We start from the raw sequence: 72,089 nt of genomic DNA, 5'->3' as shown, positions 1-72,089 counted from the left end.
TGAATGGAGGACTAGTAGAAGCGTTGCACGGGAGAATGTGAGAGGTGTTCATATGTAGTAAAAACCTGAGAAATCCGTCCGTTTTCGTCATTTGTTATCGAATCGACTTAAAGCCAGATCGTCACATTGGCCGCTTTTCTCTCTGAGACGGTTACATTTATCGTCTGCAACGCTATGTCGCGTGCTGCGGTATGCGGAGACACTAAAAGCACCATAGTAGAACACAGAAGAAGCTTCTATGTTGAAGTAATAGCCAGTAAGAAGTAGTACAATTCAAGTTTTAGGCGTCGATTATTCACTTTTTAGCCGTCTTTGGTGGCTTGGACATGACCTAGGACCTTAAGATTTTGCATGAAAGGAGGACTAGCAGCCGCGTTGCACGGGTGAATGTGAAAAGTGTTCATATGTACTAAAAACCTGAGAAATCCGTCCGTTTTCCTCATTTGTTATCGAATCGACTTAAAGCCAGATCGTCACATTATCCGCTTTTCTCTCTGAGACGGTTACATTTATCGTCTTCAAAGCTATGTCGCGTGCTGCGGTATGCGGAGACACTAAATGCACCATAGTAGAACACAGAAGAAGCTTCTAAGTTGAAGCAATAGGCAGTAAGAAGTAGTACAATTCAAGTTTTGGCTATCGATTATTCACATTTTAGCCGGCTTTGGTGGCTTGGACATGACCTAGGACCTTAATATTTTGCATGAAAGGAGGACTAGCAGCCGCGGTGCACGGGAGAATGTGAAAAGTGTTCATATGTAGAAAAAACCTGAGAAATCCGTTCGCTTTCGTCATTTGTTATCGAATCGACTTAAAGCCAGATCGTCACTATGGCCGCTTTTCTCTCTGAAATGGTTACGTTTATCGTCTGCAAAGCTATGTCACGTGCTGCGGTATGCGGAGACACTAAAATCACCATAGTAGAACACACAAGAAGCTTCTAAGTTGAAGCAATAACCAGTACGAAGTCGTACAAATCAAGTTTTAGTTGCCGATTATTCACTTTTTAGCCGGCTTTATTGGCTTGGACATGACCTAGTACCTTAAGATTTTGCTTGAAAGGAGGACTAGCAGCCGCGTTGCACGGGAGAATGTGAAAAGGGTTCATATGTAGTAAAAACCTGAGAAATCCGTCCGTTTTCGTCATTCGTTATCGAATCGACTTAAAGCCAGATCGTCACATTGGATGCTTTTCTCTCTGAAACGGTTACGTTTATCGTCTGCAAAGCTATGTCACGTGCTGCGGTATGCGGAGACACTAAAAGCACCATAGTAGAACACAGAATAAGCTTCTAAGTTGAAGCAATGGTCAGTAAGAAGTAGTACAATTCAAGTTTTGGCTATCGATTATTGATTTTTAGCCGGCTTTGGTGCCTTGGACATGAGGTGGAACCTTAACATTTTGCATGAAAGGAGGACTAGCAGCCGCGGTGCACGGGAGAATGTGAAAAGTGTTCGTATGTAGTAAAAACCTGAGAAATCCGTTCGTTTTCGTCTTTTGTTATCAAATCGACTTAAAGCCAGATCGTCACATTGGCCGCTTTTCTCTCTGAGACGGTTACATTTATCGTCCTCAAAGCTATGTCGCGAGCAGCGGTATGCGAAGACACTAAAAGCACCATAGTAGAACACAGAATAAGCTTCTAAGTTTAAGCAATGGCCAGTAAGAAGTAGTACAATTCAAGTTTTGGCTATCGATTATTGATTTTTAGCCGGCTTTGGTGCCTTGGACATGAGGTGGAACCTTAAGATTTTGCATGAAAGGAGGACTAGCAGCTGCGTTGCACGGGAGAATGTAAAAAGGGTTCATATGTAGTAAAAACCTGAGAAATCCGTCCGTTTTCGTCATTTGTTATCTAATCTACTTAAAGCCAGATCGTCACATTGGCCGCTCTTTTCTCTGAATCGGTTACATTTATCGTCTGCAAAGCTATGTCGCGTGCTGCGGTATGCGGAGACACTAAATGCACCATAGTTGAACACAGAAGAAGCTTCTAAGTTGAAGCAATAAAAAGTAACAAGTAGTACAATTCAATATTAGTTGTCGATTATTCACTTTTTAGGCGGCTTTATTGGCTTGGACATGACCTAGGACTTTAAGATTTTGCATGAAAGGAGGACTAGCAGCCGCGTTGCACGGGAGAATGTGAAAAGTGTTCATATGTAGTAAAAACCTGAGAAATCCGTCCGTTTTCGTCATTTGTTATCTAATCTACTTAAAGCCAGATCGCCACATTGGCCGCTTTTCTCTCTGAGACGGTTACATTTATCGTCTGCAAAGCTATGTCGCGTGCTGCGGTATGCGGAGACACTAAAAGCACTATAGTAGAACACAGAAGAAGCTTCTAGGTTGAAGTAATAGCCAGTAAGAAGTAGTACAATTCAAGTTTTAGGCGTCGATTATTTACTTTTTAGAAAGTTTTGGTGGCTTGGACATGACCTAGGACCTTAAGATTTTGCATGAAAGGAGGACTGGTAGCCGCGTTGCACGGGAGAATGTGAAAGGTGTTCATATGTAGTAAAAACCTGAGAAATCCGTCCGTTTTCGTCATTTGTTATCGAATCGACTTAAAGCCAGATCGTCACTATGGCCGCCATTCTCTCTGAGACGGTTACATTTATCGTCTGCAAAGCTATGTCGCGTGCTGCGGTATGCGGAGACACTAAAAGCACCATAGTAGAACACTGAAGAAGCTTCTAAGTTGAAGCAATAGCCAGTAAGAAGTAGTACAATTCAAGTTTTGGCTATCGATTATTCACATTTTCGCCGGCTTTGGTGGCTTGGACATGACCTAGGACCTTAATATTTTGCATGAAAGGAGGACTAGCAGCCGCGGTGCACGGGAGAATGTGAAAAATGTTCATATGTAGTAAAAACCTGAGAAATCCGTTCGCTTTCGTCATTTGTTATCGAATCGACTTAAAGCCAGATCGTCACTATGGACGATTTTCTCTCTGAAACGGTTACGTTTGTCGTCTGCAAAGCTATGTCATGTGCTGCGGTATGCGGAGACACTAAAATCACCATAGTACAACACACAAGAAGCTTCTAAGTTGAAGCAATAACCAGTACGAAGTAGTACAAATCAAGTTTTAGTTGTCGATTATTCACTTTTTAGCCGGCTTTATTGGCTTGGACATGACCTAGTACCTTAAGATTTTGCTTGAAAGGAGGACTAGCAGCCGCGTTGCACGGGAGAATGTGAAAAGGGTTCATATGTAGTAAAAACCTGAGAAATCCGTCCGTTTTCGTCATTCGTTATCGAATCGACTTAAAGCCAGATCGTCACATTGGATGCTTTTCTCTCTGAGACGGTTACATTTATCGTCTGCAAAGCTATGTCGCGTGCTGCGGTATGATGAGACACTAAAAGCACCATAGTGGAACACAGAATAAGCTTCTAAGTTGAAGCAATGGCCAGTAAGAAGTAGTACAATTCAAGTCTTGGCTATCGATTATTGATCTTTAGCCGGCTTTGGTGCCTTGGACATGAGGTCGAACCTTAAGATCTTGCTTGAAAGGAGGACTAGCAGCTGCGTTGCACGGGAGAATGTGAAAAGGGTTCATATGTAGTAAAAATCAGAGAAATCCGTCCGTTTTCGTCATTTGTTATCGAATCGACTTAAAGGCAGATCGTCACTATGGCCGCTTTTCTCTCTGAAATGGTTACGTTTATCGTCTGCAAGGCTATGTCTCGTGCTGCGGTATGCGGAGACACTAAAAGCACCATAGTAGAACACAGAAGAAGCTTCTAAGTTGAAGCAATAAAAAGTAACGAGTAGTACAATTCAAGTATTAGTTGTCGATTATTCACTTTTTAGCCGGCTTTATTGGCTTGGGCATGACCTAGTACCTTAAGATTTTGCATGAAAGGAGGATTAGCAGCCGCGTTGCACGGGAGAATGTGAAAAGTGGTCGTATGTACTAAAAACCTGAGAAATCTTTCCGTTTTCGTCATTTGTTATCGAATCGACTTAAAGCCAGATCGCCACATTGGCCGCTTTTCTCTCTGAGACGGTTACATTTATCGTCTGCAAAGCTATGTCGCGTGCTGCGGTATGCAGAGACACTAAAAGCACCATAGTAGAACACAGAAGAAGCTTCTAAGTTGAAGCAATAACCAGTACGAAGTAGTACAATTCAAGTTTTAGTTGTCGATTATTCACTTTTTAGCCGGCTTTATTGGCTTGGACATGACCTAGTATCTTAAGATTTTGCTTGAAAGGAGGACTAGCAGCCGCGTTGCACGGGAGAATGTGAAAAGCGTTCATATGTACTAAAAACCTGAGAAATCCGTCCGTTTTCGTCATTTGTTATCGAATCGACTTAAAGCCAGATCGTCACATTGGCCGCTTTTCTCTCTGAGACGGTTACATTTATCGTCTGCAAACCTATGTCGCGTGCTGCGGTATGCGGAGACACTAAAAGCACCATAGTTGAACACAGAATAAGCTTCTAAGTTGAAACAATGGCCAGTAAGAAGTAGTACAATTCAAGTCTTGGCTATCGATTATTGATCTATAGCCGGCTTTGGTGCCTTGGACATGAGGTCGAACCTTAAGATTTTGCTTGAAAGGAGGACTAGCAGCTGCGTTGCACGGGAGAATGTGAAAAGTGTTCATATGTAGTAAAAACCTGAGAAATCCGTCCGTTTCGTCATTTGTTATCGAATCGACTTAACGCCAGATCGTCACTATGGCCGCTTTTCTCTCTGAAATGGTTACGTTTATCGTCTGCAAGGCTATGTCACGTGCTGCGGTATGCGGAGACACTAAAAGCACCATAGTAGAACACAGAAGAAGCTTCTAAGTTGAAGCAATAAAAAGTAACGAGTAGTACAATTCAAGTATTAGTTGTCGATTATTCACTTTTTAGCCGGCTTTATTGGCTTGGACATGACCTATTACCTTAAGATTTTGCATGAAAGGAGGACTTGCAGAAGCGTTGCAGGGGAGAATGTAAAAGTGTTCCTATGTACTAAAAACCTGAGAAATCCGTCCGTTTTCGTCATTTGTTATCGAATCGACTTAAAGCCAGATCGTCACATTGGCCGCTTTTCTCTCTGAGACGGTTACATTTATCGTCTGCAAAGCTATGTCGCGTGCTGCGGTATGCGGAGACACTAAAAGCAGCATAGTAGAACACAGAAGAAGCTTCTAAGTTGAAGTAATAGCCAGTAAGAAGTAGTACAATTCAAGTTTTAGGCGTCGATTATTCACTTTTTAGCGAGTTTTGGTGGCTTGGACATGACCTAGGACCTTAAGATTTTGCATGAAAGGAGGACTGGTAGCCGCGTTGCACGGCAGATTGTGAAAGGTGTTCATATGTAGTAAAAACTTGAGATATCCGTCCGTTTTCGTCATTTTTTAACGAATCGACTTAAAGCCAGATCGTCACATTGGCCGCTTTTCTCTCTGAGACGGTTACATTTATCGTCTGCAAAGCTATGTCGCGTGTTGCGGTATGCGGAGACACTAAAAGCACCATAGTGGAACACAGAATAAGCTTCTAAGTTGAAGCAATGGCCAGTAAGAAGTAGTACAATTCAAGTTTTGTCTATCGATTATTGATCTTTAGCCGGCTTTGGTGCCTTGGACATGAGGTCGAACCTTAAGATTTTGCTTGAAAGAAAGACTAGCAGCTGCGTTGCACGGGAGTATGTGAAAAGGGTTCATATGTAGTAAAAACCTGAGAAATCCGTCCGTTTTCGTCATTTGTTATCGAATCGACTTAAAGCCAGATCGTCACTATGGCCGCTTTTCTCTCTGAAATGGTTACGTTTATCGTCTGCAAAGCAATGTCACGTGCTGCGGTATGCGGAGACACTAAAAGCACCATAGTAGAACACAGAAGAAGCTTCTAAGTTGAAGCAATAAAAAGTAACAAGTTGTACAATTCATGTAAGAGTTGTCGATTATTCACTTTTTAGCCGGCTTTATTGGCTTGGACATGACCTAGTACCTTAAGATTTTGCATGAAAGGAGGATTAGCAGCCGCGTTGCACGGGAGAATGTGAAAAGTGTTCATATGTACTAAAAACCTGAGAAATCCGTCCGTTTTCGTCATTTGTTATCGAATCGACTTAAAGCCAGATCGCCACATTGGCCGCATTTCTCTCTGAGTCGGTTACATTTATCGTCTGCAAAGCTATGTCGCGTGCTGCGGTATGCGGAGACACTAAAAGCACCATAGTAGAACACAGAAGAAGCTTCTAAGTTGAAGCAATAACCAGTACGAAGTAGTACAATTCAAGTTTTAGTTGTCGATTATTCACTTTTTAGCCGGCTTTATTGGCATGGACATGACCTACTACCTTAAGATTTTGCTTGAAAGGAGGACTAGCAGCCGCGTTGCACGGGAGAATGTGAAAAGTGTTCATATGTACTAAAAACCTGAGAAATCCGTCCGTTTTCGTCATTTGTTATCGAATCGACTTAAAGCCAGATCGTCACATTGGCCGCTTTTCTCTCTGAGACGGTTACATTTATCGTCTGCAAACCTATGTCGCGTGCTGCGGTATGCGGAGACACTAAAAGCACCATAGTGGAACACAGAATAAGCTTCTAAGTTGAAACAATGGCCAGTAAGAAGTAGTACAATTCAAGTCTTGGCTATCGATTATTGATCTTTAGCCGGCTTTGGTGCCTTGGACATGAGGTCGAACCTTAAGATTTTGCTTGAAAGGAGGACTAGCAGCTGCGTTGCACGGGAGAATGTGAAAAGGGTTCATATGTAGTAAAAACCTGAGAAATCCGTCCGTTTTCGTCATTTGTTATCGAATCGACTTAAAGCCAGATCGTCACATTGGCCGCTTTTCTCTCTGAGACCGTTACATTTATCGTCTGCAAAGCTATGTCGCGTGCTGCGGTATGCGGAGACACTAAAAGCAGCATAGTAGAACACAGAAGAAGCTTCTAAGTTGAAGTAATAGCCAGTAAGAAGTAGTACAATTCAAGTTTTAGGCGTCGATTATTCACTTTTTAGCCAGTTTTGGTGGCTTGGACATGACCTAGGACCTTAAGATTTTGCATGAAAGGAGGACTGGTAGCCGCGTTGCACGGGAGAATGTGAAATGTGTTCATATGTAGTAAAAACCTGAGATATCCGTCCGTTTTCGTCATTTGTTAACGAATCGACTTAAAGCCAGATCGTCACATTGGCCGCTTTTCTCTCTGAGACGGTTACATTTATCGTCTGCAAAGCTATGTCGCGTGCTGTGGTATGCGGAGACACTAAAAGCACCATAGTAGAACACAGAAGAAGCTTCTAAGTTGAAGTAATAGCCAGTAAGAAGTAGTACAATTCAAGTTTTGGGCGTCGATTATTCACTTTTTAGCCGGCTTTGGTGGCTTGGACATGACCTAGGACTTTAAGATTTTGCATGAAAGTAGGACTAGCAGCCGCGTTGCACGGGAGAATGTGAAAAGTGTTCATATGTAGTAAAAAGCTGAGAAATCCGTCCGTTTTCGTCATTAGTTATCGAATCGACTTAAAGCCAGATCGTCACATTGGCCGCTTTTCTCTCTGAGACGGTTACATCTATCGTCTGCAAAGCTATGTCGCGTGCTGCGGTATGCGGAGACACTAAATGCACCATAGTGGAACACAGAATAAGCTTCTAAGTTGAAGCAATGGCCAGTAAGAAGTAGTACAATTCAAGTTTGGCAATCGATTATTGATCTTTAGCCGGCTTTGGTGCCTTGGACATGAGGTCGAACCTTAAGATTTTGCTTGAAAGGAGGACTAGCAGCCGCGTTGCACGGGAGAATGTGAAAAGTGTTCATATGTACTAAAAACCTGAGAAATCCGTCCGTTTTCGTCATTTGTTATCGAATCGACTTAAAGCCAGATCGTCACTATGGCCGCTTTTCTCTCTGAAATGGTTACGTTTATCGTCTGCAAAGCTATGTCACGTGCTGCGGTATGCGGAGACACTAAAAACACCATAGTAGAACACAGAAGAAGCTTCTAAGTTGAAGCAATAAAAAGTAACAAGTAGTACAATTCAAGTATTAGTTGTCGATTATTCACTTTTTAGCCGGCTTTATTGGCTTGGACATGACCTAGGACCTAATGATTTTGCATGAAAGGAGGACTTGCAGCCGCGTTGCACGGGAGAATGTGAAAAGTGTTCATATGTACTAAAAACCTAAGAAATCCGTCCGTTTTCGTCATTTGTTATCGAATCGACTTAAAGCCAGATCGTCACATTGGCCGTTTTTCTCTCTGAGCCGGTTACATTTATCGTCTGCAAAGCTATGTCGCGTGCTGCGGTATGCGGAGACACTAAAAGCACCATAGTAGAACACAGAAGAAGCTTCTAAGTTGAAGTAATAGCCAGTAAGATGTAGTACAATTCAAGTTTTAGGCGTCGATTATTCACTTTTTAGCCAGTTTTGGTGGCTTGGACATGACCTAGGACCTTAAGACTTTGCATGAAAGGAGGACTGGTAGGCGCGTTGCACGGGAGAATGTGAAAGGTGTTCATATGTAGTAAAAACCTGAGAAATTCGTCCGTTTTCGTCATTTGTTATCGAATCGACTTAAAGCCAGATCGTCACATTGGCCGCTTTTCTCTCTGAAATGGTTACGTTTATCGTCTGCAAGGCTATGTCACGTGCTGCGGTATGCGGAGACACTAAAAGCACCATAGTAGAACACAGAAGAAGCTTCTAAGTTGAAGCAATAAAAAGTAACGAGTAGTATAATTCAAGTATTAGTTGTCGATTATTCACTTTTTAGCCGGCTTTATTGGCTTGGACATGACCTAGTACCTTAAGATTTTGCATGAAAGGAGGATTAGCAGCCGCGTTGCACGGGAGAATGTGAAAAGTGTTCATATGTACTAAAAACCTGAGAAATCCGTCCGTTTTCGTCATTTGTTATCGATTCGACTTAAAGCCAGATCGTCACATTGGCCGCTTTTATCTCTGAGACGGTTACATTTATCGTCTGCAAAGCTATGTCGCGTGCTGCGGTATGCGGAGACACTAAAAGCACCATAGTAGAACACAGAAGAAGCTTCTAAGTTGAAGCAATAACCAGTACGAAGTAGTACAATTCAAGTTTTAGTTGTCGATTATTCACTTTTTAGCCGGCTTTGTTGGCTTGGACATGACCTAGTACCTTAAGATTTTGCTTGAAAGGAGGACTAGCAGCCGCGTTGCACGGGAGAATGTAAAAAGTGTTCATATGTACTAAAAACCTGAGAAATCCGTCCGTTTTCGTCATTTGTTATCGAATCGACTTAAAGCCAGATCGTCACATTGGCCGCTTTTCTCTCTGAGACGGTTACATTTATCGTCTGCAAAGCTATGTCGCGTGCTGCGGTATGCGGAGACACTAAAAGCACCATAGTGGAACACAGAATAAGCTTCTAAGTTGAAACAATGGCCAGTAAGAAGTAGTACAATTCAAGTCCTGGCTATCGATTATTGATCTTTAGCCGGCTTTGGTGCCTTGGACATGAGGTCGAACCTTAAGATTTTGCTTGAAAGGAGGACTAGAAGCTGCGTTGCACGGGAGAATGTCAAAAGGGTTAATATGTAGTAAAAACTTGTGAAATCCGTCCGTTTTCGTCATTTGTTATCGAATCGACTTAAAGCCAGATCGTCACTATGGCCGCTTTTCTCTCTGAAATGGTTACGTTTATCATCTGCAAGGCTATGTCGCGTGCTGCGGTATGCGGAGACACTAAAAGCAGCATAGTAGAACACAGAAGAAGCTTCGTAGTTGAAGTAATAGCCAGTAAGAAGTAGTACAATTCAAGTTTTAGGCGTCGATTATTCACTTTTTAGCCAGTTTTGGTGGCTTGGACATGACCTAGGACCTTAAGATTTTGCATGAAAGGAGGACTGGTAGCCGCGTTGCACGGGAGAATGTGAAAGGTGTTCATATGTAGTAAGAACCTGAGATATCCGTCCGTTTTCGTCATTTGTTAACGAATCGACTTAAAGCCAGATCGTCACATTGGCCGCTTTTCTCTCTGAGACGGTTACATTTATCGTCTGCAAAGCTATGTCGCGTGCTGTGGTATGCGGAGACACTAAAAGCACCATAGTAGAACACAGAAGAAGCTTCTAAAATGAAGTAATAGCCAGTAAGAAGTAGTACAATTCAAGTTTTAGGCGTCGATTATTCACTTTTTAGCCGGCTTTGGTGGCTTGGACATGACCTAGGACTTTAAGATTTTGCATGAAAGTAGGACTAGCAGCCGCGTTGCACGGGAGAATGTGAAAAGTGTTCATATGTAGTAAAAAGCTGAGAAATCCGTCCGTTTTCGTCATTTGTTATCGAATCGACTTAAAGCCAGATCGTCACATTGGCCGATTTTCTCTCTGAGACGGTTACATTTATCGTCTGCAAAGCTATGTCGCGTGCTGCGGTATGCGGAGACACTAAAAGCACCATAGTGGAACACAGAATAAGCTTCTAAGTTGAAGCAATGGCCAGTAAGTAGTAGTACAATTCAAGTTTTGGCTATCGATTATTGATCTTTAGCCGGCTTTGGTGCCTTGGACATGAGGTCGAACCTCAAGATTTTGCTTGAAAGAAGGACTAGTAGCTGAGTTGCACGGGAGTATGTGAAAAGGGTTCATATGTAGTAAAAACCTGAGAAATCCGTCCGTTTTCGTCATTTGTTATCGAATCGACTTAAAGCCAGATCGTCACTATGGCCGCTTTTCTCTCTGAAATGGTTACGTTCATCGTCTGCAAAGCTATGTCACGTGCTGCGGTATGCGGAGACACTAAAAGCACCATAGTAGAACACAGAAGGAGCTTCTAAGTTGAAGCAATAAAAAGTAACAAGTAGTACAATTCAAGTATTAGTTGTCGATTATTCACTTTTTAGCCGGCTTTATTGGCTTGGACATGACCTAGTACCTAAAGATTTTGCATGAAAGGAGGACTTGCAGCCGCGTTGCACGGGAGAATGTGAAAAGTGTTCATATGTACTAAAAACCTGAGAAATCCGTCCGTTTTCGTCATTTGTTATCGAATCGACTTAAAGCCAGATCGTCACATTGGCCGCTTTTCTCTCTGAGACGGTTACATTTATCGTCTGCAAAGCTATGTCGCGTGCTGCGGTATGCGGAGACACTAAAAGCACCATAGTAGAACACAGAAGAAGCTTCTATGTTGAAGTAATAGCCATAAGAAGTAGTACAATTCAAGTTTTAGGCGTCGATTATTCACTTTTTAGAAGGCTTTGGTGGCTTGGACATGACCTAGGACCTTAAGATTTTGCATGAAAGGAGGACTAGCAGCCGCGTTGCATGGGAGAATGTGAAAAGTGTTCATATGTAGTAAAAACCTGAGAAATCCGTCCGTTTTCGTCTTTTGTTATCGAATCGACTTAAAGCCAGATCGTCACATTGGCCGCTTTTCTCTCTGAGACGGTTACATTTATCGTCTGCAAAGCTATGTCGCGTGCTGCGGTATGCGGAGACACTAAAAGCAGCATTGTAGAACACAGAAGAAGCTTCTAAGTTGAAGTAATAGCCAGTAAGAATTAGTACAATTCAAGTTTTAGGCGTCGATTATTCACTTTTTAGCCAGTTTGGTGGCTTGGACATGACCTAGGACCTTAAGATTTTGCATGAAAGGAGGACTAGTAGAAGCGTTGCACGGGAGAATGTGAGAGGTGTTCATATGTAGTAAAAACCTGAGAAATCCGTCCGTTTTCGTCATTTGTTATCGAATCGACTTAAAGCCAGATCGTCACATTGACCGCTTTTCTCTCTGAGACGGTTACATTTATCGTCTGCAAAGCTATGTCGCGTGCTGCAGTATGTGGTGACACTAAAAGCACCATAGTAGAACACAGAAGTAGCTTCTATGTTGTAGTAATAGCCAGTAAGAAGTAGTAAAATTCAAGTTTTAGGCGTCGATTATTCACTTTTTAGCCGTCTTTGGTGGCTTGGACATGACCTAGGACCTTAAGATTTTGCATGAAAGGAGGACTAGCAGCCGCGTTGCACGGGAAAATGTGAAAAGTGTTCATATGTAGTAAAAACCTGAGAAATCCTTCCGTTTTCGTCATTTGTTATAGAATCGACTTAAAGCCAGATCGTCACATTCGCCGCTTTTCTCTCTGAGACGGTTACATTTATCGTCTGCAAAGCTATGTCGCGTGCTGCGGTATGCGGAGACCTTAAAAGCACCATAGTAGAACACAGAATAAGCTTCTAAGTTGAAGCAATGGTCAGTAAGAAGTAGTACAATTCATGTTTTGGTTATCGATTATTGATTTTTAGCCGGCTTTGGTGCCTTGGACATGAGGTCGAACCTTAAGATTTTGCATGAAAGGAGGACTAGCAGCTGCGTTGCACGGGAGATTGTGAAAAGGGTTCATATGTAGTAAAAACCTGAGAAATCCGTCCGTTTTCTTCATTTGTTATCGAATCTACTTAAAGCCAGATCGTCACATTGGCCGCTTTTCTCTCTGAAACGGTTACGTTTATCGTCTGCAAAGCTATCTCACGTGCTGCGGTATGCGGAGACACTAAAAGCACCATAGTAGAACGCAGAAGAAGCTTCTAAGTTGAAGTAATAGCCGGTAAGACGTAGTACAATTCAAGTTTTAGGCGTCGATTATTCACTTTTTAGCCAGTTTTGGTGGCTTGGACATGACCTAGGACCTTAAGATCTTGCATGAAAGGAGGACTAGCAGCCGCGTTGCATGGGAGAATGTGAAAAGTGTTCATATGTAGTAAGAACCTGAGAAATCCGTCCGTTTTCGTCATTTGTTATCGAATCGACTTAAAGCCAGATCGTCACATTGGCCGCTTTTCTCTCTGAGACGGTTACATTTATCGTCTGCAAAGCTATGTCGCGTGCTGCGGTATGTGGTGACACTAAAAGCACCATAGTAGAACACAGAAGAAGCTTCTATGTTGAAGTAATAGCCATAAGAAGTAGTACAATTCAAGTTTTAGGCGTCGATTATTCACTTTTTAGCCGGCTTTGGTGGCTTGGACATGACCTAGGACCTTATGATTTTGCTTGAAAGGAGGACTTGCAGCCGCGTTGCACGGGAGAATGTGAAAAGTGTTCATATGTAGTAAAAAGCTGAGAAATCCGTCCGTTTTCGTCATTTGTTATCGAATCGACTTAAAGCCAAATCGTCACATTGGCCGCTTTTCTCTCTGAGACGGTTACATTTATAGTCTGCAAAGCTACGTCGCGTGCTGCGGTATGCGGAGACACTAAAAGCACCATAGTAGAACACAGAAGAAGCTTCTAAGTTGAAGTAATAGCCAGTAAGAATTAGTACAATTCAAGTTTTAGGCGTCGATTATTCACTTTTTAGCCAGTTTGGTGGCTTTGACATGACCTAGGACCTTAAGATTTTGCATGAAAGGAGGACTAGTAGAAGCGTTGCACGGGAGAATGTGAGAGGTGTTCATATGTAGTAAGAACCTGAGAAATCCGTCCGTTTTCGTCATTTGTTATCGAATCGACTTAAAGCCAGATCGTCACATTGGCCGCTTTTCTCTCTGAGACGGTTACATTTATCGTCTGCAAAGCTATGTCGCGTGCAGCGGTATGTGGTGACACTAAAAGCACCATAGTAGAACACAGAAGAAGCTTCTATGTTGTAGTAATAGCCAGTAAGAAGTAGTACAATTCAAGTTTTAGGCGTCGATTATTCACTTTTTAGCCGTCTTTGGTGGCTTGGACATGACCTAGGACCTTAAGATTTTGCATGAAAGGAGGACTAGCAGCCGCGTTGCACGGGAAAATGTGAAAAGTGTTCATATGTAGTAAAAACCTGAGAAATCCTTCCGTTTTCGTCATTTGTTATAGAATCGACTTAAAGCCAGATCGTCACATTCGCCGCTTTTCTCTCTGAGACGGTTACATTTATCGTCTGCAAAGCTATGTCGCGTGCTGCGGTATGCGGAGACCCTAAAAGCACCATAGTAGAACACAGAATAAGCTTCTAAGTTGAAGCAATGGTCAGTAAGAAGTAGTACAATTCATGTTTTGGTTATCGATTATTGATTTTTAGCCGGCTTTGGTGCCTTGGACATGAGGTCGAACCTTAAGATTTTGCATGAAAGGAGGACTAGCAGCTGCGTTGCACGGGAGATTGTGAAAAGGGTTCATATGTAGTAAAAACCTGAGAAATCCGTCCGTTTTCTTCATTTGTTATCGAATCTACTTAAAGCCAGATCGTCACATTGGCCGCTCTTCTCTCTGAATCGGTTACATTTATCGTCTTCAAAGCTATGTCGCGTGCTGCGGTATGCGGAGATACTAAAAGCACCATAGTAGAACACAGAATAAGCTTCTAAGTTGAAACAATAGCCAGTAAGAAGTAGTACAATTCAAGTTTTAATTGTCGATTATTCACATTTTAGCCGGCTTTGGTGGCTTGGACATGACCTGGGACCTTAATATTTTGCATGAAAGGAGGACTAGCAGCCGCGGTGCACGGGAGAATGTGAAAAGTGTTCATATGTAGTAAAAACCTGAGAAATCCGTCCGTTTTCGTCTTTTGTTATCGAATCGACTTTAAGCCAGATCGTCACATTGGCCGCTTTTCTCTCTGAGACGGTTGCATTTATCGCCTGCAAAGCTATGTCGCGTGCTGCGGTATGCGGAGACACTAAAAGCTGCATAGTAGAACACAGAAGAAGCTTCTAAGTTGAAGTAATAGCCAGTAAGAATTAGTACAATTCAAGTTTTAGGCGTCGATTATTCACTTTTTAGCCAGTTTGGTGGCTTGGACATGACCTAGGACCTTAAGATTTTGCATGAAAGGACGACTAGTAGAAGCGTTGCACGGGAGAATGTGAGAGGTGTTCATATGTAGTAAAAACCTGAGAAATCCGTCCGTTTTCGTCATTTGTTATCGAATCGACTTAAAGCCAGATCGTCACATTGGCCGCTTTTCTCTCTGAGACGGTTACATTTATCGTCTGCAAAGCTATGTCGCGTGCTGCGGTATGTGGTGACACTAAAAGCACCATAGTAGAACACAGAAGAAGCTTCTATGTTGTAGTAATAGCCAGTAAGAAGTAGTACAATTCTAGTTTTAGGCGTCGATTATTCACTTTTTAGCCGGCTTTGGTGGCTTGGACATGACCTAGGACTTTAAGATTTTGCATGAAAGTAGGACTAGCAGCCGCGTTGCACGGGAGAATGTGAAAAGTGTTCATATGTAGTAAAAAGCTGAGAAATCCGTCCGTTTTCGTCATTTGTTATCGAATCGACTTAAAGCCAGATCGTCACATTGGCCGCTTTTCTCTCTGAGACGGTTACATTTATCGTCTGCAAAGCTATGTCGCGTGCTGCGGTATGCGGAGACACTAAAAGCACCATAGTGGAACACAGAATAAGCTTCTAAGTTGAAGCAATGGCCAGTAAGAAGTAGTACAATTCAAGTTTGGCTATCGATTATTGATCTTTAGCCGGCTTTGGTGCCTTGGACATGAGGTCGAACCTTAAGATTTTGCTTGAAAGAAGGACTAGCAGCTGCGTTGCACGGGAGTATGTGAAAAGGGTTCATATGTTGTAAAAACCTGAGAAATCCGTCCGTTTTCGTCATTTGTTATCGAATCGACTTAAAGCCAGATCGTCACTATGGCCGCTTTTCTCTCTGAAATGGTTACGTTTATCGTCTGCAAAGCTATGTCACGTGCTGCGGTATGCGGAGACACTAAAAACACCATAGTAGAACACAGAAGAAGCTTCTAAGTTGAAGCAATAAAAAGTAACAAGTAGTACAATTCAAGTATTAGTTGTCGATTATTTACTTTTTAGCCGGCTTTATTGGCTTGGACATGACCTAGAACCTAAAGATTTTGCATGAAAGGAGGACTTGCAGCCGCGTTGCACGGGAGAATGTGAAAAGTGTTCATATGTACTAAAAACCTAAGAAATCCGTCCGTTTTCGTCATTTGTTATCGAATCGACTTAAAGCCAGATCGTCACATTGGCCGCTTTTCTCTCTGAGCCGGTTACATTTATCGTCTGCAAAGCTATGTCGCGTGCTGCGGTATGCGGAGACACTAAAAGCACCATAGTAGAACACAGAAGAAGCTTCTAAGTTGAAGTAATAGCCAGTAAGAAGTAGTACAATTCAAGTTTTAGGCGTCGATTATTCACTTTTTAGCCAGTTTTGGTGGCTTGGACATGACCTAGGACCTTAAGATTTTGCATGAAAGGAGGACTGGTAGCCGCGTTGCACGGGAGAATGTGAAAGGTGTTCATATGTAGTAAAAACCTGAGAAATCCGTCCGTTTTCGTCATTTGTTATCGAATCGACTTAAAGCCAGATCGTCACATTGGCCGCTTTTCACTCTGAAATGGTTACGTTTATCGTCTGCAAGGCTATGTCACGTGCTGCGGTATGCGGAGACACTAAAAGCACCATAGTAGAACACAGAAGAAGCTTCTAAGTTGAAGCAATAAAAAGTAACGAGTAGTATAATTCAAGTATTAGTTGTCGATTATTCACTTTTTAGCCGGCTTTATTGGCTTGGACATGACCTAGTACCTTAAGATTTTGCATGAAAGGAGGATTAGCAGCCGCGTTGCACGGGAGAATGTGAAAAGTGTTCATATGTACTAAAAACCTGAGAAATCCGTCCGTTTTAGTCATTTGTTATCGATTCGACTTAAAGCCAGATCGCCACATTGGCCGCTTTTCTCTCAGAGACGGTTACATTTATCGTCTGCAAAGCTATGTCGCGTGCTGCGGTATGCGGAGACACTAAAAGCACCATAGTAGAACACAGAAGAAGCTTCTAAGTTGAAGCAATAACCAGTACGAAGTAGAACAATTCAAGTATTAGTTGTCGATTATTCACTTTTTAGCCGGCTTTATTGGCTTGGACATGACCTAGTACCTTAAGATTTTGCTTGAAAGGAGGACTAGCAGCCGCGTTGCACGGGAGAATGTGAAAAGTGTTCATATGTACTAAAAACCTGAGAAATCCGTCCGTTTTCGTCATTTGTTATCGAATCGACTTAAAGCCAGATCGTCACATTGGCCGCTTTTCTCTCAGAGACGGTTACATTTATCGTCTGCAAAGCTATGTCGCGTGCTGCGGTATGCGGAGACACTAAAAGCACCATAGTGGAACACAGAATAAGCTTCTAAGTTGAAACAATGGCCAGTAAGAAGTAGTACAATTCAAGTCTTGGCTATCGATTATTGATCTTTAGCCGGCTTTGGTGCCTTGGACATGAGGTCGAACCTTAAGATTTTGCTTGAAAGGAGGACTAGCAGCTGCGTTGCACGGGAGAATGTCAAAAGGGTTCATATGTAGTAAAAACTTGAGAAATCCGTCCGTTTTCGTCATTTGTTATCGAATCGACTTAAAGCCAGATCGTCACTATGGCCGCTTTTCTCTCTGAAATGGTTACGTTTATCGTCTGCAAGGCTATGTCGCGTGCTGCGGTATGCGGAGACACTAAAAGCAGCATAGTAGAACACAGAAGAAGCTTCTAAGTTGAAGTAATAGCCAGTAAGAAGTAGTACAATTCAAGTTTTAGGCGTCGATTATTCACTTTTTAGCCAGTTTTGGTGGCTTGGACATGACCTAGGACCTTAAGATTTTGCATGAAAGGAGGACTGGTAGCCGCGTTGCACGGGAGAATGTGAAAGGTGTTCATATGTAGTAAGAACCTGTGATATCCGTCCGTTTTCGTCAATTGTTAACGAATCGACTTAAAGCCAGATCGTCACATTGGCCGCTTTTCTCTCTGAGACGGTTACATTTATCGTCTGCAAACCTATGTCGCGTGTTGTGGTATGCGGAGACACTAAAAGCACCATAGTAGAACACAGAAGAAGCTTCTAAAATGAAGTAATAGCCAGTAAGAAGTAGTACAATTCAAGTTTTAGGCGTCGATTATTCTCTCTTTAGCCGGCTTTGGTGGCTTGGACATGACCTAGGACTTTAAGATTTTGCATGAAAGTAGGACTAGCAGCCGCGTTGCACGGGAGAATGTGAAAAGTGTTCATATGTAGTAAAAAGCTGAGAAATCCGTCCGTTTTCGTCATTTGTTATCGAATCGACTTAAAGCCAGATCGTCACATTGGCCGCTTTTCTCTCTGAGACGGTTACATTTATCGTCTGCAAAGCTATGTCGCGTGCTGCGGTATGCGGAGACACTAAAAGCACCATAGTGGAACACAGAATAAGCTTCTAAGTTGAAGCAATGGCCAGTAAGAAGTAGTACAATTCAAGTTTTGGCTCTCGATTATTGATCTTTAGCCGGCTTTGGTGCCTTGGACATGAGGTCGAACCTCAAGATTTTGCTTGAAAGAAGGACTAGTAGCTGCGTTGCACGGGAGTATGTGAAAAGGGTTCATATGTAGTAAAAACCTGAGAAGTCCGTCCGTTTTCGTCATTTGTTATCGAATCGACTTAAAGCCAGATCGTCACATTGGCCGCTTTTCACTCTGAAATGGTTACGTTTATCGTCTGCAAGGCTATGTCACGTGCTGCGGTATGCGGAGACACTAAAAGCACCATAGTAGAACACAGAAGAAGCTTCTAAGTTGAAGCAATAAAAAGTAACGAGTAGTATAATTCAAGTATTAGTTGTCGATTATTCACTTTTTAGCCGGCTTTATTGGCTTGGACATGACCTAGTACCTTAAGATTTTGCATGAAAGGAGGATTAGCAGCCGCGTTGCACGGGAGAATGTGAAAAGTGTTCATATGTACTAAAAACCTGAGAAATCCGTCCGTTTTAGTCATTTGTTATCGATTCGACTTAAAGCCAGATCGTCCCATTGGCCGCTTTTCTCTCTGAGACGGTTACATTTATCGTCTGCAAAGCTATGTCGCGTGCTGCGGTATGTGGTGACACTAAAAGCACCATAGTAGAACACAGAAGAAGCTTCTATGTTGTAGTAATAGCCAGTAAGAAGTAGTACAATTCTAGTTTTAGGCGTCGATTATTCACTTTTTAGCCGGCTTTGGTGGCTTGGACATGACCTAGGACTTTAAGATTTTGCATGAAAGTAGGACTAGCAGCCGCGTTGCACGGGAGAATGTGAAAAGTGTTCATATGTAGTAAAAAGCTGAGAAATCCGTCCGTTTTCGTCATTTGTTATCGAATCGACTTAAAGCCAGATCGTCACATTGGCCGCTTTTCTCTCTGAGACGGTTACATTTATCGTCTGCAAAGCTATGTCGCGTGCTGCGGTATGCGGAGACACTAAAAGCACCATAGTGGAACACAGAATAAGCTTCTAAGTTGAAGCAATGGCCAGTAAGAAGTAGTACAATTCAAGTTTGGCTATCGATTATTGATCTTTAGCCGGCTTTGGTGCCTTGGACATGAGGTCGAACCTTAAGATTTTGCTTGAAAGAAGGACTAGCAGCTGCGTTGCACGGGAGTATGTGAAAAGGGTTCATATGTTGTAAAAACCTGAGAAATCCGTCCGTTTTCGTCATTTGTTATCGAATCGACTTAAAGCCAGATCGTCACTATGGCCGCTTTTCTCTCTGAAATGGTTACGTTTATCGTCTGCAAAGCTATGTCACGTGCTGCGGTATGCGGAGACACTAAAAACACCATAGTAGAACACAGAAGAAGCTTCTAAGTTGAAGCAATAAAAAGTAACAAGTAGTACAATTCAAGTATTAGTTGTCGATTATTTACTTTTTAGCCGGCTTTATTGGCTTGGACATGACCTAGAACCTAAAGATTTTGCATGAAAGGAGGACTTGCAGCCGCGTTGCACGGGAGAATGTGAAAAGTGTTCATATGTACTAAAAACCTAAGAAATCCGTCCGTTTTCGTCATTTGTTATCGAATCGACTTAAAGCCAGATCGTCACATTGGCCGCTTTTCTCTCTGAGCCGGTTACATTTATCGTCTGCAAAGCTATGTCGCGTGCTGCGGTATGCGGAGACACTAAAAGCACCATAGTAGAACACAGAAGAAGCTTCTAAGTTGAAGTAATAGCCAGTAAGAAGTAGTACAATTCAAGTTTTAGGCGTCGATTATTCACTTTTTAGCCAGTTTTGGTGGCTTGGACATGACCTAGGACCTTAAGATTTTGCATGAAAGGAGGACTGGTAGCCGCGTTGCACGGGAGAATGTGAAAGGTGTTCATATGTAGTAAAAACCTGAGAAATCCGTCCGTTTTCGTCATTTGTTATCGAATCGACTTAAAGCCAGATCGTCACATTGGCCGCTTTTCACTCTGAAATGGTTACGTTTATCGTCTGCAAGGCTATGTCACGTGCTGCGGTATGCGGAGACACTAAAAGCACCATAGTAGAACACAGAAGAAGCTTCTAAGTTGAAGCAATAAAAAGTAACGAGTAGTATAATTCAAGTATTAGTTGTCGATTATTCACTTTTTAGCCGGCTTTATTGGCTTGGACATGACCTAGTACCTTAAGATTTTGCATGAAAGGAGGATTAGCAGCCGCGTTGCACGGGAGAATGTGAAAAGTGTTCATATGTACTAAAAACCTGAGAAATCCGTCCGTTTTAGTCATTTGTTATCGATTCGACTTAAAGCCAGATCGCCACATTGGCCGCTTTTCTCTCAGAGACGGTTACATTTATCGTCTGCAAAGCTATGTCGCGTGCTGCGGTATGCGGAGACACTAAAAGCACCATAGTAGAACACAGAAGAAGCTTCTAAGTTGAAGCAATAACCAGTACGAAGTAGAACAATTCAAGTATTAGTTGTCGATTATTCACTTTTTAGCCGGCTTTATTGGCTTGGACATGACCTAGTACCTTAAGATTTTGCTTGAAAGGAGGACTAGCAGCCGCGTTGCACGGGAGAATGTGAAAAGTGTTCATATGTACTAAAAACCTGAGAAATCCGTCCGTTTTCGTCATTTGTTATCGAATCGACTTAAAGCCAGATCGTCACATTGGCCGCTTTTCTCTCAGAGACGGTTACATTTATCGTCTGCAAAGCTATGTCGCGTGCTGCGGTATGCGGAGACACTAAAAGCACCATAGTGGAACACAGAATAAGCTTCTAAGTTGAAACAATGGCCAGTAAGAAGTAGTACAATTCAAGTCTTGGCTATCGATTATTGATCTTTAGCCGGCTTTGGTGCCTTGGACATGAGGTCGAACCTTAAGATTTTGCTTGAAAGGAGGACTAGCAGCTGCGTTGCACGGGAGAATGTCAAAAGGGTTCATATGTAGTAAAAACTTGAGAAATCCGTCCGTTTTCGTCATTTGTTATCGAATCGACTTAAAGCCAGATCGTCACTATGGCCGCTTTTCTCTCTGAAATGGTTACGTTTATCGTCTGCAAGGCTATGTCGCGTGCTGCGGTATGCGGAGACACTAAAAGCAGCATAGTAGAACACAGAAGAAGCTTCTAAGTTGAAGTAATAGCCAGTAAGAAGTAGTACAATTCAAGTTTTAGGCGTCGATTATTCACTTTTTAGCCAGTTTTGGTGGCTTGGACATGACCTAGGACCTTAAGATTTTGCATGAAAGGAGGACTGGTAGCCGCGTTGCACGGGAGAATGTGAAAGGTGTTCATATGTAGTAAGAACCTGTGATATCCGTCCGTTTTCGTCAATTGTTAACGAATCGACTTAAAGCCAGATCGTCACATTGGCCGCTTTTCTCTCTGAGACGGTTACATTTATCGTCTGCAAACCTATGTCGCGTGTTGTGGTATGCGGAGACACTAAAAGCACCATAGTAGAACACAGAAGAAGCTTCTAAAATGAAGTAATAGCCAGTAAGAAGTAGTACAATTCAAGTTTTAGGCGTCGATTATTCTCTCTTTAGCCGGCTTTGGTGGCTTGGACATGACCTAGGACTTTAAGATTTTGCATGAAAGTAGGACTAGCAGCCGCGTTGCACGGGAGAATGTGAAAAGTGTTCATATGTAGTAAAAAGCTGAGAAATCCGTCCGTTTTCGTCATTTGTTATCGAATCGACTTAAAGCCAGATCGTCACATTGGCCGCTTTTCTCTCTGAGACGGTTACATTTATCGTCTGCAAAGCTATGTCGCGTGCTGCGGTATGCGGAGACACTAAAAGCACCATAGTGGAACACAGAATAAGCTTCTAAGTTGAAGCAATGGCCAGTAAGAAGTAGTACAATTCAAGTTTTGGCTCTCGATTATTGATCTTTAGCCGGCTTTGGTGCCTTGGACATGAGGTCGAACCTCAAGATTTTGCTTGAAAGAAGGACTAGTAGCTGCGTTGCACGGGAGTATGTGAAAAGGGTTCATATGTAGTAAAAACCTGAGAAGTCCGTCCGTTTTCGTCATTTGTTATCGAATCGACTTAAAGCCAGATCGTCACATTGGCCGCTTTTCACTCTGAAATGGTTACGTTTATCGTCTGCAAGGCTATGTCACGTGCTGCGGTATGCGGAGACACTAAAAGCACCATAGTAGAACACAGAAGAAGCTTCTAAGTTGAAGCAATAAAAAGTAACGAGTAGTATAATTCAAGTATTAGTTGTCGATTATTCACTTTTTAGCCGGCTTTATTGGCTTGGACATGACCTAGTACCTTAAGATTTTGCATGAAAGGAGGATTAGCAGCCGCGTTGCACGGGAGAATGTGAAAAGTGTTCATATGTACTAAAAACCTGAGAAATCCGTCCGTTTTAGTCATTTGTTATCGATTCGACTTAAAGCCAGATCGCCACATTGGCCGCTTTTCTCTCAGAGACGGTTACATTTATCGTCTGCAAAGCTATGTCGCGTGCTGCGGTATGCGGAGACACTAAAAGCACCATAGTAGAACACAGAAGAAGCTTCTAAGTTGAAGCAATAACCAGTACGAAGTAGAACAATTCAAGTATTAGTTGTCGATTATTCACTTTTTAGCCGGCTTTATTGGCTTGGACATGACCTAGTACCTTAAGATTTTGCTTGAAAGGAGGACTAGCAGCCGCGTTGCACGGGAGAATGTGAAAAGTGTTCATATGTACTAAAAACCTGAGAAATCCGTCCGTTTTCGTCATTTGTTATCGAATCGACTTAAAGCCAGATCGTCACATTGGCCGCTTTTCTCTCAGAGACGGTTACATTTATCGTCTGCAAAGCTATGTCGCGTGCTGCGGTATGCGGAGACACTAAAAGCACCATAGTGGAACACAGAATAAGCTTCTAAGTTGAAACAATGGCCAGTAAGAAGTAGTACAATTCAAGTCTTGGCTATCGATTATTGATCTTTAGCCGGCTTTGGTGCCTTGGACATGAGGTCGAACCTTAAGATTTTGCTTGAAAGGAGGACTAGCAGCTGCGTTGCACGGGAGAATGTCAAAAGGGTTCATATGTAGTAAAAACTTGAGAAATCCGTCCGTTTTCGTCATTTGTTATCGAATCGACTTAAAGCCAGATCGTCACTATGGCCGCTTTTCTCTCTGAAATGGTTACGTTTATCGTCTGCAAGGCTATGTCGCGTACTGCGGTATGCGGAGACACTAAAAGCAGCATAGTAGAACACAGAAGAAGCTTCTAAGTTGAAGTAATAGCCAGTAAGAAGTAGTACAATTCAAGTTTTAGGCGTCGATTATTCACTTTTTAGCCAGTTTTGGTGGCTTGGACATGACCTAGGACCTTAAGATTTTGCATGAAAGGAGGACTGGTAGCCGCGTTGCACGGGAGAATGTGAAAGGTGTTCATATGTAGTAAGAACCTGTGATATCCGTCCGTTTTCGTCAATTGTTAACGAATCGACTTAAAGCCAGATCGTCACATTGGCCGCTTTTCTCTCTGAGACGGTTACATTTATCGTCTGCAAACCTATGTCGCGTGTTGTGGTATGCGGAGACACTAAAAGCACCATAGTAGAACACAGAAGAAGCTTCTAAAATGAAGTAATAGCCAGTAAGAAGTAGTACAATTCAAGTTTTAGGCGTCGATTATTCTCTCTTTAGCCGGCTTTGGTGGCTTGGACATGACCTAGGACTTTAAGATTTTTCATGAAAGTAGGACTAGCAGCCGCGTTGCACGGGAGAATGTGAAAAGTGTTCATATGTAGTAAAAAGCTGAGAAATCCGTCCGTTTTCGTCATTTGTTATCGAATCGACTTAAAGCCAGATCGTCACATTGGCCGCTTTTCTCTCTGAGACGGTTACATTTATCGTCTGCAAAGCTATGTCGCGTGCTGCGGTATGCGGAGACACTAAAAGCACCATAGTGGAACACAGAATAAGCTTCTAAGTTGAAGCAATGGCCAGTAAGAAGTAGTACAATTCAAGTTTTGGCTCTCGATTATTGATCTTTAGCCGGCTTTGGTGCCTTGGACATGAGGTCGAACCTCAAGATTTTGCTTGAAAGAAGGACCTAGTAGCTGCGTTGCACGGGAGTATGTGAAAAGGTTCATATGTAGTAAAAACCTGAGAAATCCGTCCGTTTTCGTCATTTGTTATCGAATCGACTTAAAGCCAGATCGTCACTATGGCCGCTTTTCTCTCTGAAATGGTTACGTTTATCGTCTGCAAAGCTATGTCACGTGCTGCGGTATGCGGAGACACTAAAAGCACCATAGTAGAACACAGAAGAAGCTTCTAAGATGAAGTAATAGCCGGTAAGAAGTAGTACAATTCAAGTTTTAGGCGTCGATTATTCACTTTTTAGCCAGTTTTGGTGGCTTGGACATGACCTAGGACCTTAAGATTTTGCATGAAAGGAGGACTAGCAGCCGAGATGCACGGGAGAATGTGAAAAGTGTTCATATGTAGTAAAAACCTGAGAAATCCGTCCGTTTTCGTCTTTTGTTATCGAATCGACTTAAAGCCAGATCGTCACATTGGCCGTTTTTCTCTCTGAGACGGTTACATTTATCGTCTGCAAAGCTATGTCGCGTGCTGCGGTATGCGGAGACACTAAAAGCAGCATAGTAGAACACAGAAGAAGCTTCTAAGTTGAAGTAATAGCCAGTAAGAATTAGTACAATTCAAGTTTTAGGCGTCGATTATTCACTTTTTAGCCAGTTTGGTGGTTGGACATGACCTAGGACCTTAAGATTTTGCATGAAAGGAGGACTAGTAGAAGCGTTGCACGGGAGAATGTGAGAGGTGTTCATATGTAGTAAAAACCTGAGAAATCCGTCCGTTTTCGTCATTTGTTATCGAATCGACTTAAAGCCAGATCGTCACATTGGCCGCTTTTCTCTCTGAGACGGTTACATTTATCGTCTGCAAAGCTATGTCGCGTGCTGCGGTATGCGGGTGACACTAAAAGCAGCATAGTAGAACACAGAAGAATCTTCTATGTTGTAGTAATAGCCAGTAAGAAGTAGTACAATTCAAGTTTTAGGCGTCGATTATTCACTTTTTAGCCGTCTTTGGTGGCTTGGACATGACCTAGGACCTTAAGATTTTGCATGAAAGGAGGACTAGCAGCCGCGTTGCACGGGAGAATGTGAAAAGTGTTCATATGTAGTAAAAACCTGAGAAATCCTTCCGTTTTCGTCATTTGTTATAGAATCGACTTAAAGCCAGATCGTCACATTCGCCGCTTTTCTCTCTGAGACGGTTACATTTATCGTCTGCAAAGCTATGTCGCGTGCTGCGGTATGCGGAGACCTTAAAAGCACCATAGTATTACACAGAACAAGCTTCTAAGCTGTAGCAATAGCCATAAGAAGCAGTACAATTCAAGTTTTGGTTATCGATTATTCACTTTTTAGGCGGCTTTGGTGCCTTGGACAATGGGTGGAACCATATGATCTTGCATGAAAGGAGGACTAGCAGCCGCGTTGCACGGGAAAATGTGAAAAGCGTTCATATGTAGTAAAAACCTGAGAAATCCGCCCGTTTTCGTCAATTGTTATCGAATCTACTTAAAGCCATATCGTCACATTGGCCGCTCTTCTCTCTGAATCGGTTACATTTATCGTCTTCAAAGCTATGTCGCGTGCTGCGGTATGCGGAGATACTAAAAGCACCATAGTAGAACACAGAATAAGCTTCTAAGTTGAAGCAATAGCCAGTAAGAAGTAGTACAATTCAAGTTTTAGTTGTCGATTATTCACATTTTAGCCGGCTTTGGTGGCTTGGACATGACCTGGGACCTTAATATTTTGCATGAAAGGAGGACTAGCAGCCGCGGTGCACGGGAGAATGTGAAAAGTGTTCATATGTAGTAAAAACCTGAGAAATCCGTCCGTTTTCGTCATTTGTTATCGAATCGACTTAAAGCCAGGTCGTCACATAGGCCGCTTTTCTCTCTGAGACGGTTACATTTATCGTCTGCAAAGCTACGTCGCGTGCTGCGGTATGCGGAGACACTAAAAGCACCATAGTAGAACACAGAAGAAGCTTCTAAAATGAAGTAATAGCCAGTAAGAAGTAGTACAATTCAAGTTTTAGGCGTCGATTATTCACTCTTTAGCCGGCTTTGGTGGCTTGGACATGACCTAGGACTTTAAGATTTTGCATGAAAGTAGGACTAGCAGCCGCGTTGCACGGGAGAATGTGAAAGTGTTCATATGTAGTAAAAAGCTGAGAAATCCGTCCGTTTTCGTCATTTGTTATCGAATCGACTTAAAGCCAGATCGTCACATTGGCCGCTTTTCTCTCTGAGACGGTTACATTTATCGTCTGCAAAGCTATGTCGCGTGCTGCGGTATGCGGAGACACTAAAAGCACCATAGTGGAACACAGAAGAAGCTTCTAAGTTGAAGCAATGGCCAGTAAGAAGTAGTACAATTCAAGTTTTGGCTCTCGATTATTGATCTTTAGCCGGCTTTGGTGCCTTGGTCATGAGGTCGAACCTCAAGATTTTGCTTGAAAGAAGGACTAGTAGCTGCGTTGCACGGGAGTATGTGAAAAGGGTTCATATGTAGTAGTAAAAACCTGAGAAATCCGTCCGTTTTCGTCATTTGTTATCGAATCGACTTAAAGCCAGATCGTCACTATGGCCGCTTTTCTCTCTGAAATGGTTACGTTTATCGTCTGCAAAGCTATGTCACGTGCTGCGGTATGCGGAGACACTAAAAGCACCATAGTAGAACACAGAAGAAGCTTCTAAGTTGAAGCAATAAAAAGTAACAAGTAGTACAATTCAAGTATTAGTTGTCGATTATTCGCTTTTTAGCCGGCTTTATTGGCTTGGACATGACCTAGTACCTAAAGATTTTGCATGAAAGGAGGACTTGCAGCTGCGTTGCACGGGGAGAATGTGAAAAGTGTTCATATGTAGCAAAAACCTGAGAAATCCGTCCGTTTTCGTCATTTGTTATCGAATCGACTTAAAGCCAGATCGTCACATTGGCCGCTTTTCTCTCTGAGACGGTTACATTTATCGTCTGCAAAGCTACGTCGCGTGCTGCGGTATGCGGAGACACTAAAAGCACCATAGTAGAACACAGAAGAAGCTTCTAAGTTGAAGTAATAGCCGGTAAGAAGTAGTACAATTCAAGTTTTAGGCGTCGATTATTCACTTTTTAGCCAGTTTTGGTGGCTTGGACATGACGTAGGACCTTAAGATTTTGCATGAAAGGAGGACTAGCAGCCGAGATGCACGGGAGAATGTGAAAAGTGTTCATATGTAGTAAAAACCTGAGAAATCCGTCCGTTTTCGTCTTTTGTTATCGAATCGACTTAAAGCCAGATCGTCACATTGGCCGTTTTTCTCTCTGAGACGGTTACATTTATCGTCTGCAAAGCTATGTCGCGTGCTGCGGTATGCGGAGACACTAAAAGCAGCATAGTAGAACACAGAAGAAGCTTCTAAGTTGAAGTAATAGCCAGTAAGAATTAGTACAATTCAAGTTTTAGGCGTCGATTATTCACTTTTTAGCCAGTTTGGTGGCTTGGACATGACCTAGGACCTTAAGATTTTGCATGAAAGGAGGACTAGTAGAAGCGTTGCACGGGAGAATGTGAGAGGTGTTCATATGTAGTAAAAACCTGAGAAATCCGTCCGTTTTCGTCATTTGTTATCGAATCGACTTAAAGCCATATCGTCACATTGGCCGCTTTTCTCTCTGAGACGGTTACATTTATCGTCTGCAAAGCTATGTCGCGTGCTGCGGTATGCGGTGACACTAAAAGCACCATAGTAGAACACAGAAGAAGCTTCTATGTTGTAGTAATAGCCAGTAAGAAGTAGTACAATTCAAGTTTTAGGCGTCGATTATTCACTTTTTAGCCGTCTTTGGTGGCTTGGACATGACCTAGGACCTTAAGATTTTACATGAAAGGAGGACTAGCAGCCGCGTTGCACGGGAGAATGTGAAAAGTGTTCATATGTAGTAAAAACCTGAGAAATCCTTCCGTTTTCGTCATTTGTTATAGAATCGACTTAAAGCCAGATCGTCACATTCGCCGCTTTTCTCTCTGAGACGGTTACATTTATCGTCTGCAAAGCTATGTCGCGTGCTGCGGAATGCGGAGACCTTAAAAGCACCATAGTATTACACAGAAGAAGCTTCTAAGCTGAAGCAATAGCCATAAGAAGCAGTACAATTCAAGTTTTGGTTATCGATTATTCACTTTTTAGGCGGCTTTGGTGCCTTGGACAATGGGTGGAACCATATGATTTTGCATGAAAGGAGGACTAGCAGCCGCGTTGCACGGGAAAATGTGAAAAGCGTTCATATGTAGTAAAAACCTGAGAAATCCGCCCGTTTTCGTCAATTGTTATCGAATCTACTTAAAGCCATATCGTCACGTTGGCCGCTCTTCTCTCTGAATCGGTTACATTTATCGTCTTCAAAGCTATGTCGCGTGCTGCGGTATGCGGAGATACTAAAAGCACCATAGTAGAACACAGAATAAGCTTCTAAGTTGAAGCAATAGCCAGTAAGAAGTAGTACAATTCAAGTTTTAGTTGTCGATTATTCACATTTTAGCCGGCTTTGGTGGCTTGGACATGACCTGGGACCTTAATATTTTGCATGAAAGGAGGACTAGCAGCCGCGGTGCACGGGAGAATGTGAAAAGTGTTCATATGTAGTAAAAACCTGAGAAGTCCGTCCGTTTTCGTCATTTGTTATCGAATCGACTTAAAGCCAGATCGTCACATAGGCCGCTTTTCTCTCTGAGACGGTTACATTTATCGTCTGCAAAGCTACGTCGCGTGCTGCGGTATGCGGAGACACTAAAAGCACCATAGTAGAACACAGAAGAAGCTTCTAAGTTGAAGTAATAGCCGGTAAGAAGTAGTACAATTCAAGTTTTAGGCGTCGATTATTCACTTTTTAGCCAGGTTTGGTGGCTTGGGCATGACCTAGGACCTCAAGAGTATGCATGAATGGAGGACTAGCAGCCGCGTTGCACGGGAGAATGTGAAAAGTGTTCATATGCAGTAAAAGCCTGAGAAATCCGTCCGTTTTCGTCTTTTGTTATCGAATCGACTTAAAGCCAGATCGTCACATTGGCCGCTTTTCTCTCTGAGACGGTTACATTTATCGTCTGCAAAGCTATGTCGCGTGCTGCGGTATGCGGAGACACTAAAAGCAGCATAGTAGAACACAGAAGAAGCTTCTAAGTTGAAGTAATAGCCAGCAACAATTAGTACAATTCAAGTTTTAGGCGTCGATTATTCACTTTTTAGCCAGTTTGGTGGCTTGGACATGACCTAGGACCTTAAGATTTTGCATGAAAGGAGGACTAGTAGAAGCGTTGCACGGGAGAATGTGAGAGGTGTTCATATGTAGTAAAAACCTGAGAAATCCGTCCGTTTTCGTCATTTGTTATCGAATCGACTTAAAGCCAGATCGTCACATTGGCCGCTTTTCTCTCTGAGACGGTTACATTTATCGTCTGCAAAGCTATGTCGCGTGCTGCGGTATGCGGTGACACTAAAAGCACCATAGTAGAACACAGAAGAAGCTTCTATGTTGTAGTAATAGCCAGTAAGAAGTAGTACAATTCAAGTTTTAGGCGTCGATTATTCACTTTTTAGCCAGGTTTGGTGGCTTGGGCATGACCTAGGACCTCAAGAGTATGCATGAATATAGGACTAGCAGCCGCGTTGCACGGGAGAATGTGAAAAGTGTTCATATGCAGTAAAAGCCTGAGAAATCCGTCCGTTTTCGTCTTTTGTTATAGAATCGACTTAAAGCCAGATCGTCACATTCGCCGCTTTTCTCTCTGAGACGGTTACATTAATCGTCTGCAAAGCTATGTCGCGTGCTGCGGTATGCGGAGACCTTAAAAGCACCATAGTAGAACACAGAATAAGCTTCTAAGTTGAAGCAATGGTCAGTAAGAAGTAGTACAATTCATGTTTTGGTTATCGATTATTGATTTTTAGCCGGCTTTGGTGCCTTGGACATGAGGTCGAACCTTAAGATTTTGCATGAAAGGAGGACTAGCAGCTGCGTTGCACGGGAGATTGTGAAAAGGGTTCATATGTAGTAAAAACCTGAGAAATCCGTCCGTTTTCGTCATTTGTTATCGAATCGACTTAAAGCCAGATCGTCACATTGGCCGCTTTTCTCTCTGAGACGGTTACATTTATCGTCTGCAAAGCTATGTCGCGTGCTGCGGTATGCGGAGACACTAAAAGCACCATAGTATTACACAGAAGAAGCTTCTAAGCTGAAGCAATAGCCATAAGAAGCAGTACAATTCAAGTTTTGGTTATCGATTATTCACTTTTTAGGCGGCTTTATTGGCTTGGACATGACCTAGTACCTTAAGATTTTGCATGAAAGGAGGACTAGCAGCCGCGTTGCACGGGAGAATGTGAAAAGTGTTCATATGTAGTAAAAACCTGAGAAATCCGTCCGTTTTCGTCTTTTGTTATCGAATCGACTTAAAGCCAGATCGTCACATTGGCCGCTTTTCTCTCTGAGACGGTTACATTTATCGTTTGCAAAGCTATGTCGCGTGCTGCGGTATGCAGAGACACTAAAAGCACCATAGTAGAACACAGAAGAAGCTTCTATGTTGAAGTAATAGCCATAAGAAGTAGTACAATTCAAGTTTTAGGCGTCGATTATTCACTTTTTAGCCGGCTTTGGTGGCTTGGACATGACCTACGACCTAAAGATTTTGCATGAAAGGAGGACTTGCAGCCGCGTTGCACGGGAGAATGTGAAAAGTGTTCATATGTACTAAAAACCTGAGAAATCCGTCCGTTTTCGTCATTTGTTATCGAATCGACTTAAAGCCATATCGTCACATAGGCCGCTTTTCTCTCTGAGACGGTTACATTTATCGTCTGCAAAGCTACGTCGCGTGCTGCGGTATGCGGAGACCTTAAAAGCACCATAGTAGAACACAGAATAAGCTTCTAAGTTGAAGCAATGGTCAGTAAGAAGTAGTACAATTCATGTTTTGGTTATCGATTATTGATTTTTAGCCGGCTTTGGTGCCTTGGACATGAGGTCGAACCTTAAGATTTTGCATGAAAGGAGGACTAGCAGCTGCGTTGCACGGGAGATTGTGAAAAGGGTTCATATGTAGTAAAAACCTGAGAAATCCGTCCGTTTTCGTCATTTGTTATCGAATCGACTTAAAGCCAGATCGTCACATTGGCCGCTTTTCTCTCTGAGACGGTTACGTTTATCGTCTGCAAAACTATGTCACGTGCTGCGGTATGCGGAGACACTAAAAGCACCATAGTAGAACACAGAAGAAGCTTCTAAGTTGAAGCAATAGCCATAAGAAGCAGTACAATTCAAGTTTTGGTTATCGATTATTGTTTTTTAGCGGCTTTGGTGCCTTGGACAAGAGGTGGAACCTTAAGATTTTGCATGAAAGGTGGACTAGCAGCTGCGTTGCACGGGAGAATGAGAAAAGTGTTCATATGTAGTAAATACCTGAGAAATCCGTCCGTTTTCGTCATTTGTTATCGAATCGACTTAAAGCCAGATCGTCACATTGGCCTCTTTTCTCTCTGAGACGGTTACATTTATCGTTTGCAAAGCTATGTCGCGTGCTGCGGTATGCAGAGACACTAAAAGCACCATAGTAGAACACAGAAGAAGCTTCTATGTTGAAGTAATAGCCATAAGAAGTAGTACAATTCAAGTTTTAGGCGTCGATTATTCACTTTTTAGCCGGCTTTGGTGGCTTGGACATGACCTACGACCTAAAGATTTTGCATGAAAGGAGGACTTGCAGCCGCGTTGCACGGGAGAATGTGAAAAGTGTTCATATGTACTAAAAAATTGAGAAATCCGTCCGTTTTCGTCATTTGTTATCGAATCGACTTAAAGCCAGATCGTCACATAGGCCGCTTTTCTCTCTGAGACGGTTACATTTATCGTCTGCAAAGCTACGTCGCGTGCTGCGGTATGCGGAGACCTTAAAAGCACCATAGTAGAACACAGAAGAAGCTTCTAAGTTGAAGTAATAGCCGGTAAGAAGTAGTACAATTCAAGTTTTAGGCGTCGATTATTCACTTTTTAGCCAGTTTTGGTGGCTTGGGCATGACCTAGGACCTTAAGAGTTTGCATGAATGGAGGACTAGCAGCCGCGTTGCACGGGAGAATGTGAAAAGTGTTCATATGTAGTAAAAACCTGAGAAATCCGTCCGTTTTCGTCTTTTGTTATCGAATCGACTTAAAGCCAGATCGTCACATTGGCCGCTTTTCTCTCTGAGACGGTTACATTTATCGTCTGCAAAGCTATGTCGCGTGACCGGTATGCGGAGACACTAAAAGCAGCATAGTAGAACACAGAAGAAGCTTCTAAGTTGAAGTAACAGCCAGTAAGAATTAGTACAATTCAAGTTTTAGGCGTCGATTATTCACTTTTTAGCCAGTTTGGTGGCTTGGACATGACCTAGGACCTTAAGATTTTGCATGAAAGGAGGACTAGTAGAAGCGTTGCACGGGAGAATGTGAGAGGTGTTCATATGTAGTAAAAACCTGAGAAATCCGTACGTTTTCGTCATTTGTTATCGAATCGACTTAAAGCCAGATCGTCACATTGGCCGCTTTTCTCTCTGAGACGGTTACATTTATCGTCTGCAAAGCTATGTCGCGTGCTGCGGTATGCGGTGACACTAAAAGCACCATAGTAGAACACAGAAGAAGCTTCTATGTTGTAGTAATAGCCAGTAAGAAGTAGTACAATTCAAGTTTTAGGCGTCGATTATTCACTTTTTAGCCGTCTTTGGTGGCTTGGACATGACCTAGGACCTTAAGATTATGCATGAAAGGAGGACTAGCAGCCGCGTTGCACGGGAGAATGTGAAAAGTGTTCATATGTAGTAAAAACCTGAGAAATCCTTCCGTTTTCGTCATTTGTTATAGAATCGACTTAAAGCCAGATCGTCACATTCGCCGCTTTTCTCTCTGAGACGGTTACATTAATCGTCTGCAAAGCTATGTCGCGTGCTGCGGTATGCGGAGACCTTAAAAGCACCATAGTAGAACACAGAATAAGCTTCTAAGTTGAAGCAATGGTCAGTAAGAAGTAGTACAATTCATGTTTTGGTTATCGATTATTGATTTTTAGCCGGCTTTGGTGCCTTGGACATGAGGTCGAACCTTAAGATTTTGCATGAAAGGAGGACTAGCAGCTGCGTTGCACGGGAGATTGTGAAAAGGGTTCATATGTAGTAAAAACCTGAGAAATCCGTCCGTTTTCGTCATTTGTTATCGAATCGACTTAAAGCCAGATCGTCACATTGGCCGCTTTTCTCTCTGAGACGGTTACATTTATCGTCTGCAAAGCTATGTCGCGTGCTGCGGTATGCGGAGACACTAAAAGCACCATAGTATTACACAGAAGAAGCTTCTAAGCTGAAGCAATAGCCATAAGAAGCAGTACAATTCAAGTTTTGGTTATCGATTATTCACTTTTTAGGCGGCTTTATTGGCTTGGACATGACCTAGTACCTTAAGATTTTGCATGAAAGGAGGACTAGCAGCCGCGTTGCACGGGAGAATGTGAAAAGTGTTCATATGTAGTAAAAACCTGAGAAATCCGTCCGTTTTCGTCTTTTGTTATCGAATCGACTTAAAGCCAGATCGTCACATTGGCCGCTTTTCTCTCTGAGACGGTTACATTTATCGTTTGCAAAGCTATGTCGCGTGCTGCGGTATGCAGAGACACTAAAAGCACCATAGTAGAACACAGAAGAAGCTTCTATGTTGAAGTAATAGCCATAAGAAGTAGTACAATTCAAGTTTTAGGCGTCGATTATTCACTTTTTAGCCGGCTTTGGTGGCTTGGACATGACCTACGACCTAAAGATTTTGCATGAAAGGAGGACTTGCAGCCGCGTTGCACGGGAGAATGTGAAAAGTGTTCATATGTACTAAAAACCTGAGAAATCCGTCCGTTTTCGTCATTTGTTATCGAATCGACTTAAAGCCATATCGTCACATAGGCCGCTTTTCTCTCTGAGACGGTTACATTTATCGTCTGCAAAGCTATGTCGCGTGCTGCGGTATGCGGAGACCTTAAAAGCACCATAGTAGAACACAGAATAAGCTTCTAAGTTGAAGCAATGGTCAGTAAGAAGTAGTACAATTCATGTTTTGGTTATCGATTATTGATTTTTAGCCGGCTTTGGTGCCTTGGACATGAGGTCGAACCTTAAGATTTTGCATGAAAGGAGGACTAGCAGCTGCGTTGCACGGGAGATTGTGAAAAGGGTTCATATGTAGTAAAAACCTGAGAAATCCGTCCGTTTTCGTCATTTGTTATCGAATCGACTTAAAGCCAGATCGTCACATTGGCCGCTTTTCTCTCTGAGACGGTTACGTTTATCGTCTGCAAAACTATGTCACGTGCTGCGGTATGCGGAGACACTAAAAGCACCATAGTAGAACACAGAAGAAGCTTCTAAGTTGAAGCAATAGCCATAAGAAGCAGTACAATTCAAGTTTTGGTTATCGATTATTGTTTTTTAGCGGCTTTGGTGCCTTGGACAAGAGGTGGAACCTTAAGATTTTGCATGAAAGGTGGACTAGCAGCTGCGTTGCACGGGAGAATGAGAAAAGTGTTCATATGTAGTAAATACCTGAGAAATCCGTCCGTTTTCGTCATTTGTTATCGAATCGACTTAAAGCCAGATCGTCACATTGGCCGCTTTTCTCTCTGAGACGGTTACATTTATCGTTTGCAAAGCTATGTCGCGTGCTGCGGTATGCAGAGACACTAAAAGCACCATAGTAGAACACAGAAGAAGCTTCTATGTTGAAGTAATAGCCATAAGAAGTAGTACAATTCAAGTTTTAGGCGTCGATTATTCACTTTTTAGCCGGCTTTGGTGGCTTGGTACATGACCTACGACCTAAAGATTTTGCATGAAAGGAGGACTTGCAGCCGCGTTGCACGGGAGAATGTGAAAAGTGTTCATATGTACTAAAAAATTGAGAAATCCGTCCGTTTTCGTCATTTGTTATCGAATCGACTTAAAGCCAGATCGTCACATAGGCCGCTTTTCTCTCTGAGACGGTTACATTTATCGTCTGCAAAGCTACGTCGCGTGCTGCGGTATGCGGAGACCTTAAAAGCACCATAGTAGAACACAGAAGAAGCTTCTAAGTTGAAGTAATAGCCGGTAAGAAGTAGTACAATTCAAGTTTTAGGCGTCGATTATTCACTTTTTAGCCAGTTTTGGTGGCTTGGGCATGACCTAGGACCTTAAGAGTTTGCATGAATGGAGGACTAGCAGCCGCGTTGCACGGGAGAATGTGAAAAGTGTTCATATGTAGTAAAAACCTGAGAAATCCGTCCGTTTTCGTCTTTTGTTATCGAATCGACTTAAAGCCAGATCGTCACATTGGCCGCTTTTCTCTCTGAGACGGTTACATTTATCGTCTGCAAAGCTATGTCGCGTGACCGGTATGCGGAGACACTAAAAGCAGCATAGTAGAACACAGAAGAAGCTTCTAAGTTGAAGTAACAGCCAGTAAGAATTAGTACAATTCAAGTTTTAGGCGTCGATTATTCACTTTTTAGCCAGTTTGGTGGCTTGGACATGACCTAGGACCTTAAGATTTTGCATGAAAGGAGGACTAGTAGAAGCGTTTCACGGGAGAATGTGAGAGGTGTTCATATGTAGTAAAAACCTGAGAAATCCGTCCGTTTTCGTCATTTGTTATCGAATCGACTTAAAGCCAGATCGTCACATTGGCCGCTTTTCTCTCTGAGACGGTTACATTTATCGTCTGCAAAGCTATGTCGCGTGCTGCGGTATGCGGTGACACTAAAAGCACCATAGTAGAACACAGAAGAAGCTTCTATGTTGTAGTAATAGCCAGTAAGAAGTAGTACAATTCAAGTTTTAGGCGTCGATTATTCACTTTTTAGCCGTCTTTGGTGGCTTGGACATGACCTAGGACCTTAAGATTATGCATGAAAGGAGGACTAGCAGCCGCGTTGCACGGGAGAATGTGAAAAGTGTTCATATGTAGTAAAAACCTGAGAAATCCTTCCGTTTTCGTCATTTGTTATAGAATCGACTTAAAGCCAGATCGTCACATTCGCCGCTTTTCTCTCTGAGACGGTTACATTAATCGTCTGCAAAGCTATGTCGCGTGCTGCGGTATGCGGAGACCTTAAAAGCACCATAGTAGAACACAGAATAAGCTTCTAAGTTGAAGCAATGGTCAGTAAGAAGTAGTACAATTCATGTTTTGGTTATCGATTATTGATTTTTAGCCGGCTTTGGTGCCTTGGACATGAGGTCGAACCTTAAGATTTTGCATGAAAGGAGGACTAGCAGCTGCGTTGCACGGGAGATTGTGAAAAGGGTTCATATGTAGTAAAAACCTGAGAAATCCGTCCGTTTTCGTCATTTGTTATCGAATCGACTTAAAGCCAGATCGTCACATTGGCCGCTTTTCTCTCTGAGACGGTTACATTTATCGTCTGCAAAGCTATGTCGCGTGCTGCGGTATGCGGAGACACTAAAAGCACCATAGTGGAACACAGAATAAGCTTCTAAGTTGAAACAATGGCCAGTAAGAAGTAGTACAATTCAAGTCTTGGCTATCGGTTATTGATCTTTAGCCGGCTTTGGTGCCTTGGACATGAGGTCGAACCTTAAGATTTTGCTTGAAAGGAGGACTAGCAGCTGCGTTGCACGGGAGAATGTCAAAAGGGTTCATATGTAGTAAAAACTTGAGAAATCCGTCCGTTTTCGTCATTTGTTATCGAATCGACTTAAAGCCAGATCGTCACTATGGCCGCTTTTCTCTCTGAAATGGTTACGTTTATCGTCTGCAAGGGTATGTCGCGTGCTGCGGTATGCGGAGACACTAAAAGCAGCATAGTAGAACACAGAAGAAGCTTCTAAGTTGAAGTAATAGCCAGTAAGAAGTAGTACAATTCACGTTTTAGGCGTCGATTATTCCCTTTTTAGCCAGTTTTGGTGGCTTGGACATGACCTAGGACCTTAAGATTTTGCATGAAAGGAGAACTGGTAGCCGCGTTGCACGGGAGAATGTGAAAGGTGTTCATATGTAGTAAGAACCTGTGATATCCGTCCGTTTTCGTCAATTGTTAACGAATCGACTTAAAGCCAGATCGTCACATTGGCCGCTTTTCTCTCTGAGACGGTTACATTTATCGTCTGCAAACCTATGTCGCGTGCTGTGGTATGCGGAGACACTAAAAGCACCATAGTAGAACACAGAAGAAGCTTCTAAAATGAAGTAATAGCCAGTAAGAAGTAGTACAATTCAAGTTTTAGGCGTCGATTATTCACTCTTTAGCCGGCTTTGGTGGCTTGGACATGACCTAGGACTTTAAGATTTTGCATGAAAGTAGGACTAGCAGCCGCGTTGCACGGGAGAATGTGAAAAGTGTTCATGTATAGTAAAAAGCTGAGAAATCCGTCCGTTTTCGTCATTTGTTATCGAATCGACTTAAAGCCAGATCGTCACTATGGCCGCTTTTCTCTCTGAGACGGTTACATTTATCGTCTGCAAACCTATGTCGCGTGCTGCGGTATGCGGAGACACTAAAAGCACCATAGTAGAACACAGAAGAAGCTTCTAAGTTGAAGCAATAAAAAGTAACAAGTAGTACAATTCAAGTATTAGGCGTCGATTATTCACTTTTAGCCAGTTTGGTGGCTTGGACATGACCTAGGACCTAAAGATTTTGCATGAAAGGAGGACTTGCAGCTGCGTTGCACGGGAGAATGTGAAAAGTGTTCATATGTAGCAAAAACCTGAGAAATCCGTCCGTTTTCGTCATTTGTTATCGAATCGACTTAAAGCCAGATCGTCACATTGGCCGCTTTTCTCTCTGAGACGGTTACATTTATCGTCTGCAAAGCTACGTCGCGTGCTGCGGTATGCGGAGACACTAAAAGCACCATAGTAGAACACAGAAGAAGCTTCTAAGTTGAAGTAATAGCAGGTACGAAGTAGTACAATTCAAGTTTTAGGCGTCGATTATTCACTTTTTAGCCAGTTTTGGTGGCTTGGACATGACCTAGGACCTTAAGATTTTGCATGAAAGGAGGACTAGCAGCCGAGATGCACGGGAGAATGTGAAAAGTGTTCATATGTAGTAAAAACCTGAGAAATCCGTCCGTTTTCGTCTTTTGTTATCGAATCGACTTAAAGCCAGATCGTCACATTGGCCGTTTTTCTCTCTGAGACGGTTACATTTATCGTCTGCAAAGCTATGTCGCGTGCTGCGGTATGCGGAGACACTAAAAGCAGCATAGTAGAACACAGAAGAAGCTTCTAAGTTGAAGTAATAGCCAGTAAGAATTAGTACAATTCAAGTTTTAGGCGTCGATTATTCACTTTTAGCCAGTTTGGTGGCTTGGACATGACCTAGGACCTTAAGATTTTGCATGAAAGGAGGACTAGTAGAAGCGTTGCACGGGAGAATGTGAAAAGTGTTCATATGTAGTAAAAACCTGAGAAATCCGTCCGTTTTCGTCTTTTGTTATCGAATCGACTTAAAGCCAGATCGTCACATTGGCCGTTTTTCTCTCTGAGACGGTTACATTTATCGTCTGCAAAGCTATGTCGCGTGCTGCGGTATGCGGAGACCTTAAAAGCACCATAGTATTACACAGAAGAAGCTTCTAAGTTGAAGCAATAGCCATAAGAAGCAGTACAATTCAAGTTTTGGTTATCGATTATTGTTTTTTAGCGGCTTTGGTGCCTTGGACAAGAGGTGGAACCTAAAGATTTTGCATGAAAGGTGGACTAGCAGCTGCGTTGCACGGGAGAATGTGAAAAGTGTTCATATGTAGTAAATACCTGAGAAATCCGTCCGTTTTCGTCATTTGTTATCGAATCGACTTAAAGCCAGATCGTCACATTGGCCGCTTTTCTCTCTGAGACGGTTACATTTATCGTTTGCAAAGCTATGTCGCGTGCTGCGGTATGCAGAGACACTAAAAGCACCATAGTAGAACACAGAAGAAGCTTCTATGTTGAAGTAATAGCCATAAGAAGTAGTACAATTCAAGTTTTAGGCGTCGATTATTCACTTTTTAGCCGGCTTTGGTGGCTTGGACATGACCTACGACCTTAAGATTTTGCATGAAAGGAGGACTTGCAGCCGCGTTGCACGGGAGAATGAGAAAAGTGTTCATATGTACTAAAAACCTGAGAAATCCGTCCGTTTTCGTCATTTGTTATCGAATCGACTTAAAGCCAGATCGTCACATAGGCCGCTTTTCTCTCTGAGACGGTTACATTTATCGTCTGCAAAGCTACGTCGCGTGCTGCGGTATGCGGAGACACTAAAAGCACCATAGTAGAACACAGAAGAAGCTTCTAAGTTGAAGTAATAGCCGGTAAGAAGTAGTACAATTCAAGTTTTAGGCGTCGATTATTCACTTTTTGGCCAGTTTTGGTGGCTTGGGCATGACCTAGGACCTTAAGATTTTGCATGAATGGAGGACTAGCAGCCGCGTTGCACGGGAGAATGTGAAAAGTGTTCATATGTAGTAAAAACCTGAGAAATCCGTCCGTTTTCGTCTTTTGTTATCGAATCGACTTAAAGCCAGATCGTCACATTGGCCGCTTTTCTCTCTGAGACGGTTACATTTATCGTCTGCAAAGCTATGTCGCGTGCTGCGGTATGCGGAGACACTAAAAGCAGCATAGTAGAACACAGAAGAAGCTTCTAAGTTGAAGCAATGGTCAGTAAGAAGTAGTACAATTCATGTTTTGGTTATCGATTATTGATTTTTAGCCGGCTTTGGTGCCTTGGACATGAGGTCGAACCTTAAGATTTTGCATGAAAGGAGGACTAGCAGCTGCGTTGCACGGGAGATTGTGAAAAGTGTTCATATGTAGTAAATACCTGAGAAATCCGTCCGTTTTCGTCATTTGTTATCGAATCGACTTAAAGCCAGATCGTCACATTGGCCGCTTTTCTCTCTGAGACGGTTACATTTATCGTTTGCAAAGCTATGTCGCGTGCTGCGGTATGCAGAGACACTAAAAGCACCATAGTAGAACACAGAAGAAGCTTCTATGTTGAAGTAATAGCCATAAGAAGTAGTACAATTCAAGTTTTAGGCGTCGATTATTCACTTTTTAGGCGGCTTTGGTGGCTTGGACATGACCTAGGACCTTAAGATTTTGCATGAAAGGAGGACTTGCAGCCGCGTTGCACGGGAGAATGTGAAAAGTGTTCATATGTACTAAAAACCTGAGAAATCCGTCCGTTTTCGTCATTTGTTATCGAATCGACTTAAAGCCAGATCGTCACATAGGCCGCTTTTCTCTCTGAGACGGTTACATTTATCGTCTGCAAAGCTATGTCGCGTGCTGCGGTATGCGGAGACACTAAAAGCAGCATAGTAGAACACAGAAGAAGCTTCTAAGCTGAAGCAATAGCCATAAGAAGCAGTACAATTCAAGTTTTGGTTATCGATTATTCACTTTTTAGGCGGCTTTGGTGCCTTGGACAATGGGTGGAACCATATGATTTTGCATGAAAGGAGGACTAGCAGCCGCGTTGCACGGGAAAATGTGAAAAGCGTTCATATGTAGTAAAAACCTGAGAAATCCGCCAGTTTTCGTCAATTGTTATCGAATCTACTTAAAGCCAGATCGTCACATTGGCCGCTCCTCTCTCTGAATCGGTTACATTTATCGTCTTCAAAGCTATGTCGCGTGCTGCGGTATGCGGAGACACTAAAAGCACCATAGTAGAACACAGAAGAAGCTTCTAAGTTGAAGGAATAGCCATAAGAAGCAGTACAATTTAAGTTTTGGTTATCGATTATTGTTTTTTAGCGGCTTTGGTGCCTTGGACAAGAGGTGGAACCTTAAGATTTTGCATGAAAGGAGGACTAGCAGCTGCGTTGCACGGGAGAATGTGAAAAGTGTTCATATGTAGTAAATACCTGAGAAATCCGTCCGTTTTCGTCATTTGTTATCGAATCGACTTAAAGCCAGATCGTCACATTGGCCGCTTTTCTCTCTGAGACGGTTACATTTATCGTTTGCAAAGCTATGTCGCGTGCTGCGGTATGCAGAGACACTAAAAGCACCATAGTAGAACACAGAAGAAGCTTCTATGTTGAAGTAATAGCCATAAGAAGTAGTACAATTCAAGTTTTAGGCGTCGATTATTCACTTTTTAGGCGGCTTTGGTGGCTTGGACATGACCTAGGACCTTAAGATTTTGCATGAAAGGAGGACTTGCAGCCGCGTTGCACGGGAGAATGTGAAAAGTGTTCATATGTACTAAAAACCTGAGAAATCCGTCCGTTTTCGTCATTTGTTATCGAATCGACTTAAAGCCAGATCGTCACATAGGCCGCTTTTCTCTCTGAGACGGTTACATTTATCGTCTGCAAAGCTACGTCGCGTGCTGCGGTATGCGGAGACACTAAAAGCACCATAGTAGAACACAGAAGAAGCTTCTAAGTTGAAGTAATAGCCGGTAAGAAGTAGTACAATTCAAGTTTTAGGCGTCGATTATTCACTTTTTAGCCAGTTTTGGTGGCTTGGACATGACCTAGGACCTTAAGATTTTGCATGAATGGAGGACTAGCAGCCGCGTTGCACGGGAGAATGTGAAAAGTGTTCATATGTAGTAAAAACCTGAGAAATCCGTCCGTTTTCGTCTTTTGTTATCGAACCGACTTAAAGCCAGATCGTCACATTGGCCGCTTTTCTCTCTGAGACGGTTACATTTATCGTCTGCAAAGCTATGTCGCGTGCTGCGGTATGCGGTGACACTAAAAGCACCATAGTAGAACACAGAAGAAGCTTCTATGTTGTAGTAATAGCCAGTAAGAAGTAGTACAATTCAAGTTTTAGGCGTCGATTATTCACTTTTTAGCCGTCTGTGGTGGCTTGGACATGACCTAGGACCTTAAGATTTTGCATGAAAGGAGGACTAGCAGCCGCGTTGCACGGGAGAATGTGAAAAGTGTTCATATGTAGTAAAAACCTGAGAAATCCGTCCGTTTTCGTCATTTGTTATCGAATCGACTTAGAGCCAGATCGTCACATTGGCCGCTCTTCTCTCTGAATCGGTTACATTTATCGTCTTCAAAGCTATGTCGCGTGCTGCGGTATGCGGAGATACTAAAAGCACCATAGTAGAACACAGAATAAGCTTCTAAGTTGAAGCAATAGCCAGTAAGAAGTAGTACAATTCAAGTTTTAGTTGTCGATTATTCACATTTTAGCCGGCTTTGGTGGCTTGGACATGACCTGGGCCATTTATTTTGCATGAAAGGAGGACTAGCAGCCGCGGTGCACGGGAGAATGTGAAAAGTGTTCATATGTAGTAAAAACCTGAGAAATCCGCCCGTTTTCGTCAATTGTTATCGAATCTACTTAAAGCCAGATCGTCACATTGGCCGCTCTTCTCTCTGAATCGGTTACATTTATCGTCTTCAAAGCTATGTCGCGTGCTGCGGTATGCGGAGATACTAAAAGCACCATAGTAGAACACAGAATAAGCTTCTAAGTTGAAGCAATAGCCAGTAAGAAGTAGTACAATTCAAGTTTTAGGCGTCGATTATTCACTTTTTAGCCGGCTTTGGTGGCTTGGACATGACCTGGGACCTTAATATTTTGCATGAAAGGAGGACTAGCAGCCGCGGTGCACGGGAGAATGTGAAAAGTGTTCATATGTAGTAAAAACCTGAGAAATCCGTCCGTTTTCGTCATTTGTTATCGAATCGACTTAAAGCCAGATCGTCACTATTGCCGCTTTTCTCTCTGAGACGGTTACGTTTATCGTCTGCAAAACTATGTCACGTGCTGCGGTATGCGGAGACACTAAAAGCACCATAGTAGAACACAGAAGAAGCTTCTAAGTTGAAGGAATAGCCATAAGAAGCAGTACAATTCAAGTTTTGGTTATCGATTATTGTTTTTTAGCGGCTTTGGTGCCTTGGACAAGAGGTGGAACCTTATGATTTTGCATGAAAAGTGGACTAGCAGCTGCGTTGCACGGGAGAATGTGAAAAGTGTTCATATGTAGTAAATACCTGAGAAATCCGTCCGTTTTCGTCATTTGTTATCGAATCGACTTAAAGCCAGATCGTCACATTGGCCGCTTTTCTCTCTGAGACGGTTACATTTATCGTCTGCAAAGCTACGTCGCGTGCTGCGGTATGCGGAGACACTAAAAGCACCATAGTAGAACACAGAAGAAGCTTCTAAGTTGAAGTAATAGCCGGTAAGAAGTAGTACAATTCAAGTTTTAGGCGTCGATTATTCACTTTTTGGCCAGTTTTGGTGGCTTGGGCATGACCTAGGACCTTAAGATTTTGCGTGAATGGAGGACTAGCAGCCGCGTTGCACGGGAGAATGTGAAAAGTGTTCATATGTAGTAAAAACCTGAGAAATCCGTCCGTTTTCGTCTTTTGTTATCGAATCGACTTAAAGCCAGATCGTCACATTGGCCGCTTTTCTCTCTGAGACGGTTACATTTATCGTCTGCAAAGCTATGTCGCATGCTGCGGTATGCGGAGACACTAAAAGCAGCATAGTAGAACACAGAAGAAGCTTCTAAGTTGAAGTAATAGCCAGTAAGAATTAGTACAATTCAAGTTTTAGGCGTCGATTATTCACTTTTTAGCCAGTTTGGTGGCTTGGACATGACCTAGGACCTTAAGATTTTGCATGAAAGGAGGACTAGTAGAAGCGTTGCACGGGAGAATGTGAGAGGTGTTCATATGTAGTAAAAACCTGATAAATCCGTCCGTTTTCGTCATTTGTTATCGAATCGACTTAAAGCCAGATCGTCACATTGGCCGCTTTTCTCTCTGAGACGGTTACATTTATCGTCTGCAAAGCTATGTCGCGTGCTGCGGTATGCGGTGACACTAAAAGCACCATAGTAGAACACAGAAGAAGCTTCTATGTTGTAGTAATAGCCAGTAAGAAGTAGTACAATTCAAGTTTTAGGCGTCGATTATTCACTTTTTAGCCGTCTTTGGTGGCTTGGACATGACCTAGGACCTTAAGATTTTGCATGAAAGGAGGACTAGCAGCCGCGTTGCACGGGAGAATGTGAAAAGTGTTAATATGTAGTAAAAACCTGAGAAATCCTTCCGTTTTCGTCATTAGTTATAGAATCGACTTAAAGCCAGATCGTCACATTCGCCGCTTTTCTCTCTGAGACGGTTACATTTATCGTCTGCAAAGCTATGTCGCGTGCTGCGGTATGCGGAGACCTTAAAAGCACCATAGTAGAACACAGAAGAAGCTTCTAAGTTGAAGCAATGGTCAGTAAGAAGTAGTACAATTCATGTTTTGGTTATCGATTATTGATTTTTAGCCGGCTTTGGTGCCTTGGACATGAGGTCGAACCTTAAGATTTTGCATGAAAGGAGGACTAGCAGCTGCGTTGCACGGGAGATTGTGAAAAGGGTTCATATGTAGTAAAAACCTGAGAAATCCGTCCGTTTTCGTCATTTGTTATCGAATCGACTTAAAGCCAGATCGTCACATTGGCCGCTTTTCTCTCTGACACGGTTACATTTATCGTCTGCAAAGCTATGTCGCGTGCTGAGGTATGCGGAGACACTAAAAGCACCATAGTATTACACAGAAGAAGCTTCTAAGCTGAAGCAATAGCCATAAGAAGCAGTACAATTCAAGTTTTGGTTATCGATTATTCACTTTTTAGGCGGCTTTGGTGCCTTGGACAATGGGTGGAACCATATGATTTTGCATGAAAGGAGGACTAGCAGCCGCGTTGCACGGGAAAATGTGAAAAGCGTTCATATGTAGTAAAAACCTGAGAAATCCGCCAGTTTTCGTCAATTGTTATCGAATCTACTTAAAGCCTGATCGTCACATTGGCCACTCTTCTCTCTGAATCGGTTACATTTATCGTCTTCAAAGCTATGTCGCGTGCTGCGGTATGCGGAGATACTAAAAGCACCATAGTAGAACACAGAATAAGCTTCTAAGTTGAAGCAATAGCCAGTAAGAAGTAGTACAATTCAAGTTTTAGTTGTCGATTATTCACATTTTAGCCGGCTTTGGTGGCTTGGACATGACCTGGGCCCTTAATATTTTGCATGAAAGGAGGACTAGCAGCCGCGGTGCACGGGAGAATGTGAAAAGTGTTCATATGTAGTAAAAACCTGAGAAATCCGTCCGTTTTCGTCATTTGTTATCGAATCGACTTAAAACCAGATCGTCACTATTGCCGCTTTTCTCTCTGAGACGGTTACGTTTATCGTCTGCAAAACTATGTCACGTGCTGCGGTATGCGGAGACACTAAAAGCACCATAGTAGAACACAGAAGAAGCTTCTAAGTTGAAGCAATAGCCATAAGAAGCAGTACAATTTAAGTTTTGGTTATCGATTATTGTTTTTTAGCGGCTTTGGTGCCTTGGACAAGAGGTGGAACCTTAAGATTTTGCATGAAAGGAGGACTAGCAGCTGCGTTGCACGGGAGAATGTGAAAAGTGTTCATATGTAGTAAATACCTGAGAAATCCGTCCGTTTTCGTCATTTGTTATCGAATCGACTTAAAGCCAGATCGTCACATTGGCCGCTTTTCTCTCTGAGACGGTTACATTTATCGTTTGCAAAGCTATGTCGCGTGCTGCGGTATGCAGAGACACTAAAAGCACCATAGTACAACACAGAAGAAGCTTCTATGTTGAAGTAATAGCCATAAGAAGTAGTACAATTCAAGTTTTAGGCGTCGATTATTCACTTTTTAGCCGGCTTTGGTGGCTTGGACATGACCTAGGACCTTAAGATTTTGCATGAAAGGAGGATTTGCAGCCGCGTTGCACGGGAGAATGTGAAAAGTGTTCATATGTACTAAAAACCTGAGAAATCCGTCCGTTTTCGTCATTTGTTATCGAATCGACTTAAAGCCAGATCGTCACATAGGCCGCTTTTCTCTCTGAGACGGTTACATTTATCGACTGCAAAGCTACGTCGCGTGCTGCGGTATGCGGAGACACTAAAAGCACCATAGTAGAACACAGAAGAAGCTTCTAAGTTGAAGTAATAGCCGGTAAGAAGTAGTACAATTCAAGTTTTAGGCGTCGATTATTCACTTTTTAGCCAGTTTTGGTGGCTTGGACATGACCTAGGACCTTAAGATTTTGCATGAATGGAGGACTAGCAGTCGCGTTGCACGGGAGAATGTGAAAAGTGTTCATATGTAGTAAAAACCTGAGAAATCCGTCCGTTTTCGTCTTTTGTTATCGAATCGACTTAAAGCCAGATCGTCACATTGGCCGCTTTTCTCTCTGAGACGGTTACATTTATCGTCTGCAAAGCTATGTCGCGTGCTGCGGTATGCGGTGACACTAAAAGCACCATAGTAGAACACAGAAGAAGCTTCTAAGTTGAAGCAATAGCCGTAAGAAGCAGTACAATTCAAGTTTTGGTTATCGATTATTGTTTTTTAGCGGCTTTGGTGCCTTGGACAAGAGGTGGAACCTTAAGATTTTGCATGAAAGGAGGACTAGCAGCTGCGTTGCACGGGAGAATGTGAAAAGTGTTCATATGTAGTAAATACCTGAGAAATCCGTCCGTTTTCGTCATTTGTTATCGAATCGACTTAAAGCCAGATCGTCACATTGGCCGCTTTTCTCTCTGAGACGGTTACATTTATCGTTTGCAAAGCTATGTCGCGTGCTGCGGTATGCAGAGACACTAAAAGCACCATAGTAGAACACAGAAGAAGCTTCTATGTTGAAGTAATAGCCATAAGAAGTAGTACAATTCAAGTTTTAGGCGTCGATTATTCACTTTTTAGCCGGCTTTGGTGGCTTGGACATGACCTAGGACCTTAAGATTTTGCATGAAAGGAGGATTTGCAGCCGCGTTGCACGGGAGAATGTGAAAAGTGTTCATATGTACTAAAAACCTGAGAAATCCGTCCGTTTTCGTCATTTGTTATCGAATCGACTTAAAGCCAGATCGTCACATAGGCCGCTTTTCTCTCTGAGACGGTTACATTTATCGTCTGCAAAGCTACGTCGCGTGCTGCGGTATGCGGAGACACTAAAAGCACCATAGTAGAACACAGAAGAAGCTTCTAAGTTGAAGTAATAGCCGGTAAGAAGTAGTACAATTCAAGTTTTAGGCGTCGATTATTCACTTTTTAGCCAGTTTTGGTGGCTTGGACATGACCTAGGACCTTAAGATTTTGCATGAATGGAGGACTAGCAGTCGCGTTGCACGGGAGAATGTGAAAAGTGTTCATATGTAGTAAAAACCTGAGAAATCCGTCCGTTTTCGTCTTTTGTTATCGAATCGACTTAAAGCCAGATCGTCACATTGGCCGCTTTTCTCTCTGAGACGGTTACATTTATCGTCTGCAAAGCTATGTCGCGTGCTGCGGTATGCGGTGACACTAAAAGCACCATAGTAGAACACAGAAGAAGCTTCTAAGTTGAAGCAATAGCCATAAGAAGCAGTACAATTCAAGTTTTGGTTATCGATTATTGTTTTTTAGCGGCTTTGGTGCCTTGGACAAGAGGTGGAACCTTAAGATTTTGCATGAAAGGAGGACTAGCAGCTGCGTTGCACGGGAGAATGTGAGAGGTGTTCATATGTAGTAAAAACCTGATAAATCCGTCCGTTTTCGTCATTTGTTATCGAATCGACTTAAAGCCAGATCGTCACATTGGCCGCTTTTCTCTCTGAGACGGTTACATTTATCGTCTGCAAAGCTATGTCGCGTGCTGCGGTATGCGGTGACACTAAAAGCACCATAGTAGAACACAGAAGAAGCTTCTATGTTGTAGTAATAGCCAGTAAGAAGTAGTACAATTCAAGTTTTAGGCGTCGATTATTCACTTTTTAGCCGTCTTTGGTGGCTTGGACATGACCTAGGACCTTAAGATTTTGCATGAAAGGAGGACTAGCAGCCGCGTTGCACGGGAGAATGTGAAAAGTGTTAATATGTAGTAAAAACCTGAGAAATCCTTCCGTTTTCGTCATTAGTTATAGAATCGACTTAAAGCCAGATCGTCACATTCGCCGCTTTTCTCTCTGAGACGGTTACATTTATCGTCTGCAAAGCTATGTCGCGTGCTGCGGTATGCGGAGACCTTAAAAGCACCATAGTAGAACACAGAAGAAGCTTCTAAGTTGAAGCAATGGTCAGTAAGAAGTAGTACAATTCATGTTTTGGTTATCGATTATTGATTTTTAGCCGGCTTTGGTGCCTTGGACATGAGGTCGAACCTTAAGATTTTGCATGAAAGGAGGACTAGCAGCTGCGTTGCACGGGAGATTGTGAAAAGGGTTCATATGTAGTAAAAACCTGAGAAATCCGTCCGTTTTCGTCATTTGTTATCGAATCGACTTAAAGCCAGATCGTCACATTGGCCGCTTTTCTCTCTGACACGGTTACATTTATCGTCTGCAAAGCTATGTCGCGTGCTGAGGTATGCGGAGACACTAAAAGCACCATAGTATTACACAGAAGAAGCTTCTAAGCTGAAGCAATAGCCATAAGAAGCAGTACAATTCAAGTTTTGGTTATCGATTATTCACTTTTTAGGCGGCTTTGGTGCCTTGGACAATGGGTGGAACCATATGATTTTGCATGAAAGGAGGACTAGCAGCCGCGTTGCACGGGAAAATGTGAAAAGCGTTCATATGTAGTAAAAACCTGAGAAATCCGCCAGTTTTCGTCAATTGTTATCGAATCTACTTAAAGCCAGATCGTCACATTGGCCACTCTTCTCTCTGAATCGGTTACATTTATCGTCTTCAAAGCTATGTCGCGTGCTGCGGTATGCGGAGATACTAAAAGCACCATAGTAGAACACAGAATAAGCTTCTAAGTTGAAGCAATAGCCAGTAAGAAGTAGTACAATTCAAGTTTTAGTTGTCGATTATTCACATTTTAGCCGGCTTTGGTGGCTTGGACATGACCTGGGCCCTTAATATTTTGCATGAAAGGAGGACTAGCAGCCGCGGTGCACGGGAGAATGTGAAAAGTGTTCATATGTAGTAAAAACCTGAGAAATCCGTCCGTTTTCGTCATTTGTTATCGAATCGACTTAAAACCAGATCGTCACTATTGCCGCTTTTCTCTCTGAGACGGTTACGTTTATCGTCTGCAAAACTATGTCACGTGCTGCGGTATGCGGAGACACTAAAAGCACCATAGTAGAACACAGAAGAAGCTTCTAAGTTGAAGCAATAGCCATAAGAAGCAGTACAATTTAAGTTTTGGTTATCGATTATTGTTTTTTAGCGGCTTTGGTGCCTTGGACAAGAGGTGGAACCTTAAGATTTTGCATGAAAGGAGGACTAGCAGCTGCGTTGCACGGGAGAATGTGAAAAGTGTTCATATGTAGTAAATACCTGAGAAATCCGTCCGTTTTCGTCATTTGTTATCGAATCGACTTAAAGCCAGATCGTCACATTGGCCGCTTTTCTCTCTGAGACGGTTACATTTATCGTTTGCAAAGCTATGTCGCGTGCTGCGGTATGCAGAGACACTAAAAGCACCATAGTACAACACAGAAGAAGCTTCTATGTTGAAGTAATAGCCATAAGAAGTAGTACAATTCAAGTTTTAGGCGTCGATTATTCACTTTTTAGCCGGCTTTGGTGGCTTGGACATGACCTAGGACCTTAAGATTTTGCATGAAAGGAGGATTTGCAGCCGCGTTGCACGGGAGAATGTGAAAAGTGTTCATATGTACTAAAAACCTGAGAAATCCGTCCGTTTTCGTCATTTGTTATCGAATCGACTTAAAGCCAGATCGTCACATAGGCCGCTTTTCTCTCTGAGACGGTTACATTTATCGTCTGCAAAGCTACGTCGCGTGCTGCGGTATGCGGAGACACTAAAAGCACCATAGTAGAACACAGAAGAAGCTTCTAAGTTGAAGTAATAGCCGGTAAGAAGTAGTACAATTCAAGTTTTAGGCGTCGATTATTCACTTTTTAGCCAGTTTTGGTGGCTTGGACATGACCTAGGACCTTAAGATTTTGCATGAATGGAGGACTAGCAGTCGCGTTGCACGGGAGAATGTGAAAAGTGTTCATATGTAGTAAAAACCTGAGAAATCCGTCCGTTTTCGTCTTTTGTTATCGAATCGACTTAAAGCCAGATCGTCACATTGGCCGCTTTTCTCTCTGAGACGGTTACATTTATCGTCTGCAAAGCTATGTCGCGTGCTGCGGTATGCGGTGACACTAAAAGCACCATAGTAGAACACAGAAGAAGCTTCTAAGTTGAAGCAATAGCCGTAAGAAGCAGTACAATTCAAGTTTTGGTTATCGATTATTGTTTTTTAGCGGCTTTGGTGCCTTGGACAAGAGGTGGAACCTTAAGATTTTGCATGAAAGGAGGACTAGCAGCTGCGTTGCACGGGAGAATGTGAAAAGTGTTCATATGTAGTAAATACCTGAGAAATCCGTCCGTTTTCGTCATTTGTTATCGAATCGACTTAAAGCCAGATCGTCACATTGGCCGCTTTTCTCTCTGAGACGGTTACATTTATCGTTTGCAAAGCTATGTCGCGTGCTGCGGTATGCAGAGACACTAAAAGCACCATAGTAGAACACAGAAGAAGCTTCTATGTTGAAGTAATAGCCATAAGAAGTAGTACAATTCAAGTTTTAGGCGTCGATTATTCACTTTTTAGCCGGCTTTGGTGGCTTGGACATGACCTAGGACCTTAAGATTTTGCATGAAAGGAGGATTTGCAGCCGCGTTGCACGGGAGAATGTGAAAAGTGTTCATATGTACTAAAAACCTGAGAAATCCGTCCGTTTTCGTCATTTGTTATCGAATCGACTTAAAGCCAGATCGTCACATAGGCCGCTTTTCTCTCTGAGACGGTTACATTTATCGTCTGCAAAGCTACGTCGCGTGCTGCGGTATGCGGAGACACTAAAAGCACCATAGTAGAACACAGAAGAAGCTTCTAAGTTGAAGTAATAGCCGGTAAGAAGTAGTACAATTCAAGTTTTAGGCGTCGATTATTCACTTTTTAGCCAGTTTTGGTGGCTTGGACATGACCTAGGACCTTAAGATTTTGCATGAATGGAGGACTAGCAGTCGCGTTGCACGGGAGAATGTGAAAAGTGTTCATATGTAGTAAAAACCTGAGAAATCCGTCCGTTTTCGTCTTTTGTTATCGAATCGACTTAAAGCCAGATCGTCACATTGGCCGCTTTTCTCTCTGAGACGGTTACATTTATCGTCTGCAAAGCTATGTCGCGTGCTGCGGTATGCGGTGACACTAAAAGCACCATAGTAGAACACAGAAGAAGCTTCTAAGTTGAAGCAATAGCCATAAGAAGCAGTACAATTCAAGTTTTGGTTATCGATTATTGTTTTTTAGCGGCTTTGGTGCCTTGGACAAGAGGTGGAACCTTAAGATTTTGCATGAAAGGAGGACTAGCAGCTGCGTTGCACGGGAGAATGTGAAAAGTGTTCATATGTAGTAAATACCTGAGAAATCCGTCCGTTTTCGTCATTTGTTATCGAATCGACTTAAAGCCAGATCGTCACATTGGCCGCTTTTCTCTCTGAGACGGTTACATTTATCGTTTGCAAAGCTATGTCGCGTGCTGCGGTATGCAGAGACACTAAAAGCACCATAGTAGAACACAGAAGAAGCTTCTATGTTGAAGTAATAGCCATAAGAAGTAGTACAATTCAAGTTTTAGGCGTCGATTATTCACTTTTTAGCCGGCTTTGGTGGCTTGGACATGACCTAGGACCTTAAGATTTTGCATGAAAGGAGGATTTGCAGCCGCGTTGCACGGGAGAATGTGAAAAGTGTTCATATGTACTAAAAACCTGAGAAATCCGTCCGTTTTCGTCATTTGTTATCGAATCGACTTAAAGCCAGATCGTCACATAGGCCGCTTTTCTCTCTGAGACGGTTACATTTATCGTCTGCAAAGCTACGTCGCGTGCTGCGGTATGCGGAGACACTAAAAGCACCATAGTAGAACACAGAAGAAGCTTCTAAGTTGAAGTAATAGCCGGTAAGAAGTAGTACAATTCAAGTTTTAGGCGTCGATTATTCACTTTTTAGCCAGTTTTGGTGGCTTGGACATGACCTAGGACCTTAAGATTTTGCATGAATGGAGGACTAGCAGTCGCGTTGCACGGGAGAATGTGAAAAGTGTTCATATGTAGTAAAAACCTGAGAAATCCGTCCGTTTTCGTCTTTTGTTATCGAATCGACTTAAAGCCAGATCGTCACATTGGCCGCTTTTCTCTCTGAGACGGTTACATTTATCGTCTGCAAAGCTATGTCGCGTGCTGCGGTATGCGGTGACACTAAAAGCACCATAGTAGAACACAGAAGAAGCTTCTAAGTTGAAGCAATAGCCGTAAGAAGCAGTACAATTCAAGTTTTGGTTATCGATTATTGTTTTTTAGCGGCTTTGGTGCCTTGGACAAGAGGTGGAACCTTAAGATTTTGCATGAAAGGAGGACTAGCAGCTGCGTTGCACGGGAGAATGTGAAAAGTGTTCATATGTAGTAAATACCTGAGAAATCCGTCCGTTTTCGTCATTTGTTATCGAATCGACTTAAAGCCAGATCGTCACATTGGCCGCTTTTCTCTCTGAGACGGTTACATTTATCGTTTGCAAAGCTATGTCGCGTGCTGCGGTATGCAGAGACACTAAACGCACCATAGTAGAACACAGAAGAAGCTTCTATGTTGAAGTAATAGCCATAAGAAGTAGTACAATTCAAGTTTTAGGCGTCGATTATTCACTTTTTAGCCGGCTTTGGTGGCTTGGACATGACCTAGGACCTTAAGATTTTGCATGAAAGGAGGATTTGCAGCCGCGTTGCACGGGAGAATGTGAAAAGTGTTCATATGTACTAAAAACCTGAGAAATCCGTCCGTTTTCGTCATTTGTTATCGAATCGACTTAAAGCCAGATCGTCACATTGGCCGCTCTTCTCTCTGAAACGGTTATATTTATCGTCTGCAAAAGCTATGTCGCGTGCTGCGGTATGCGGAGACACTAAAAGCACCATAGTAGAACACAGAAGAAGCTTCTAAGTTGAAGTAATAGCCGGTAAGAAGTAGTACAATTCAAGTTTTAGGCGTCGATTATTCACTTTTTAGCCAGTTTTGGTGGCTTGGACATGACCTAGGACCTTAAGATTTTGCATGAATGGAGGACTAGCAGTCGCGTTGCACGGGAGAATGTGAAAAGTGTTCATATGTAGTAAAAACCTGAGAAATCCGTCCGTTTTCGTCTTTTGTTATCGAATCGACTTAAAGCCAGATCGTCACATTGGCCGCTTTTCTCTCTGAGACGGTTACATTTATCGTCTGCAAAGCTATGTCGCGTGCTGCGGTATGCGGTGACACTAAAAGCACCATAGTAGAACACAGAAGAAGCTTCTAAGTTGAAGCAATAGCCATAAGAAGCAGTACAATTCAAGTTTTGGTTATCGATTATTGTTTTTTAGCGGCTTTGGTGCCTTGGACAAGAGGTGGAACCTTAAGATTTTGCATGAAAGGAGGACTAGCAGCTGCGTTGCACGGGAGAATGTGAAAAGTGTTCATATGTAGTAAATACCTGAGAAATCCGTCCGTTTTCGTCATTTGTTATCGAATCGACTTAAAGCCAGATCGTCACATTGGCCGCTTTTCTCTCTGAGACGGTTACATTTATCGTTTGCAAAGCTATGTCGCGTGCTGCGGTATGCAGAGACACTAAAAGCACCATAGTAGAACACAGAAGAAGCTTCTATGTTGAAGTAATAGCCATAAGAAGTAGTACAATTCAAGTTTTAGGCGTCGATTATTCACTTTTTAGCCGGCTTTGGTGGCTTGGACATGACCTAGGACCTTAAGATTTTGCATGAAAGGAGGACTTGCTGCCGCGTTGCACGGGAGAATGTGAAAAGTGTTCATATGTACTAAAAACCTGAGAAATCCGTCCGTTTTCGTCATTTGTTATCGAATCGACTTAAAGCCAGATCGTCACATAGGCCGCTTTTCTCTCTCAGACGGTTACATTTATCGTCTGCAAAGCTACGTCGCGTGCTGCGGTATGCGGAGACACTAAAAGCACCATAGTAGAACACAGAAGAAGCTTCTAAGTTGAAGTAATAGCCAGTAAGAATTAGTACAATTCAAGTTTTAGGCGTCGATTATTCACTTTTTAGCCAGTTTGGTGGCTTGGACATGACCGAGGACCTTAAGATTTTGCATGAAAGGAGGACTAGTAGAAGCTTTGCACGGGAGAATGTGAGAGGTGTTCATATGTAGTAAAAACCTGAGAAATCCGTCCGTTTTCGTCATTTGTTATCGAATCGACTTAAAGCCAGATCGTCACATTGGCCGCTTTTCTCTCTGAGACGGTTACATTTATCGTCTGCAAAGCTACGTCGCGTGCTGCGGTATGCGGAGACCTTAAAAGCACCATAGTAGAACACAGAATAAGCTTCTAAGTTGAAGCAATGGTCAGTAAGAAGTAGTACAATTTATGTTTTGGTTATCGATTATTGATTTTTAGCCGGCTTTGGTGCCTTGGACATGAGGTCGAACCTTAAGATTTTGCATGAAAGGAGGACTAGCAGCTGCGTTGCACGGGAAAATGTGAAAAGCGTTCATATGTAGTAAAAACCTGAGAAATCCGCCCGTTTTCGTCAATTGTTATCGAATCTACTTAAAGCCAGATCGTCACATTGGCCGCTCTTCTCTCTGAAACGGTTACGTTTATCGTCTGCAAAGCTATCTCACGTGCTGCGGTATGCGGAGACACTAAAAGCACCATAGTAGAACACAGAAGAAGCTTCTAAGTTGAAGTAATAGCCGGTAAGACGTAGTACAATTCAAGTTTTACGCGTCGATTATTCACTTTTTAGCCAGTTTTGGTGGCTTGGACATGACCTAGGACCTTCAGATCTTGCATGAAAGGAGGACTAGCAGCCGCTTTGCACGGGAAAATGTGAAAAGCGTTCATATGTAGTAAAAACCTGAGAAATCCGCCCGTTTTCGTCAATTGTTATCGAATCTACTTAAAGCCAGATCGTCACTACTGCCGCTTTTCTCTCTGAGACGGTTACGTTTATCGTCTGCAAAACTATGTCACGTGCTGCGGTATGCGGAGACACTAAAAGCACCATAGCAGAACACAGAAGAAGATTCTAAGTTGAAGCAATAGCCATAAGAAGCAGTACAATTCAAGTTTTGGTTATCGATTATTGTTTTTTAGGGCTTTGGTGCCTTGGACAAGAGGTGGAACCTTAAGATTTTGCATGAAAGGAGGACTAGCAGCTGCGTTGCACGGGAGAATGTGAAAAGGGTTCATATGTAGTAAAAACCTGAGAAATCCGCCCGTTTTCGTCATTTGTTATCTAAACTACTCAAAGCCAGATCGTCACATTGGCCGCTCTTCTCTCTGAATCGGTTACATTTATCGTCTGCAAAGCTATGTCGCGTGCTGCGGTATGCGGAGACACTAAAAGCACCATAGTAGAACACAGAAGAAGCTTCTAAGTTGAAGCAATAGCCAGTAAGAAGTGGTACAATTCAAGTGTTAGTTGTCGATTATCCACATTTTAGCCGGCTTTGGTGGCTTGGACATGACCTAGGACCTTAAGATTTTGCATGAAAGGAGGACTAGCAGCCGCGGTGCACGGGAGAATGTGAAAAGTGTTCATATGTAGTAAAAACCTGAGAAATCCGTTCGTTTTCGTCTTTTGTTATCAAATCGACTTAAAGCCAGATCGTCACATTGGCCGCTTTTCTCTCTGAGACGGTTACATTTATCGTCCTCAAAGCTATGTCGCGAGCAGCGGTATGCGAAGACACTAATAGCACCATAGCAGAACACAGAATAAGCTTCTAAGTTGAAGCAATGGCCAGTAAGAAGTAGTACAATTCAAGTTTTGGCTATCTATTATTGATTTTTAGCCGGCTTTGGTGCCTTGGACATGAGGTGGAACCTTAAGATTTTGCTTGAAAGGAGGACTAGCAGCCGCGTTGCACGGGAGAATGTGAAAAGGGTTCGTATGTAGTAAAAACCTCAGAAATCCGTACGTTTTCGACATTTGTTATCGAATCGACTTAAAGCCAGATCGTCACTATGGCCGCTTTTCTCTCTGAAACGGTTACGATTATCGTCTACAAAACTATGTCACGTGCTGCGGTATGCGGAGACACTAAAAGCACCATAGTAGAACACAGAAGAAGCTTCTAAGTTGAAGTAATAGCCAGTAAGAAGTAGTACAATTCAAGTTTTAAGCGTCGATTATTCACTTTTTAGCCGGCTTTGGTGGCTTGGACATGACCTAGGACCTTAAGATTTTGCATGAAAGGAGGACTAGCAGTCGCGTTGCACGGGAGAATGTGAAAAAGTGTTCATATGTACTAAAAACCTGAGAAATCCATCCGTTTTCGTCATTTGTTATCGAATCGACTTAAAGCCAGATGGACACATTGGCCGCTTTTCTCTCTGAGACGGTTACATTTATCGTCTGCAAAGCTATATCGCGTGCTGCGGTATGCGGAGACACTAAAAGCACCATAGTAGAACACAGAAGAAGCTTCTAAGTTGAAGCAATAAAAAGTAACAAGTAGTACAATTCAATATTAGTTGTCGATTATTTACTTTTTAGGCGGCTTTATTGGCTTGGACGATTTTGCATGAAAGGAGGACTAGCAGCCGCGTTCCACGGGAGAATGTTAAAAGTGTTCATATGTAGTAAAAACCTGAGAAATCCGTCCGTTTTCGTCATTTGTTATCGAATCGACTTAAAGCCAGATCGTCACATTGACGCTTTTCTCTCTGAGACGGTTACATTTATCGTCTGCAAAGCTATGTCGCGTGCTGCGGTATGCGGAGACACTAAAAGCACCATAGTAGAACACAGAAGAAGCTTCTAGGTTGAAGTAATAGCCAGTAAGAAGTAGTACAATTCAAGTTTTAGGCGTCGATTATTCACTTTTAAGAAAGTTTTGGTGGCTTGGACATGACCTAGGACCTTAAGATTTTGCGTGATAGGAGGACTGGTAGCCGCGTTGCACGGGAGAATGTGAAAGGTGTTCATATGTAGTAAAAACCTGAGAAATCCGTCCGTTTTCGTCATTTGTTATCGAATCGACTTAAAGCCAGATCGTCACATTGGCCGCTTTTCTGTCTGAGACGGTTACATTTATCGTCTGCAAAGCAATGTCGCGTGCTGCGGTATGCGGAGACACTAAAAGCACCATTGTAGAACACAGAAGAAGCTTCTAAGTTGAAGCAATAGCCATAAGAAGCAGTACAATTCAAGTTTTGGTTACCGATTATTGATTTTTAGCCGGCTTTGGTGCATTGGACATGAGGTGGAACCTTAAGATTTTGCATGAAAGAAGGACTCGCAGCTGCGTTGCACGGGAGAATGTGAAAAGGGTTCATATGTCGCAAAAACCTGAGAAATCCGCCCGTTTTCGTCATTTGTTACCGAATCTACTTAAAGCCAGATCGTCACATTGGCCGCTCTTCTCTCTGAATCGGTTACATTTATCTTCTGCAAAGCTATGTCGCGTGCTGCGGTATGCGGAGACACTAAAAGCACCATATTAGAACACAGAAGAAGCTTCTAAGTTGAAGCAATGGCCAGTAAGAAGTAGTACAATTCAAGTTTTGGCTATCTATTATTCACATTTTAGCCGGCTTTGGTGGCTTGGACATGACCTAGGACCTTAATATTTTGCATGAAAGGAGGACTAGCAGTCGCGGTGCACGGGAGAATGTGAAAAGTGTTCATATGTAGAAAAAACCTGAGAAATCCGTTCGTTTTCGTCATTTGTTATCGAATCGACTTAAAGCCAGATCGTCACTATGGACGATTTTCTCTCTGAAACGGTTACGTTTATCGTCTGCAAAGCTATGTCACGTGCTGCGGTATGCGGAGACACTAAAATCACCATAGTAGAACACAGAAGAAGCTTCTAAGTTGAAGCAATATAAAGTAACACGTAGTACAATTCAAGTATTAATTGTCGATTATTGACTTTTTAGCCGGCTTTATTGGCTTGGACATGACCTAGTACCTTAAGATTTTGCATGAAAGGAGGACTAGCAGCCGCGTTGCACGGGAGACTGTGAAAAGTGTTCATATGTAGTAAAAACCTGAGAAATCCGTCCGTTTTCGTCATTTGTTATCGAATCGACTTAAAGCCAGATCGTCACATTGGCCGCTTTTCTCTCTGAGACGGTTACATTTATCGTCTGCAAAGCTACGTCGCGTGCTGCGGTATGCGGAGACACTAAAAGCACCATAGTAGAACACAGAAAAATTTCTAAGTTGAAGCAATAGCCATAAGAAGCAGTACAATTCAAGTTTTGGTTATCGATTATTGATTTTTAGCGGCTTTGGTGACTTGGACAAGAGGTGGAACCTTAACATTTTGCATGAAAAGAGGACTAGCAGCTGCGTTGCACGGGAGAATGTGTAAAGGGTTCATATGTAGTAAAAACCTGAGAAATCCGTCCGTTTTCGTAATTTGTTATCGTATCGACTTAAAGCCAGATCGTCACATTGGCCTCTTTTCTCTCTGAGACGGTTACATTTATCTTCTGCAAAGCTATGTCGCGTGCTGCGGTATGCGGAGACACTAAAAGCACCATAGTAGAACACAGATGAAGCTTCTAAGTTGAAGCAATGGCCAGTAAGAAGTAGTACAATTCAGGTTTTAGTTGTCGATTATTCATATTTTAGCCGGCTTTGGTGGCTTGGATATGACCTAGGACCTTAATATTTTGCATGAAAGGAGGACTAGCAGCCGCGGTGCACGGGAGAATGTGAAAAGTGTTCATATGTAGTAAAAACCTGAGAAATCCGTCCGTTTTCGTCATTTGTTATCGAATCGACTTAAAGCCAATTCGTCACTATTGCCGCTTTTCTCTCTGAGACGGTTACGTTTATCGTCTGCAAAACTATGTCATGTGCTGCGGTATGCGGAGACACTAAAAGCACCATAGTAGAACACAGAAGAAGCTTCTAAGTTGAAGCAATAAAAAGTAACAAGTAGTACAATTCAAGTATTAGTTGTCGATTATTTACTTTTTAGCTGCCTTTATTGGCTTGGACATGACCCAGTACCCTAAGATTTTGGATGAAAGGAGGACTAGCAGCCGCGTTGCACGGGAGAATGTGAAAAGTGTTCATATGTAGTAAAAACCTGAGAAATCCGTTCGTTTTCGTCATTTGTTATCGAATCGACTTAAAGCCAGATCGTCACTATGGACGATTTTCTCTCTGAAACGGTTACGTTTATCGTCTGCAAAGCTATGTCACGTGCTGCGGTATGCGGAGACACTAAAATCACCATAGTAGAACACAGAAGAAGCTTCTAAGTTGAAGCAATATAAAGTAACAAGTAGTACAATTCAAGTATTAATTGTCGATTATTGACTTTTTAGCCGGCTTTATTGGCTTGGACATGACCTAGTACCTTAAGATTTTGCATGAAAGGAGGACTAGCAGCCGCGTTGCACGGGAGACTGTGAAAAGTGTTCATATGTACTAAAAACCTGATAAATCCGTCCGTTTTCGTCATTTGTTATCGAATCGACTTAAAGCCAGATCGTCACATTGGCCGCTTTTCTCTCTGAGACGGTTACATTTATCGTCTGCAAAGCTATGTCGCGTGCTGCGGTATGCGGAGACACTAAGAGCACCATAGTAGAACACAGAAGAAGCTTCTAAGTTGAAGTAATAGCCAGTAAGAAGTAGTAAAATTCAAGTTTTAGGCGTCGATTATTCACTTTTTAGCCAGTTTTGGTGGCTTGGACATGACCTAGGCCCTTAAGATTTTGCATGAAAGGAGGACTGGTAGCCGCGTTGCACGGGAGAATGTGAAAGGTGTTCATATGTAGTAAAAACCTGAGAAATCCGTCCGTTTTCGTCATTTGTGATTGAATCGACTTAAAGCCAGATCGTCACATTGGCCGCTTTTCTCTCTGAGACGGTTACATTTATCGTCTGCAAAGCTACGTCGCGTGCTGCGGTATGCGGAGACACTAAAAGCACCATAGTAGAACACAGAAAAAGCTTCTAAGTTGAAGCAATAGCCATAAGAAGCAGTACAATTCAAGTTTTGGTTATCGATTATTGATTTTTAGCGGCTTTGGTGACTTGGACAAGAGGTGGAACCTTAACATTTTGCATGAAAAGAGGACTAGCAGCTGCGTTGCACGGGAGAATGTGTAAAGGGTTCATATGTAGTAAAAACCTGAGAAATCCGTCCGTTTTCGTAATTTGTTATCGTATCGACTTAAAGCCAGATCGTCACATTGGCCTCTTTTCTCTCTGAGACGGTTACATTTATCTTCTGCAAAGCTATGTCGCGTGCTGCGGTATGCGGAGACACTAAAAGCACCATAGTAGAACACAGATGAAGCTTCTAAGTTGAAGCAATGGCCAGTAAGAAGTAGTACAATTCAGGTTTTAGTTGTCCATTATTCATATTTTAGCCGGCTTTGGTGGCTTGGATATGACCTAGGACCTTAATATTTTGCATGAAAGGAGGACTAGCAGCCGCGTTGCACGGGAGAATGTGAAAAGTGTTCATATGTAGTAAAAACCTGAGAAATCCGTCCGTTTTCGGCATTTGTTATCGAATCGACTTAAAGCCAGATCGCCACATTTGCCGCTTTTCTCTCTGAGACGATTACATTTATCATCTGCAAAGCTATGTCGCGTGCTGCGGTATGCGGAGATACTAAAAGCACCATAGTAGAACACAGAAGAAGCTTCTAAGTTAAGGCAATAGCCAGTAAGAAGTAGTACAATTCAAGTGTTAGTTGTCGATTATCCACATTTTAGCCGGCTGTGGTGGCTTGGACATGACCTAGGACCTTAAGATTTTGCATGAAAGGAGGACTAGCAGCCGCGGTGCACGGGAGAATGTGAAAAGTGTTCATATGTAGTAAAAACCTGAGAAATCCGTTCGTTTTCGTCTTTTGTTATCAAATCGACTTAAAGCCAGATCGTCACATTGGCCGCTTTTCTCTCTGAGACGGTTACATTTATCGTCCTCAAAGCTATGTCGCGTGCTGCGGTATGCGGAGACCTTAAAAGCACCATAGTAGAACACAGAATAAGCTTCTAAGTTGAAGCAATGGTCAGTAAGAAGTAGTACAATTCAATGTTTTGGTTATCTATTATTGATTTTTAGCCGGCTTTGGTGCCTTGGACATGAGGTGGAACCTTAAGATTTTGCTTGAAAGGAGGACTACCTGCCGCGTTGCACGGGAGAATGTGAAAAGGGTTCGCATGTAGTAAAAACCTCAGAAATCCGTCCGTTTTCGTCATTTGTTATCGAATCGACTTAAAGCCAGATCGTCACTATGGCCGCTTTTCTCTCTGAAACGGTTACGTTTATCGTCTACAAAGCTATGTCACGTGCTGCGGTATGCGGAGACACTAAAAGCACCATAGTAGAACACAGAAGAAGCTTCTAAGTTGAAGTAATAGCCAGTAAGAAGTAGTACAATTCAAGTTTTAGGCGTCGATTATTCACTTTTTAGCCGGCTTTGGTGGCTTGGACATGACCTAGGACCTTAAGATTTTGCATGAAAGGAGGACTAGCAGTCGCGTTGCACGGGAGAATGTGAAAAAGAGTTCATATGTACTAAAAACCTGAGAAATCCGTCCGTATTCGTCATTTGTTATCTAATCTACTTAAAGCCAGATCGTCACATTGGCCACTCTTCTCTCTGGATCGGTTACATTTATCGTCTGCAAAGCTATGTCGCGTGCTGCGGTATGCGGACACACTAAAAGCACCATAGTAGAACACAGAAGAAGCTTCTAAGTTGAAGCAATAAAAAGTAACAAGTAGTACAATTCAATATTAGTTGTCGATTATTCACTTTTTAGGCGGCTTTATTGGCTTGGACATGACCTAGTACCTTACGATTTTGCATGAAAGGAGGACTAGCAGCCGCGTTCCACGGGAGAATGTTAAAAGTGTTCATATGTAGTAAAAACCTGAGAAATCCGTCCGTTTTCGCCATTTGTTATCGAATCGACTTAAAGCCAGATCGTCACATTGACGCTTTTCACTCTGAGACGGTTACATTTATCGTCTGCAAAGCTATGTCGCGTGCTGCGGTATGCGGAGACACTAAAAGCACCATAGTAGAACACAGAATAAGCTTCTAAGTTGAAGCAATAGCCAGTAAGAAGTAGTACAATTCAAGTTTTAGTTGTCGTTTATTCACTTTTTAGCCGGCTTTGGTGGCTTGTGCATGACCTTGGACCTTACGATTTTGCATGAAAGGAGGACTGGCAGCCGCGTTGCACGGGAAAATGTGAACAGTGTTCATATGTAGTAAAAACCTGATAAATCCGTCCGTTTTCGTCATTTGTTATCGAATCGACTTAAAGCCAGATCGTCACATTGGCCGCTTTTCTCTCTGAGACGGTTACATTTATCGTCTGCAAAGCAATGTCGCGTGCTGCGGTATGCGGAGACACTAAAAGCACCATAGTAGAACACAGAAGAAGCTTCTAGGTTGAAGTAATAGCCAGTAAGAAGTAGTACAATTCAAGTTTTAGGCGTCGATTATTCACTTTTAAGAAAGTTTTGGTGGCTTGGACATGACCTAGGACCTTAAGATTTTGCGTGATACGAGGACTGGTAGCCGCGTTGCACGGGAGAATGTGAAAGGTGTTCATATGTAGTAAAAACCTGAGAAATCCGTCCGTTTTCGTCATTTGTTATCGAATCGACTTAAAGCCAGATCGTCACATTGGCCGCTTTTCTCTCTGAGACGGTTACATTTATCGTCTGCAAAGCAATGTCGTGTGCTGCGGTATGCGGAGACACTAAAAGCACCATAGTAGAACACAGAAGAAGCTTCTAAGTGGAAGCAATAGCCATAAGAAGCAGTACAATTCAAGTTTTGGTTATCGATTATTGTTTTTAGCGGCTTTGGTGCCTTGGACATGAGGTGGAACCTTAAGATTTTGCATGAAAGGAGGTCTAGCAGCTGCGTTGCACGGGAGAATGTGAAAAGGGTTCATATGTAGTAAAAACCTGAGAAATCCGCCCGTTTTCGTCATTTGTTATCTAATCTTCTTAAAGCCAGATCGTCACATTGGCCGCTCTTCTCTCTGAATCGGTTACATTCATCGTCTGCTATGTCGCCTGCTGCGGTATGCGGAGACACTGAGAGCACCATAGTAGAACACAGAAGAAGCTTCTAAGTTGAAGTAATAGCCAGTAAGAAGTAGTACAATTCAAGTATTAGTTGTCGATTATTCACTTTTTAGCCAGTTTTGGTGGCTTGGACATGACCTAGGACCTTAAGATTTCGCATGAAAAGAGGACTGGTAGCCGCGTTGCACGGGAGAATGTGAAAGGTGTTCATATGTAGTAAAAACCTGAGAAATCCGTCCGTTTTCGTCTTTTGTTATCGAATCGACTTAAAGCCAGATCGTCACATTGGCCGCTTTTCTCTCTGAGACGGGTACATTTATCGTCTGCAAAGCAATGTCGCGTGCTGCGGTATGCGGAGACACTGAAAGCACCACAGTAGAACACACAAGAAGCTTCTAAGTTGAAGCAATAGCCATAAGAAGCAGTACAGTTCAAGTTTTGGTTATCGATTATTGATTTTTAGCCGGCTTTGGTGCCTTGGATATGGGGTGGAACCTTAAGATTTTGCATGAAAGGAGGACTAGCAGCCGCGGTGCACGGGAGAATGTGAAAAGTGTTCATATGTAGTAAAAACCTGAGAAATCCGTCCGTTTTCGTAATTTGTTATCGAATCGACTTAAAGCCAGATAGTCATATTGGCCGCTTTTCACTCTGAGACGGTTACATTTATCGTCTGCAAAGCTATGTCGCGTGCTGCGGTATGCGGAGACACCAAAAGCACCATAGTAGAACACAGAATAAGCTTCTAAGTTGAAGCAATAGCCAGTAAGAAGTAGTACAATTAAAGTTTTGGTTATCGATTATTGATTTTTAGCCGGCTTTGGTGCCTTGGACAGGAGGTGGAACCTTAAGATTTTGCATGAAAGGTGGACTAGCAGCCGCGTTGCACGGGAGAATGTGAAAAGTGTTCATATGTAGTAAAAACCTGAAAAATCCGTCCGTTTTCGTTATTTGTTACTGAATCGACTTAAAGCCAGATCGTCACATTGGCCGCTCTTCTGCTGAAAAGGTTACATTTATCGTTTGCAAAGCTATGTCGCGTGCTGCGGTATGCGAAGACACTAAAAGCACCATAGTAGAACACAGAAGAAGCTTCTAAGTTGAAGCAGTAGCCAGTAAGAAGTAGTACATTTCAAGTTTTAGTTGTCGATTATTCACTTTTTAGCCGGCTTTCGTGGCTTGGACATAAACTAGGACCTTAAGATTTTGCATGAAAGGAGGACTAGCAGCCGCGTTGCAAGGGAGAATATGAAAAGTGTTCATATGTAGTAAAAAGCTGAGAAATCCGTCCGTTTTCGTCATTTGTTATCGAATCGACTTAAAGCCAGATCGTCACATTGGCCGCTCTTCTGTCTGAAACGGTTACATTTATCGTCTGCAAAGCTATGTCGCGCGCTGCGGTATGCGGTGACACTCAAAGTTCAGTAGTATAACACAGAAGAAACTTCTAAGTTGAGGTAATAGCCAGTAAGAGGTAGTACAATTCAAGTTTTAGTTGTCGATTATTCACATTTTAGCCGGCTTTGGTGGCTTGGACATGATCTAGGACCATAAGATTTATCATGAAAGGAGGACTAGCAGCCGCGTTGCATGGGAGAATGTGAAAAGTTTTCATATGTAGCAAAAACCTGAGAAATCCGCCCGATTTCGTCATTTGTTATCGAATCGACTTAAAGCCAGATCCTCACATTGGCCGCTTTTCTCTCTGAGACGGTTACATTTATAGTCTGCAAAGCTATGTCGCGTGCTGCGGTATGTGGAGACACTAAAAGCACCATAGTAGAACACAGAAGAGGCTTCTAAGTTGACGTAATAGCCAGTAAGAAGTAGTACAATTCAAGTTTTAGTTATCGATTATTGACATTTTAGCTGGCTTTGGTGCCTTGGCCATGAGCAAGGACCTTAACATTTTGCATGAAAGGAGCACTAGCAGCCGCGTTGCAAGGGAGAATGTGAAAAGTGTTCATATGTAGTAAAAACCTGAGAAATCCGTCCGTTTTCCTCATTTGTTATCGAATCGACTTAAAATTAGATCGTCACATTGGCCGCTCTTCTCTCTTAGACGGTTGTACTTATCGTTTGCAAAGCTATGTCGCGTGCTGCGGTATGCGGAGACACTAAAAGCACCGTTGTAGAACACAGAAGAAGCTTCTAAGTTGAAGTAATAGCCAGTAAGCAGTAGTACAATTCAAGTTTTAGTTGTCGATTATTCACTTTTTAGCCGGCATTGGTGGCTTGGACATGACCTAGGACCATACGATTTTGTATGAAAGGAGGACTTGCAGCCGCGTTGCACGGGAGAATGTGAAAAGTGTTCATATGTAGTAAAAACATGAGAAATCCGTCCGTTTTCGTCATTTGTTATCGAATCGACTTGAAGGAAGATCGTCACATTGGCCATTCTTCTCTCTAAAACGGTTACATTTATCGTCTGCAAAGATATGTCGCGTGCTGCGGTAAGCCGAAACACTAAAAGCACCATAGTAGAACACAGAAGAAGCTTCTAAGTTTAAGTAATAGCCAGTAAGAAGTAGTACAATTCAAGTTTTAGTTGTCGATTATTCACTTTTTAGCCCGCATTGGTGGCTTGGACATGACCTAGGACCATAAGATTTTGCATGAAAGGAGGACTTGCAGCCGCGTTGCACGGGAGGATGTGAAAAGTGTTCATATGTAGTAAAAACATGAGAAATCCCTCCGTTTTCGTCATTTGTTATCGAATCGACTTAAAGCCAGATCGTCACATTGGCCGCTTTTCTCTCTGAGACGGTTACATTTATCGTCTGCAAAGCTATGTCGCGTGCTGCAATATGCGGAGACACTAAGAGCACCATAGAACACAGAAGAAGCTTCTAAGTTGAAGTAATAGCCAGTAAGAAGTAGTAAAATTCAAATTTTAGTTGTCGATTATTCACTCTTTAGCCGGCTTTGGTGGCTTGGACATGACCTAGGACCTTAAGATTTTGCATGAAAGGAGGACTTGCAGCCGCGTTGCACGGGATAATGTGAAAAGTGTTCATATGTAGGAAAAACCTGAGAAATCCGTCCGTTTTCGTCATTTGTTATCGAATCGACTTAAAGCCAGATCGTCACATTGGCCGCTTTTCTCTCTGAAACGGTTACATTTATCGTCTGCAAAGCTATGTCGCGTGCTGCGGTATGCGGAGACACTAAAAGAACCATAGTAGAACACAGAATAAGCTTCTAAGTTGAAGTAATAGCCAGTAAGAAGTAGTACAATTCAAGTTGTAGTTGTCGATTATTCACTTTTTAGCCGGCTTTGGTGGCTTGGACATGACCTAGGACCTTACGATTTTGCTTGAAAGGAGGACTAGCAGCCGCGTTGCACGGGAGAATGTGAAAAGTGTTCATATGTAGTAAAAACCTGAGAAATCCGTCCGTTTTCGTCATTTGTTATCGAATCGACTTAAAGCCAGATCGTCACATTGGCCGCTCTTCTCTCTGAAACGGTTATATTTATCGTCTGCAAAAGCTATGTCGCGTGCTGCGGTATGCGGAAACACTAAAAGCACCATAGTAGAACACAGAAGAAACTTCTAAGTTGAAGTAATAGCCAGTAAGAAGTAGTACAATTCAAGTTTTAGTTGTCGATTGTTCACTTTTTAGCCGGCTTTGGTGGCTATGACATGACCTAGGACCATACGATTTTGTATGAAAGGAGGACTAGCAGCCGCGTTGCATGGGAGAATGTGAAAAGTGTTCATATGTAGTAAAAACCTTAGAAATCCGTCCGTTTTCGTCATTTGTTATCGAATCGACTTAAAATTAGATCGTCACATTGGCCGCTCTTCTCTCTTAGACGGTTGTACTTATCGTTTGCAAAGCTATGGCGCGTGCTGCGGTATGCGGAGACACTAAAAGTTCAGTAGTAGAACACAGATGAAACTTCTAAGTTGAAGTAATAGCCAGTAAGAAGTAGTACAATTCAAATTTTAGTTGTCGATTATTCACTTTTTAGCCGGCTTTGGTGGCTTGGACATGACCTAGGACCTTAAGATTTTGCTTGAAAGGAGGACTAGCAGCCGCGTTGCACGGGAGAATGTGAAAAGTGTTCATATGTAGTAAAAACCTGAGAAATCCTTCCGTTTTCGTCATTTGTTACCGAATCGACTTAAAGCCAGATCGTCACATTGGCTGCTTTTCTCTCTGAGTTGGTTACATTTATCGTCTGCAAATCTATGTCGCCTGCTGCGGTATGCGGAGACACTAAAAGCACCATAGTAGAACACAGAAGAAGCTTCTAAGTTGAAGTAATAGCCAGTAAGAAGTAGTACAATTCAAGTTTTAGTTGTCGATTATTCACATTTTAGCCGGCTTTGGTGGCTTGGACATGACCTAGGACCTTAAGATTTTGCATGAAAGGAGGACTTGCAGCCGCGTTGCACGGGAGAATGTGAAAAGTGTTCATATGTACTAAAAACCTAAGAAATCCGTCCGTTTTCGTAATTTGTTATCGAATCGACTTAAAGCCAGATCGTCACATTGGCCGCTTTTCTCTCAGAGACGGTTACATTTATCGTCTGCAAAGCTATGTCGCGTGCTGCGGTATGCGGAGACACTAAAAGCACCATAGTAGAACACAGATGAAGCTTCAAAGTTGAAGTAATAGCCAGTAAGAAGTAGTACAATTCAGATATTAGTTGTCGATTATTCACATTTTAGCCGGCTTTGGTGGCTTGGACATGATCTAGGACCATACGATTTATCATGAAAGGAGGACTAGCAGCCGCGTTGCATGGGAGAATGTGAAAAGTTTTCATATGTAGTAAAAACCTGAGAAATCCGCCCGTTTTCGTCATTTGTTATCGAATCGACTTAAAGAGAGATCGTCACATTGGCCATTCTTCTCTCTAAAACGGTTACATTTATCGTCTGCAAAGATATGTCGCGTGCTGCGGTAAGCCGAAACACTAAAAGCACCATAGTAGAACACAGAAGAAACTTCTAAGTTTAAGTAATAGCCAGTAAGAAGTAGTACAATTCAAGTTTTAGTTGTCGATTATTCACTCTTTAGCCGGCTTTGGTGGTTTGGACATGAGCTAGGACCTTTACATTTTGCATGAAAGGAGCACTAGCAGCCGCGTTGCAAGGGAGAATGTGAAAAGTGTTCATATGTAGTAAAAACCTGAGAAATCCGTCCGTTTTCGTCATTTGTTATCGAATCGACTTAAAATTAGATCGTCACATTGGCCGCTCTTCTCTCTTAGACGGTTGTACTTATCGTTTGCAAAGCTATGTCGCGTGCTGCGGTATGCGGAGACACTAAAAGCACCGTAGTAGAACACAGAAGAAGCTTCTAAGTTGAAGTAATAGCCAGTAAGCAGTAGTACAATTCAAGTTTTAGTTGTCGATTATTCACTTTTTAGCCGGCATTGGTGGCTTGGACATGACCTAGGACCATAAGATTTTGTATGAAAGGAGGACTTGCAGCCGCGTTGCACGGGAGAATGTGAAAAGTGTTCATATGTAGTAAAAACATGAGAAATCCGTCCGTTTTCGTCATTTGTTATCGAATCGACTTGAAGGAAGATCGTCACATTGGCCATTCTTCTCTCTAAAACGGTTACATTTATCGTCTGCAAAGATATGTCGCGTGCTGCGGTAAGCCGAAACACTAAAAGCACCATAGTAGAACACAGAAGAAACTTCTAAGTTTAAGTAATAGCCAGTAAGAAGTAGTACAATTCAAGTTTTAGTTGTCGATTATTCACTTTTTAGCCCGCGTTGGTGGCTTGGACATGACCTAGGACCTTAAGATTTTGCATGAAAGGAGGACTTGCAGCCGCGTTGCACGGGAGGATGTGAAAAGTGTTCATATGTAGTAAAAACATGAGAAATCCCTCCGTTTTCGTCATTTGTTATCGAATCGACTTAAAGCCAGATCGTCACATTGGCCGCTTTTCTATCTGAGACGGTTACATTTATCGTCTGCAAAGCTATGTCGCGTGCTGCAATATGCGGAGACACTAAGAGCACCATAGAACACAGAAGAAGCTTCTAAGTTGAAGTAATAGCCAGTAAGAAGTAGTACAATTCAAATTTTAGTTGTCGATTATTCACTGTTTAGCCGGCTTTGGTGGTTTGGACATGACCTAGGACCTTAAGATTTTGCATGAAAGGAGGACTTGCAGCCGCGTTGCACGGGATAATGTGAAAAGTGTTCATATGTAGGAAAAACCTGAGAAATCCGTCCGTTTTCGTCATTTGTTATCGAATCGACTTAAAGCCAGATCGTCACATTGGCCGCTTTTCTCTCTGAAACGGTTACATTTATCGTCTGCAAAGCTATGTCGCGTGCTGCGGTATGCGGAGACACTAAAAGAACCATAGGAGAACACAGAATAAGTTTCTAAGTTGAAGTAATAGCCAGTAAGAAGTAGTACAATTCAAGTTGTAGTTGTCGATTATTCACTTTTTAGCCGGCTTTGGTGGCTTGGACATGACCTAGGACCTTACGATTTTGCTTGAAAGGAGGACTAGCAGCCGCGTTGCACGGGAGAATGTGAAAAGTGTTCATATGTAGTAAAAACCTGAGAAATCCGTCCGTTTTCGTCATTTGTTATCGAATCGACTTAAAGCCAGATCGTCACATTGGCCGCTCTTCTCTCTGAAACGGTTATATTTATCGTCTGCAAAATCTATGTCGCGTGCTGCGGTATGCGGAAACACTAAAAGCACCATAGTAGAATACAGAAGAAGCTTCTAAGTTGCAGTAATAGCCAGTAAGATGTAGTACAATTCAAGTTTTAGTTGTCGATTATTCACTTTTTAGCCGGCTTTCGTGGCTTGGACATAAACTAGGACCTTAAGATTTTGCATGAAAGGAGGACTAGCAGCCGCGTTGCACGGGAGAGTGTGAAAAGTGTTCATATGTAGTAAAAAGCTGAGAAATCCGTCCGTTTTCGTCATTTGTTATCGAATCGACTTAAAGCCAGATCGTCACATTGGCCGCTCTTCTGTCTGAAACGGTTACATTTATCGTCTGCAAAGCTATGTCGCGCGCTGCGGTATGCGGAGACACTAAAAGCACCATAGTAGAACACAGAAGAAACTTCTAAGTTGAAGTAATAGCCAGTAAGAAGTAGTACAATTCAAGTTTTAGTTGTCGATTATTCACTTTTTAGCCGGCTTTGGTGGCTATGACATGACCTAGGACCATACGATTTTGTATGAAAGGAGGACTAGCAGCCGCGTTGCATGGGAGAATGTGAAAAGTGTTCATATGTAGTAAAAACCTTAGAAATCCGTCCGTTTTCGTCATTTGTTATCGAATCGACTTAAAATTAGATCGTCACATTGGCCGCTCTTCTCTCTTAGACGGTTGTACTTATCGTTTGCAAAGCTATGTCGCGTGCTGCGGTATGCGGAGACACTAAAAGTTCAGTAGTAGAACACAGATGAAACTTCTAAGTTGATGTAATAGAAAGTAAGAAGTAGTACAAGTCAAGTTATAGGTATCGATTATTCACTTTTTAGCCGGATTTGGTGGCTTGGACATGACCTAGGACCTTAAGATTTTGCTTGAAAGGAGGACTTGCAGCCGCGTTGCACGGGAGAATGTGAAAAGTGTTCATATGAAGTAAAAACATGAGAAATCCGTCCGTTTTCGTCATTTGTTATCGAATCGACTTAAAGCCAGATCGTCACATTGGCCGCTTTTCTCTCTGAGACGGTTACACGTATCGTCTGCAAAGCTATGTCGCGTGCTGCAATATGCGGAGACACTAAGAGCACCACAGAACACAGAAGAAGCTTCTAAGTTGAAGTAATAGCCAGTAAGAAGTAGTACAATTCAAATTTTAGTTGTCGATTATTCACTTTTTAGCCGGCTTTGGTGGCTTGGACATGACCTAGGACCTTAAGATTTTGCATGAAAGGAGGACTTGCAGCCGCGTTGCACGGGATAATGTGAAAAGTGTTCATATGTAGGAAAAACCTGAGAAATCCGTCCGTTTTCGTCATTTGTTATCGAATCGACTTAAAGCCAGATCGTCACATTGGCCGCTTTTCTCTCTGACACGGTTACATTTATCGTCTGCAAAGCTATGTCGCGTGCTGCGGTATGCGGAGGCACTAAAAGAACCATAGTAGAACACAGAATAAGCTTCTAAGTTGAAGTAATAGCCAGTAAGAAGTAGTACAATTCAAGTTGTAGTTGTCGATCATTCACTTTTTAGCCGGCTTTGGTGGCTTGGACATGACCTAGGACCTTAAGATTTTGCTTGAAAGGAGGACTAGCAGCCGCGTTGCACGGGAGAATGTGAAAAGTGTTCATATGTAGTAAAAACCTGAGAAATCCTTCCGTTTTCGTCATTTGTTACCGAATCGACTTAAAGCCAGATCGTCACATTGGCTGCTTTTCTCTCTGAGACGGTTACATTTATCGTCTGCAAATCTATGTCGCCTGCTGCGGTATGCGGAGAGACTAAAAGCACCATAGTAGAACACAGAAGAAGCTTCTAAGTTGAAGTAATAGCCAGTAAGAAGTAGTACAATTCAAGTTTTAGTTGTCGATTATTCACATTTTAGCCGGCTTTGGTGGCTTGGACATGACCTAGGACCTTAAGATTTTGCATGAAAGGAGGACTTGCAGCCGCGTTGCACGGGAGAATGTGAAAAGTGTTCATATGTACTAAAAACCTAAGAAATCCGTCCGTTTTCGTAATTT

This window comes from Schistocerca gregaria, unplaced genomic scaffold, assembly GCF_023897955.1.
Source record: "Schistocerca gregaria isolate iqSchGreg1 unplaced genomic scaffold, iqSchGreg1.2 ptg000256l, whole genome shotgun sequence".
Taxonomy (NCBI): domain Eukaryota; kingdom Metazoa; phylum Arthropoda; class Insecta; order Orthoptera; family Acrididae; genus Schistocerca; species Schistocerca gregaria.
Note: the sequence above shows the minus strand (reverse complement) of the source record.